The 72089-nt window shown below is 36.0% G+C and overlaps 3 protein-coding genes across 5 annotated transcripts; 2 read left to right on the top strand and 1 right to left on the bottom strand.

Annotated features, from left to right (window-relative positions):
- The first annotated feature begins 17663 nt into the window (after window positions 1-17663).
- LOC112751180 (DNA mismatch repair protein MSH7) lies at window positions 17664-25752 on the top strand. Of its 2 annotated transcripts, none has more exons than XM_025800238.3 (17): window positions 17664-18132; window positions 18599-19118; window positions 19236-19331; window positions 19428-19483; window positions 19703-19769; window positions 20140-20235; window positions 20352-20483; window positions 20604-20637; window positions 20716-20763; window positions 21326-21522; window positions 21641-21767; window positions 21876-22153; window positions 22368-22562; window positions 23698-24099; window positions 24400-24496; window positions 24631-24758; window positions 25039-25752. In XM_025800238.3, exons 1-17 carry the CDS (start codon window positions 17834-17836, stop codon window positions 25522-25524), a joined length of 3258 nt encoding a protein of 1085 aa, XP_025656023.1. In that variant the 5' UTR covers window positions 17664-17833; the 3' UTR covers window positions 25525-25752. The 2 variants fall into 2 exon arrangements, with proteins under 2 accessions (XP_025656023.1, XP_072073286.1); XM_072217185.1 differs by having other exon boundaries at window positions 17668-18132; window positions 18599-19115.
- A 1246-nt stretch (window positions 25753-26998) lies between these two features.
- LOC112749204 (ARF guanine-nucleotide exchange factor GNL2-like) lies at window positions 26999-31979 on the top strand. Its single transcript, XM_025797465.2, has 3 exons — window positions 26999-27688; window positions 28050-28498; window positions 28919-31979. The coding sequence occupies exons 1-3, from the start codon at window positions 26999-27001 to the stop codon at window positions 31977-31979; spliced, it is 4200 nt and encodes a 1399-aa protein (XP_025653250.1).
- Window positions 31980-38335: 6356 nt separating this feature from the next.
- On the bottom strand, window positions 38336-42893 carry LOC112751179 (trihelix transcription factor ENAP2). Of its 2 annotated transcripts, XM_072217184.1 has the most exons (3): window positions 42064-42893; window positions 39839-41971; window positions 38336-38889 (listed from the first exon to the last, which is right to left on the bottom strand). In XM_072217184.1, the coding sequence occupies exon 2, from the start codon at window positions 40929-40931 to the stop codon at window positions 39840-39842; it is 1092 nt and encodes a 363-aa protein (XP_072073285.1). In that variant the 5' UTR covers window positions 40932-41971; window positions 42064-42893; the 3' UTR covers window positions 38336-38889; window position 39839. The 2 variants fall into 2 exon arrangements, with proteins under 2 accessions (XP_072073285.1, XP_025656021.1); XM_025800236.3 differs by having other exon boundaries at window positions 39839-42874.
- Between the last annotated feature and the right edge of the window lie 29196 nt (window positions 42894-72089).

The following is a 72089-nucleotide window of genomic DNA, read 5'->3' as shown; positions in this document are numbered from 1 at the left end:
TTTATCTTTTTTTATATTAGTTTTAATTTTTTCCCGTAACAACTACATAACATAAATGTGTAGCATTATTCTATATAAAAAGAGAGATATTTCGATTGTATTGTTAAAAAAAGTTACTTAATTTTTTTAAAATATGAAATCTAAATAATAAAATTTTAAATTATATGTTATTATTAAAATTATAATTTTAGTATTTTAATTTGTAAATTAGATATTTTAAAAACTAATCATGTTATATGTACATAGAAAATAACCACATGCATATATATATATTGAAATAAAAAATACACATTAAAAATAAATTAAACAATATATATATATATATATATATATATATTTATATACAAATATATAATGATTAATGAATAATTTAATAACTGATTTTTATGTACACATAATATTTTTATTATATATATATATTTTCTCCACTATCAAAATTTTCTAGATCCGTCACTGATATGGAGGGGATCGAAAGCCTTCTTTGAATTAAGAATTTGTTGGTAACGCTCTTGGACAAAAGAGCGGGAACGGTTACCTTAATCTCCACACGCAAAGGGCACGAATTCTTTAATGATCAGTTATGGAAAGAGGGCTATAAATAACAGGAAGCAATATGGCACAGGGGTTGGAACTTTTCTCCAATAATATACTCAAGAACACTCACATGCCTAGCGAATTTCTGAGTTTGCATTCGAGTTCGATTTCTGTAGGGTTCCTTCCATTGTCTTTACTTTTCAATTTTACAATTTCTGCAAACTTTTTCTTTTCCCGTTTAATTTATTTTCAGAGTATATTTTAATTTTATTGTCAAATTTACATTTCAGTACCTTTACTTTTCATGTCAAAAATTCTTTGACCCAATCGGAGGCATTTTAATTGCTTTATTTAAAATTCAATGCAAACTATTTTGATTTTAGTCAGTTTTACTTTTCGAAATCTTTATTTTACACTCTTTCAGTATTTTGCACCTTTTGAACTCATTTTCCTTTTTATGCTCGTCTGATTCGAGAACCTTTAATGCACTTATAGAAAAATCGGTACCTACAAAAGAGGAGTAGGTTTCGCTCCCAAACCATTAGAATTGAACCGCCATCGATTTGTTAAAAATTGACAAAAAAAATTGGCGTGCCAGGTAGGGACAGTTTTAAAATGAAGTGTGTCAAAAGATTTTTGGTGTCATTTGGTGTATGCGATTGAGAAGTGGAATGATTATTCACATGGCTGATGAAGTATCAAATGTGAATGGTGGGTCGTCCACCAATGACAGCATACCAGTAACTGTGCAATCTTCGGACGTTTACTTTACGTTTGGAAGGTTTAATTATAAGTGAAAGTACGGTGGCTACTAGTGTACAAACTGGAAACAATGGGCGTAATATTCGTCCACATGGTCACTTACCACCTGTTCAGTCTCCAGTAACTATTGGTTGGCCTCTTTATGGTCTTCCTCCTGGTTATACTCCACCAGTGAGTGGTTTTGTTCCTCATGTTCGTTTTCGTAGTGTAAATGGAGTAAATAATTCTCAAAACCCACAATAGCATTTCGAATTCTCTCGTGATTATAATGTGGGCTCTACGTCGAATGACTCTAATTCTATAGCAGTATTTCAACAACATATAGAGAAAAGTCATCATGGTTTGGTCAACTTATTGACTCAACAAATGACTACAATTCTAAATCCTATAATTACTGATCACGAATCGAAATTCGAACATCTTGCAAGGCAAGTTGAATGGATTGCTCGAATCGTTGATTATGATGAAGGCGAAAGGCATGATGTCAGGGGAAATAATGAGGGTTTCAAAAATATATTTCAAAATGAAAACAATGTTTTAAACAGAGAAAATCCTCAGATAATTTCCCGTGGTCAAAATGAAGATGATGTTCTAGCCCGATTACATGCTAATCATGGTGGTGAACGTTATCAAGTCACAAGGATTATGGAAGATGTACTCAATCGAGTCGGTTTGAACATTGGGTTTATGAACTGACCCCATTTTGTATCTGCTTTCCCTCAAGTTGTTCAAATGGCCGAAGTGCCAAGAGGGGTGAAGAATCCAAAAATAATTACAAAATTTGCGGGGGAAGTTAGAGAATCGACTACTGAATATGTCGCTCGATATTTGGTCGAGATTGGGAATCTAGTCAATGATGAGAATTTGAAAATGAAGTTTTTTCCTTCTTCGTTAATGAAGAATGCGTTTATTTGGTTTTCGAATCTCAGACCAAATTCGATAACGACGTGGAATCAGTTGAAAACTTCTTTTCATGCTCAATTTTATCAAGGGGAGTTGAATGTAGCAGTTCCTGATCTAGTAGCTTTGAAACGAGAAGATGGTGAAACCATTGATGACTATATGATACGTTTCAAAAATGATAGAAGTAGGTGTTATGTGTCATTACCTGAGAGTTAAGTGGTGAAAATAGCAGTTATGGGGTTAGGATTCTATATGCGTTGAAAACTGCTTAATGTGTATATAGCTGATTTGGCCCATTTGGCTGAAAGGGTTCGTCAGGTTGAACTTATGAAGAAGGAAAAAGAGAAATATAAGAATGAACAAAGGTTAAAGAGTAAATATTTTACTCGAAAGGAGAAGGTTGCTTATGTGACCATGGAATCCTCGGAAGAGGAGTTCGATTTCGAGGCGGAGGTTGATTTGGCTGAACTTAAAAAGGGTCCTCCATATGTTTGTTCTTTACTTAAAAAGCTCCCTAGTAACGAAAAGTTGAACGATTCAAAACTAAAGAGTGGAAAGAAATATAGTTTTGATATCTCGAAATCTGATCAGATTTTCGATGTGTTGCTTAAAGATAAACAATTAATTCTGCCTGAGGGTAGAACATTACTTTCGGTGAAAGATTTAAAAGGGAAATCTTATTGTAAATTTCACCAAGCAACTAGTCATTCGACTAACAGCTGTATTCGTTTCAGGGACCTCATACAGGAGGCCATTATGGAAGGACGTTTGAAGTTTGATGATGGGAAGAAAGAGATGAAAGTCGATGCTGATCCTTTCGATGCTGAGGCCAGTTTTGCTAAACCATATTTTGGAGTAAATATGGTTGGAATGTCTTATGATTTTGACATGGCTCTAGGTGATTTCGAGTCATAAGTCCGATCTATATACCCTGGTGCAGGGGATGGATTATTGGAGTTCCTTATGCAGTAAAAACTTAAAGATCGGGACGTATCTCTGTGTCCTCGATGCAATGTTGTGTTTGATATTGAGGCTGCAGCAATCTTTGAGAAAGAGATGATGAAAAAGAAATTGGCTCATAGAGAGGAGTAGGCTCGTCAAAAGCAACCAATTAGACGAGTGGAAGAATAAAGTTCCAAGGCTCCTCAGCAAAATGCTGTCGCACCGATGAGCCGTTCTCAGGCTATAGGAGTTCAATGGATTCGAAATTATCGAGAATTCCAGAATCGAGATGCTCGAGGCCAATATCCTTACCGCTGTGGCCGAGCCAGAGGGTACTCAAGGGGTAGAGGAAGACGGGATCAACCGCAAAATAAGAAAATTCATTCTGGTAAAGGCAAGGGGACAACGCCCTCGGTGCACTCTCGAATAGTCTTTCCCTCTGATGGAGAAACATGCCCAAAGGGTATTCCTTCCCCTGCGAAGTTGGATAAAAGCAAGGTGGTAGCTAATACTCCAGGTGCTGACAACGACAAGGATGTTGATTTGGATGAAGAGTATTTCGAAGAGGGGGATGATGAAATGGTTGGAACTATTTCAATTATTCCAACTGAATACTTGGGTGAGTATGAAGGCGACCCTGAAGAAGATCATGATATGGAAGCTGAAGAAGCCTTTTCTTTCATCCGATATGAGGATGAACCAGGGTATTTTCTGAGGCCTTCTGAAAAAGAAAATTCTCATCTTTGCCCACTTCATATTACTACCACTATAAGAGGAAATAAAGTAAATAAAGTTTTAATTGATGGTGGAGCAACAATAAATCTCTTACCGGAGAGGATGCTGATGAAAGTTGGTAAGCATCCTGATGATTTGGTTCCCACCAATATTGTTGTAATAGACTTTAGTGGTGCTTCTACTCCTGCTAAAGGTCTGGTTACCTTGGGGGTGAAGGTGGGGTCTTCTGAGAAAAACACTGTTTTCGTGGTGGTGCCTTCGAGGGCAGGCTATAATGCTTTATTGGGTCGGGACTGGATTCACGGAGTTAGAGCTGTACCATCTACTGTACATCAGAGTGTCCACCTTTGGACAAAAGATGGAAAGCCTGAAATTGTTAAGGCTAATTCGAATCTATATGTCGAACATCTATATGTCGATTTTAGGGTATATAGTTCGAAATTGAAGCCTTTAAATGTTGACAGGGTGTTAAATTCTTACAACTGTGAGGGCTGCTATTTGTCTTCAGAAGGCTTGGCGGTGAAACTGCGCCATCCACACCTTGCTGTGCCCCCAACTGGTGGGGATTGTTCGTCTTAGAATGGATTTGAGACGTTGTTCGATGGAACATGCTCAAGATGTCTCGGATTACCTGGTAATTTTAAATAATTATATAAGTAACTTTCCTTCAGTAGAGTTAGCTCTTCTGATGAAGTTGAATCATTTAGGAACGTAATTTCTTCTTTTAGTAGTAAGAATTCGATGTCTTCAATCGAATTTATTCATGTTTTAAGTTTTTCTTCATTATGTAATTCAAATGATATTATTAGTCAAACTACTGATAAAATAGCAGAAGTTTATTGTATCGAAAATGAAGCTGTTGTTAATCCAGCAAATGATTAAGTTCATTCTATAATGAATCTGTTGATTTCTCTTTTGATTGCATCTATGATTTAGAATATTTGGGTTTTGAAAAATATTCAGTAAAAGATGAGGATCACTTAAAAGGGTTTGAATCCCAAGATCCCTTAGAAGAAATTAATTTGGGATCTGTTGATGATGTTCGAATTACTCATATCTGTAAAGATGTTGCAGATTCTTTTCGAACTGAACTTTTTCGTCTTTTACATGAATTTAAAGATTGTTTTGCTTGGGATGATCATGAGATGCCTGGTTTCGATCGTTTTCTTGTAGAGCATCGATTAGCGTTGAAACCAAATGCTCGACCTGTGAAGTAAACTCCTCAACGTTTTGCTCTAGAAATCAATCAAAAGATTAAGGAAGAAATAGAACGGTTGATTAAAGCTAAATTTATTCGAACCGCACGTTATGTTGAATGGGTTTCGAATATTGTTCTTGTAATGAAGAAAAATGGAAAATTAAGGGTGTGTATTGATTTTAGAGATCTAAATAATGCCACCCCGAAGGATGAGTATTTCATGCCAATAGCAGATATGTTGATCGATTTCGCAGCAGAAAATAAAATTTTATGTTTTATGGACGGTTATTCAGGATATAACCAAATCTTCATTGCAGAAGATGACGTGTCCAAAATTGCTTTCCGTTGTTCCGGGGCATTAGGCACTTATGAGTGGGTGGTTATGCCTTTCGGTTTGAAAAACGCTGGTGCAACTTACCAACGTGCAATGAATGCCATATTCCATGAGTATATCGGGAGATTTATGGAGGTATATATTGATGATGTCATGGTCAAGTCAAATTCAGTGAATCAACACATTAATCACTTAAGAAAGACGTTTGTTACTATGCGAAAAAAGGGATTAAAAATGAATCCTTTAAAATGTGCCTTTGGTGTGTCGGCAGGAAACTTCTTAGGTTTTGTTGTTCACAAAAAAGGAATTGCAATCGATAAGAGTAAGGCTGATGCAATATTAGCATTGTCCTCTCCTAAATCGAAAAAAGAAGTGCAATCGTTCATAGGAAAAGTAAATTATCTTCGAATGTTTATTTCGAACCTTTCTGGCCGAACTCGAGTATTTGCACCTTTAGTAAAACTAAAGAATGATTCACAATTCGAATGGACACATGAGCATCAACAGGCATTCGAGTCGATAAAGGCTTATTTATCTAAGGCTCCAATAATGGCAAATGTTCGCCCACATGAGCCCTTGAAACTGTACATTGCAGCATCTACAAACACAATTGGGTGTATGCTAGCCCAAGATAATGAGAATGGACATGAATGGACAATTTATTACCTTAGTCGAGTTTCGACTGATATCAGGTAAGGTATTCCCCAATAGAAAGATTGTGTTTATCCCTATACAATGCGTGCATAAAATTAAAGTGTTACATGGTAGCTAAACCTGTGAAAGTTGTTGCACAAACTGATCTTGTCAAACACATGTTGAGTTTTCCAATGTTACGAGGTCGTTTGGGGAAATTGATGCTAGCTTTGACAGAGTTTGATTTGTAGTATGTCTCAGCAAAAGCTGTGAAAGGCCAGGTTATTGTTGATTTTCTAGTTGATAACTCGAACAATCTGAATGACCAAGGGACAAATGTACTCGACGTTAAAGTTGATCATTGGAAGTTATATTTTGATGGATCGAAGCACAAAGATGGTGTAGGAATTCTCATTGTGTCACCAGAAGGAATCCCATCAGAATTTTTGTTCAAGCTAAAGTATCCTTGCTCGAATAATATGGCAGAATATGAAGCTTTGATTTTAGGCCTGGAAATTTTAATTGGGAAAGGTACTTTGAAAGTCCAAATCCTAGGGGATTCATAATTGGTCTTAAAACAATTATCAAAAGAGTTCAAGTGTAACAATGAGAGGTTGCAAAAATATTTGGCAACGGCTTGGGAATTGTTAACTTCTTTTCGAAAAGTTTCACTGGTCCATATCCCAAGGATCCAGAATGAAATTGCTAATGAGTTGGCCCAAATTGCTTCGAGGTATAAGATAGGCCCAGAAACACTAAGAAAGTTGGCAAATATCCGCCAAATATTGGTGCCTGTGGATGAAAGAGATGTTCTATGTGTGGATGATTGGGAAGATGATGATTGGAGGAAACTCATTGTTGAGTATTTAAAGAATCCTAGCACTCAAGTCGATAGAAAGATAAAATTGCGAGCAATGAATTCTGTCTTAATGGCTGATGAGTTGTACAAGAAAGGAGTCGATGGGAGCCTTTCGAGATGTCTAAGTCAAGATGATAAAGACATTATTTTAGGAGAAGTCCATAAAGGCATATGTGGTGCTCATCAGGCTGGGATGAAAATGAAATGGGTACTATGTCGAAATCATGTCTATTGGGCCTCCATGATCAAAGATTGTATCGAATACGCAAAGGCGTGTCAAGAATGTCAAAGGCATAGGTCGATACAACAGATCCCAGCATCTGAGTTGTATTCGATTATTAAGCCATGGCCGTTCAGAGGTTGGGCTCTGGATTTAATTGGATTGATTCATCCCCCTTCATCGAAACATCATAAATTTATTCTGGTAGCAATAGATTATTTTACAAAGTGGGTCGAAGCAGTTCCTTTAATAGAATCTGGGTAAAATGAAATAATATATTTTATTGAGGAACATATAATCCATCGATTTGGAATTTCTCAAACATTGTGTATTGACTAAGGGACTATGTTCACGGGTCAGTGAATCAAGAATTTTGCAGCTTCGAGAAATATTAATATGGTTACTTCAACCCCTTATTATGCACAAGCCTATGGCCAAGTTGAGGCAGTAAATAAAATTTTGATTAATTTGATAAAAAAAACAAATCGGGAGTAGACCTCGAACTTGGCATGAAACTTTAAGCCAAGTACTATGGGCTTATCGAAATTCACCAAGAGGGTCGATAGGTACTTCACCTTATAAATTAGTGTATGGCCATGATGCAGTGCTACCATTAGAAATCAATCTTAATACTTTAAGAATGTCAAAGCAAGACGATTTTCCAGTCGATGATTATTAGAATACAATGTTTGATGAGTTGAATGAGTTAGACTCGGAGCGTATGTTGGCGCTTGAGAACGTAATTCGACAAAAAGAAAATGTTGCCCGAAATTACAACCATCAAGTAAAAGAAAAATGCTTCAGTATAGGTGAGTTGGGTTTGAAAGTTATTTTTTCAATGGAAAAGAAATCGAGAATTCTTGGCAAATGGTCCCATACTTGGGAAGGTCGTTTCCAAGTGATTGGATTATATTTCGGAAACACATATCGAATCAAAGATATTGAATCTGGAACTGTAATCAAGTCAATAAACAGAAAGTATTTAAAGTAATATCATTGTTTGTTAACTCAAAATTGAAATGCATAAGTCTAAAGATATAAAAAATATCATTACAAGCACTGAATCCTAAGGAGGAGAAAGGTAAGGCGCCATAAGCTCTGCTAAGTCTGAATGTAACTTAACTCTTTCACTATCCAGAGCTGAAAGTGCTTCGATTTGCTCATATTCTTCGTATTGGGCCTGGCCAAGTTGCTTTCACATTCTTCTTGTTTGGCCTCAATAGAACGGATTTCTTGCACAAGCTTTTGGTTCTTGTGTTGGATAGTGGCTAGAGGTGTTGCTATATCGGCCTCCCTCTTTCAAATTTTGGCAAGTTTCTCATTGATTCGAGCCAATTCCATTTCAAGTTCTCTTTCTTCCTTATCATAATAAGCTTGAGCAGAAAAGGCTTGAGAGATTCTTAAGTCAAATTCTTCACGGGAAGCTTTTGTGGGCTGGAGAGCTGTAGTGTAGCTATATGATTCAGACCAAATTTTAGCTACTTTATCTTTGACCTCTTGTAGCTTATATTAGGCAGATACACACCTGTTAGCAACCTTTATGAATTGGTTGATTATAGAAGAGTGTTGGGATGGAACCTGAAGTTCAAGAGATGAACTTAGGACATCAAACAGAATTGAGTTCAAGGCTGCATTATTTGTCCATTCAGTGGGTGGATGATCCAGAAGCTTGAGAAGGGCCAAAAGTTGTTCTCGAGCATCAATACTTGGCTCAGGCGGGAAATTGGATGTAGAAGGACCTGTAAGTGCAGTGGTAGAAATGGGCACCTTATCCTCCTGAACAACTTGATTCAGGATGGTAACTAGTGTAATCAGGTCAGCATCTGTGGATTCAGAGACTATACCCAGATCTCCAGATCCTAAATCAGGAGGAGTTGGAAGTTCAGCATCCTTGGGTGGACTAGAAATTCTTTGTGGTGAAGGGATGGTTTCCAGAACTCAGGATGGAGAATTTGAATCATGAGCAATAGTTTCAGAGACTCGAGAAGGAGAGTCAGAATCAGGAGCCACCTGGAATCCGGTAGAGGTTTCAACTTGGTTTGGTGGAGAAGAATGTTCGATATTTAAAATTTGTGTTGGAGAATGGTGAGCATGTTATTCTGTTAAATCAACTATTTGGGTCTCAATTAAAATTAGAGGAGCTACCTGGAGAGGTTCAGCAGAGGCAATAGCTTGAATTGATGAATGAGATGCTTGCTGCCCTAAATCTTGTTGATGTTGTTGAAATGGTTGGTCAGGCGCAAGAGATGAAGTGATCGATTGAGCAGCAGTGACAGGCTGAAATACAACATACATCAGTCGAGGTTTACTCTGATTAAATTAATATATTCAAAGGCAATATAATGTTACCGGAACGGGTCTTTGTCTTCGAATCAACTGAGAGCCCGAATCCAAATCAATCGCATCATCCGACTTCGAGGATGCAGCAAGGATATTTTGGATGGATGGTTCACTATCATCAGAAGCGCTCTCGCTTGATGGTTGCAAATGTAACTAAAGAAAGATTGAAATTAAGAGGATTGCAAGCAAATGTGGTTTTCGAAGAATTTTGGTTAAAATGTATATATATATAAATAAAGTATAGTTACCCTTCTGGAAGTATTCGAAGGAGTCCGTCGACCTTTCTTTGGTGGTTGTCGTGAAGAAGCTGTGGCTTCTGCTTTCCTTTTCAGAGGCCTCTTGGGAGAGCCCTCAACAGTAGGAACCGCTCGGATAACAGAACTCTTAATTTCTTCTAAGGTACGACTGTACTTAGAATAATAAGTAGCCCACCAATCAAAGCAAGATTTTGTAATGAATGAGCTACGATCATAAACAAGATGATTATAGCCCTCTCTTTGTTGTTGATTCTTCAAGAGACAAACATCAAGCTCTTTCTTCGAAGTTAAAGTGACATGGCAAAAGGGCTTGCTGTTCTTGGGGAGTAGAGTTGGGATAGCTAGGGAGAAGCCGAGTTGTCTGGCTGTATAGTGAGGAGCATACAGAGTGGCTTTGAAACGTTCCTTTTTGTGTTGAGGTAGCCCTGTTGGGATCACTTGCACAGCTAGTAGGCTTGCCCAACTCCTGTTGGCAAGTTCGCTCTCTTCGGTGTCATTAGGGAAGAGGAGACGTTCGAGCCAGGAAGGACCACAATTTCGACGCAGAAAAAGGGTGAAATTGAGGTCCTTGTTATGGAAATTTTTACAAGAGTAGAAAAGGGAAAAAAACAGCCCAAAATCGATCTTCATCCGATTGAGCTTCTAGAAAATTTTGTTTGAAATTAGCCAGTCGAAAGCCTTCGATATGCTGTTTGTCTGAAACACCACCTCCAGGCTTTATCATATATTTTTTGAAAATGGCATTTAGCCAGAGTTGGAGAAGCCAAAGAGGACCTCCCGTACTAATCAAGTAATTGTTTCGAAGACAGTTGATAAACTGGCCAAACTCTTCGAAAATATGCCCTAGAAGTAACTTAGCCAAATTGAAGTTGTTCCCTTCATAAAGGAGGGCAGCAAGTGGGAGGAAAAGCTTCTGCATTTAAACACTTCGAGAGTAAAAGATTATTGCGTTTAACCAATAAAATAAAAAGGTCACATGTTCATCATCTGTAACATGGTCATTCTCTGCGCTCATATGGTGAGCAATGAAGTCACTGTAGGAAGTCATAGAAGCAATGATGTACTGTCGCTTAGGTTGCATATCAGAAGTAAGATCCGGAGGGCTAATTGGGAGCCCTGTGATGGCAGCTACATCGAGGAGTGACATACCAATTATCCCACAAGGAAGGTAAAAATTGTTGGTAGTCCTGTTCTAGAAATGAGTTATGGCCCCAATCATCTAAGGATGTGTTAAAGGAGTAAAGTGAGAAAGTCATAGAAGATCTTGAATCCCAAGAGCCCCCCAGGCAGCGTTCTTCACTGGTGCAAGACGCTCATGCCAGGCCAAAAAGTCAGTTCCACGAGGGGCGATTTTAGGGTTATTCATGAAGAATTTTTTATTGGTAAAAAAGGAGATGTCAAGGTCCTGATTAATCAACAAGTCTTCCCCTTGAGCATTGGGGAAGTAAGGGAGTCGCTTGTTCGCCCTTTCTAAACTTTCAATGGGACCAATAAAACAATGGGTGTCATCACCTACAATGAAAGGGATAAGAATTCTGGGATCATCGATTTGGAATTGTGGGTTATCAATGACTTCATCATTGACCTGGTTCAGTACGTGTAAGGCCGGAGGAGCTGGTAGTTGCATCATAGGACGTTTACCTTTGTCTTGAGTAGCGACGTGAGATGAAGAAGCAGCCATTGATGAGCAAAGAAAAACAAAGAATGGAAAATAGAGGCTACACAAGAAAGAGAAATGCAAGAGATGTGGAGAGAATAAGAATTCGAGAAAGTTAAGCAAAGATGAGAGGTTTGAATTTAAAGGGGGTTTTTCTTGCTTAACCGTTATTGCAGAAAGAATTCAAAGAGAAAGGAGGTGACTTTGCGAAGAAGGCGAAGTGGTGGAGAGAGAGACTGTGAATCGTGGGAGACGTGTCAAACGGGTCAGAATTGATGGAAAAGGTAAATGGCAATTATGACTGGTTCAAGTAATTGAAGACTGGATTAGGATTAAGTGTTTCATCTTCCAAGGAGTGGCTTCGAAAGCAAACACATTAATCCTAGGGGGCAATTTCTTAATCGAAATAATTATTTTCGAAAGATTAAGCCGATTCGAAAAAGTTGGTAAAGTGTCGAGATGGAAGCAGGGACTAAATGAGATACACGTGCAAGTATTAAGTGGAAATTATTTGGCACAGATTCGATTTCGATACTTTGGTAAATCGAGCAGTTACACGAATGGAGGGGATCGAAGGCCTTCTTTGAATTAAGGATTTTTTGGTAACGCTCTTGGGCAAAAGAGTGGGAACGGTTACCTTAATCTGCGCACGCAAAGGGGCACAAATTCTTTAATGATCAGTTATGGAAAGAGGGCTATAAATAACAGGAAGCAGTACGGCACATGAGTTGGAACTTTTCTCCAGAAATACACTCAAGCACACTCACATCCCCAGCGAATTTTTGAGTCTGCATTCGAGTTTGATTTCTATAGGGTTCCTTCCATTGTCTTTACTTTTCAATTTTACAATTTCTGTAAACTTTTTCTTTTCCCGTTTAATTTATTTTCAGAGCATATTTTAATTTCATTGTCAATTTTACATTTCAATACCTTTACTTTTCATGTCAAAAAATTCTTTGATCCAGTCGGAGGCATTTTAATTGCTTGATTTAAAATTCAATGCAAACTATTTTGATTTCAGTCAGTTTTACTTTTCAAAATCTTTATTTTACACTCTTTCGGTCTTTTGCACCTTTTGAACTCATTTCCCTTTTTATGCTCGTCTGATTCGAGAACCTTTGATACACTTATAGAAAAACTAGTACCTGCAAAAGAGGAGTAAGTTTCACTCCCAGACCATTAGAATCGAACCACCATTGATTTGTTAAAAATCGACAAAACACATTTTAATATAAATATGGTTAATATTTTCTATCTTTAAAATTATAACATTGAAATATATATACATATTAAGAAAGATATTATTTAATTAATAATATTTATACTTTACGCACATTAACAATATTAAATATTTACTATATCAATAGTGGGACCAAAAATTGTTATAAAATGTTATGGATAAAATTTGGCTCTTATTAACATTTTAAGAAAATTACAAAAAATATTTTACTAAATATTATTAAAAAGAAAATTTATATTTTAGTATATTGAAAATTAAGTTTTTTATTATATTTTTAAAATATATTTAAAAATTATTTTATATATGGAATAGAAAGTGGTGTTTTAGTTAAATATTGGTGTTTAGGGTATTTTACAGAGATGTGGAGGTATCAAAAATACTGCTCAACACATAGATTCTGTGTTAGCTTTTCGTAAAATGAAAACAGCTTTATCAGAGATTTTCAACAGAGATTTGCCACGTGTCGTGTTTCCAGGCAACACGCAGGTTCCGTGTTAACATAGCAGAGATTCTGCGCAAATTTTCAAAGCAACTTTATCAGAGATTTCCAACAGAGATTCGTCACGTAGCAGCTGCAGAGCAACATGCATTTACCTGTTGCAGAGATTCGTGAAAGCCATGTGTCTCCATCCAAACAACATGTAGGGTGCGTGGTAACCTCCTTTTGCCACGTGTCGGCCATGCGGCAACATGCAAGTAATGTGTTGACTACTGTCTCCATGCAAGAGGCAAGCCTTGCTCTGGGAACAGGTGTCATTTATAGTTTAGTTTGGTTTCGGTGTATAAAAACGGAGGAAGAGTGAGGCTTGGCTTCATATCATTTTCGTTCCCCCATTCGCTATCACCATACACTCTCATCTCATGAAGCCATAGTCATCAGCAGCAACGGTTTTTTTTTTTTTATTTTGTTTTATTTATTGTGTTAGGGGCAGGGGCAGAGCCACATAGTAGCAAAAGGGGGCAATGACCCCCTAATTTTAATTTTTTACATGTAAATTATATATAAATTTTAATTTAACCTCCATTAAAATTTTATTCTAGTCTTATTTTATTATGTAAATATTTTTGGCCCCCTCTAATATTTCATCTAACTCTGCCCCTAGTTAGGGGTGATTAGTTAGTTTTAGAGTTGAGAGTAAGATTAGAACATCTAAAATGGTACACAATTATACGTCTGCAGAAGATCATATCATCAACTATTTGGACATCCTAACTATGTAAGTTTATTATTTTTGGTTAATTTGTTAGTATTTATTTGGTTAGCATTGGTTTAGTAGTTTGTCATTATTTATTTGAATAATTTTTTCTAAATAATTTTATTAATAAAATTAATAAAAAATATGAATATGAATGATAAGAAATTTGAATTTTTGTAATTATTATTTATTTTATTTTCTGTTATTAATTTATTCTTTTTGCTATTTATTAAATTAATTTCTTTTGTGGTTAAAATTTACTAGGCTAATAGGAATCTTCTGCCCCGTAAGTTTGACCAACCAGAGACGTGGCATCCGGCGGTTGACCAAGCCTTACGAACCACCGGATTCTACCAGCTCTCGAGAGTTGGAGTGATCAGAGGCCATTCCGCGATGCTATCTGCTCTTGTGAAAAGGTGATGACCAGAGACATTGGAGGACATGTTACGCATATTCGGCGTACCTATTGATGGAGAGGTTGTGACCGGTTAGACCGATAGCAGTCACGACTTCTTGGTCACCCAGTGCCTCGCGATATTCGACAGTGAACCCGTTGTGAGCAGTTCATCCAAAAGCTATATAAAGCTTTTATGGGTTCGCCATATTAGAGACACATAGTCTTTAGATACATGGGAGTCTGTTAAGTGCTATGTTCGGCGTCACATCTTCTGTCTGCTGCGTACCACCCTCTTCGCGGATAAGTCGACAGCATATGCCCACGTGAAGAAGTATTGAACCATCGATATTTGAAAGCTCTTATGCATGAATTGAAGCTCCAGAATACCTGATGAAGTATCCTAACATCGTCCACCTCTTGACTCCCGTTATACAAAGGGTCATGTTTCTATTTGAACTTGTGAACCAGTCATCTTTTGAACTATTGCCAAGAACCACAACGACAAAGTTTGGTAAGATTCTTCTCACCCACCGAAAACCTTGGCTATCGAATTCTGCTTTGCCAACCAAGCTTTTCGGTAACTAATAGTGTAGTTGAATCTTGTCTGGACTTCCGCAATTATAGATTTGATCTTTATGGATGGGTCGGATTCAACCAATGGCATCATAGCCTCAGCAATCATGTCTGAGTCTAACTTGGAGTGATCCTGTGAGATCATTCCCATGGAACACGTGTGCCTCCCGTTGTATCTCCAAATCTCCCAACAGGCTTTCTTCTGTATCGAGTTGGCTCAGGATAAGCCAGTTGCACCCACGTCCATCAGTCTTGCACTTTGCATAGAACGTCTGTGGCTCGGATTCATAAACAACGTAATCGACTCCTCTGGAGATAGTGTAACTCCGAATTGCCACAATGACTGCTTTTCTTGAACCGTATTGCATTCCGATTCTAAACTCCCTATCCTCAGGATCAGCAACACCTATAAGAAAACAAATTTGTCGCTTATCGATCCGTTAAAACCAAATCAAGTAAACATACTATTCACTCCTCACGTATCTATGTTTGCATATTCGGGAAATTCCGGTGCATGCATGTCGTCAAGATCTAAGTTACGCATAAAAGGTGGAACATCTATTGGTTGACTAACTGCGGCTAGAACTACTAAAGTTTCCGCCATTGCCTCACCTCGCCCATTGCCATTGTCGTCCTCATTACCAGCTTCGTACGTAGCTTCAAACTCCTCATCGCTATCATTATTCATTTCCAAGTACGCTTCATCTTGTCATCTTGCACATCTGTGTCATGTTGAACCTCATCCGCAACTATATGCTCAAACTCAACATATAACTCAATCCTCAGGTGTTGCACCTATAAGTTTGCTGGTGAATATGAAATATCTGCTGAATACATGATTCATCGACGATTGGCATAATCTCAAACTATATCAGGCTGCCAAATACGACAACCGGACTCCTATAGAGAATGTTGGTCACCTTCTTTAAAATATCAGTCTCTATGCTTTGACAGAGCCCGTACTGTAGTTCTGCGAACGTTATAGTGCCCAGAACCACAGATGAAAATGTATTCTCATACGCAAAATTCATCCCTCATATGTATTTCGTATGACCTCACCGTTGTAGTAAACCACTATATTTGCAGTGCCTTCCATCACACCAATCCTGGAGGAAAAAACCTCTCTCACAATGAAGTAAAATAATTACGAGTTTCGATTTTTATAGGCAGAAGACTCACCTTGCAGGTTACGTATTGCAACGCCATCCAACCAGCATCTGCCACGTGTACAACACGCAGCATGCGTGTTGCTTGCCAAGCTGCCACATGTCAAACACAGATGGTGCATGTTGCGTTTGATTTAGACAAGTGTCCAACACGTTGGGTGCGTGCTGAATCAGCACGTTACTTGCGTGTTGTGCCTGCACCTCTGCAACATTTACCCACCTGTATATACACCAAAACCTCCATTTCCAGCAAAAATATACATCTTTATTCCATATTAAAATTCTTTAGCCAAATATATTTTTAGAATATAAAATAGCCTAAATCTTTTTTTTTGTTCGGAGTAATTTTTTCTTTTCCTTCCCCCTTCTTTAGAGAGTCAAGACAGAAAAAGGAGCCTCTTAGGCACCGTTTGGTTGATGTCTGTGAAACACAAACTAAGAGAGACACGGTGACACAGAGATACCCACAAAAAACATGTATTTTGTGTCTTTCCAATTAGCTGAGATACTCATTTTTAAGTTGAGACACGGAAAATTTTTACCATTTTATCCCTTCAACCTAATTTTTTTTTCTTCAACCATTCTTCGTTTCCTCTCTCAGCCTCCATTGTTGTTGCCCGATTTGGGTTTCAATGGCGTCGCTTCCATCCTCTCTTTGGCGGCGCTGTTTGTCTTCTGTCTTCTCTTTGCAGGTAGCGTCTCAGCAAATAAGAAAGTCTCTCTGCCTCACCCTTCGATCAGCATCAACAACGACTGTCGTAACAACGAAGCTGCTCTCCCCCATTCGCATTTTGTTCTTATTCTCTTTAACTGCAGATCTACAGCAGAAGCAACCACAAATCTCGTTACAGATATGATATTTTCTCGTCGGTCCTGTCCTTCTTCCATCTTTCCTCATTTTTATATTCTTTTCGTTCTTCTTCACTTCTTTATTTTTTTTGTCATGTTCTTCCATCTTTCCTCATTTTCATCTTCTTTTCATTCTTCTCCACTTCTTTCTTTTTTTTTTCATTTACTTTGTTGCCTTATTCTACTTTAGATTCAATTTGTATTTGTTTTAAAATTTTTTTAATAAAATATTTGAATGTTTGTATTATTCGATTAGAATGTTATTGAAGCATTTTTGTTTATTTTATAAATATTAAATTTCGGATTAAATTTTATTTGTGGTGTTTTTTGCCATGGATGAGGTGATAAATTATTCTGTATTTGAATTGATAGAGATTTGTGTTTGTTATGCTAATTTTTAGCAATTTTGGATAAATTTTTTATGCTTATAAGGTTGATTTTATTTTGGATGAAGAATTACCAAAAATTAAAAAAGATCTGTGTTGGTTTTGAAGATGATGATGCCATAGTAAATTGTGATGATTTTGAAGGAGTATGAAAAAGCAGAAATGGTGATGGTGATACTAGAATAAATAAGATAAAATTGACTTTTTAATAAAATTGTAAATGGTGTGTTCTATTCTATCCATGTCTTAATTATTAAACAGAATATAAAATTAATGACTTTTTATATCTATGTACTCTTATATATTTGTGTTTATATCTTTATAATTTTAAGACATAAACCAAACACAGCCTTATAGTCTCTAAACTGGGTAAAAGTTAAGCAAAACTGTTGTTGACGCAGGGACTTATTTTTCTTTTTAAAAAAAAAGAAAAAAAAAAAAAAGAAATGAAGACAGAAAGGGAGAAACCGAGAAAGCAATTTATAGTTTTGGTCTTTTGGAACACCCAATTTAACAGGTTGAGAATGAGCGCTAAACCTTCCCCTTGGCGCCAAAAATTTTTACTGCACAGTCTCAAATATACACAATTCTACCGTAAAGCTTAAACCCTTTCATACATTTTCTCTGTCACTCTCCCATTCTCACCTCAACGATGAATCGCCAGAAATCGATACTCTCATTCTTCCAGAAAGCCTCGCTGGAAAACAAATCTTCCGGTGAGCGCCGACCTACCGATTCGTCTGTCCGTCAACACGACCGTAATTTCACGGCCGCCGTCAATCCTCCAGCGCCGGCGGTAGAAGATGTCAGAGGAACCGACACGCCGCCGGAGAAGGTGCCGCGTCAGGTTCTACCGGCGACCTTCGCTTCGAGCGGGAATGGCTTTGCTCCTAACCTCTTTGAGAGCATCATGCACAAGTTTGTCAGCGACGGCGATAAGCTTAGTCATAGGTACAAGTCATTCATTCGGTCATTCCCCTTAGGGTTTTGTTTCACCAAAATGCGAGAGAAAAAAAATGAAATGTGCTTATTTCGACGTTCTATTTTCTTATGTTGTTTTCTTTTTCCATTAAGTTTATTAGAAAATAGAAAAAATGTAAGTTAACAGAAGTGTCAACTTGTTATCTGAACTAAATGCATGTGAAAGGTGAATGGAAAAAAATAGCATGTGAATTTTCACTTTGAGAATGATGATCAATCATCATATTTTGGATTATTCGGTAAACTTTTGCAACATAGTAAATTGAAGCAATTTGATTTCTCCAAGGAATTTTATTCTCTAGCAAGTTAAACAATACCGAACATACAATACTGCTGGAACTGAAATTTCTAAATGAAAATGCTGTTTAATTTAATTAATTTTTATTTTTGTTATTTTGCCACTACAATGATCTTATGTGTGCTAATGTTTTTGCAGGAGCCAGTCATCAGATGACAGTTTGTGTAAGTCTTCTTCACCATTATGTGCTAACGGTAAAGGACAGCATCAGGAGTATGAAGGAGCTTTTCAACCTATGGTGAAAAATACTGCTGTAAGTCTCAAGGCAAAGGCAAATCAGTTAAAGCCTATCGAAATTAATGATGATGTTGTTGGGCCTGAAACACCAGGGATGCAGCCTCTTGCTTCTCATGCTAAGCGAAGTCGAGATGATGAATCCAAGTTTCGTTCATTGATGGATTCTGGTAAACGAGTCAGATTTCTTGAGGATTCACCATCACTGAACTTGACTAAGAAGGAAGCAGAAGTGGCTAGCAGGTTTGAGTGGCTTGATCCTTCTCGAATCAAGGATGCAAGTGGAAGAAGGCCCAATGATCCTTTGTACGACAGGACAACACTTTATATACCTCCGGATGCTTTGAAAAAGATGTCAGCTTCACAGAAACAGTATTGGAGTGTCAAGTGTAAATACATGGATGTTCTGCTATTTTTTAAAGTGGTTAGTTCATGAAGTATTTTGACTATTGATGTCGTAATACCATTTAATTCTGAGGATTTACTGTGTATTCATTACCTTCAATTAATAGTAGTCTGCCATAATTAATGGCATTCACAGGGGAAGTTTTATGAGCTCTATGAAATGGATGCTGAAATTGGCCATAAGGAGCTTGATTGGAAAATAACATTAAGTGGTGTGGGAAAATGTCGACAGGTCAACTCTTTTGTCGTGTATAGTCGTTTGGTTATTACTTTCCTACTTGTTTACCTCTTAAAGATTAAAGAGAGTTGTTATTACTTGCTACTTCAGGTTGGTATATCTGAAAGTGGGATTGATGATGCTGTTCAAAACTTGGTTGCTCGGGGGTAAGTACTAAGGATAGAGTGAGATTTTGTTTGAAAGTTGATTTGATTAAATGTAATGTACATCTGAAGTGGAGATTTCGTGCAGCACATAGATGAGTATGGCTAACTCCAGATAGATTGCATGATATGATCTTACTAATCATGTTGCATATCAATTTCCTAGCTAATGAATTGAGGACTTAGTATGCCCTGTTTTGAGTTTTTTCTTTCGTTGTGAAGATACAAGGTTGGAAGGGTGGAGCAGTTGGAGACATCTGAAGAAGCAAAGGCTAGAGGAGCCAACTCTGTAAGTTTTTCCATGCTTACAGTTGTGTTGGCTTTGCTAAATTCTTGTAGATGACGTTGTTCTTTGGTTGTACATAGAAAGTTTTGCTTCATAGCTTTTTACCCTAGATGTGGATAAATTCATGTTCATTCAAACATTTTGAATTTCCTGTGTCTCAGTCTATTGTATGTGTTGGAAACTGTTTCCTACCTGATGTAGTGATATTGCAGCAGAAAACATGACATTGAACTGAATTAAGATAAATCTGTATATATCATTTTATTTATTCATTATCCTTAGTGCTTTTGAGTTCTAACAAATTATCTTATGCAACGTGCAAATTTAGATTGCCTTTTTTGCATGGTATTACTGACTGTCATCATATTTTCAGGTTATTCAAAGAAAATTAGTTCAGGTCATCACTCCATCAACCACTGTGGAGGGTAATATTGGGCCTGATGCCAACCATCTGCTTGCAATAAAAGAGGTTTGCACTGTTGCTGAGTTATTAATTTTTGCAAGCTATTATAAGTATACCTAATGCATAGATAGTTTTGTTGGTAACTCGAATTGTTAAATGGTGATAAATTGAAAAATTTACAGGGTAGTACCAGCTTGGATGATGGTTCAGTTGTGTATGGATTTGCTTTTGTTGATTGTGCTCGTCTTCGATTTTGGGTTGGCTCCATTGATGATGATGCATCATGTTCTGCTCTGGGAGCTTTATTGATGCAAGTATGTTTTGGGACATCTTAATTACCTATTTTTCACTTTTATAATTAGGGTATAGGTTTCATGAATTGTAACTCATTTGTAAAACTTTTAGCTAATTTAATTTTGGGCATTGGTGTTTAGGTGTCGCCTAAGGAAGTTATATATGAAAGTAGAGGTGAACAACAATCTATTCTCAAATACATATCAAATCTAAAGGTCCATTATTTCATGTTAAAATATAATGTTTTTTCAGGGCTGTCCAAAGGAGCTCAGAAAGCGCTTAGAAAATTCTCATTACATGGTGAGATGTGATCTTCTGTTGCTGGTGTGGGGATATATTAATGTGATGTACTCTGGGATTTTATATGGGTGTTTCTTTGGCTTGGGAGCTACACATCAATTACAGCACTACTTGAAATTGATTTTGCACGGTTTTGTATAGTAATAAACATCTTGTGGTTGGAAAATGTTATGATTTATTTGGTAATTTGTTTTTCTTATTTCAAAATGAACCAGGTTTTAATATGTACACAATATGATTAACCTTCTGAATCTGTAGACACTACCTGGACTATATCCATATGATATGAATATATATATGGAACAAAATGTTTTCATAGGAATTCAGGCTATATATGTTCATTATTCTTAACGCAATTGCTTGTGTACATTCTGATAACTTGAGACTAATTACATTAGGAACACTTTTCAGGTCGCAATTCTTTTCATTACTTTGTTCTTTTGTTTTTGGATATTTTGGCACTACAACGCAAACTCCCTATATACTAGGCACAAAATTCTCATTGTCCTCTAATTTATTTTAATGTTAGAAAGTATTTCTGAATCTCAATTCTCTTTTGCAGGTTCAACAACATTACAGTTGACTCCAGTGCAGTCTATTGCTGACTTGGTAAACACAGAAATCAATGATTTAGTTCGCTCAAAAGAATACTTTAAGAGGTCTTTTCATTCACTTGATTATGTGCTGAGCAAAGTTATTCATCATGAAACTGCAATGTGTGCTCTTGGTGGACTGATTGATAATCTAGTTAGATTGAAGGTATGTTTAGTGCTTACTATGATTCCTTTTAAGTGGGGTTAGTAGCAGTATTTTTAAGAATATTCAGTTATGTTGCAATGGTTAGTAGCAGTATTAAAATGTTCTACTTTATGCACAGCTAGATGATGTCCTTCAAGATGGGGATATATATCCTTACCAAGTTTATAGGGGATGCCTTAAAATGGATGGTCAGACGTTGATAAATCTGGAGATCTTTGGTAATAATGCAGATGGTGGGAAAACAGGTAAGTGATTATTTGATTTGTTCTATCTTAGAACTGTCTTAATTTTACAACATAATTTTATTATAAATTAAATATGCAGTTGTATAATCAGTTCTCCTCTCACTTCAGGTACTTTGTACAAATATCTTGATAACTGTGTGACTTCATCTGGAAAGCGGCTTCTTAGGAGCTGGATCTGTCGTCCTTTAAAAGATGCTGAAGGAATTAAAAATAGGCTTGATGCAGTTGATGATTTAATGACTCGCCCGGAGATTGTGTCACATATTGCTCAACATCTTCGCAAGCTTTCAGATTTGGAACTATTGCTTGGCCGAACCAAGTCCAGCCTTCAACTATCAGGCCCTCTTTTACTGCCTTTGTTGGCAAAAAAAATATTGAAGCAGAGGGTGAGTTACTTCTATTTTTGTTTTTTATGCCTCATTTGTTCAGGACATGGTAATTGTTTTTCACACTGACTTTGAAACCAAGTTTCACTCATATGTCAGATACCATCTTTTTTTAATGTCAAAATAAGCACATTGACTTGCTAGCAACTTTGCATTTTTTATGGCAATCATAGTCTCTGCTTGGTGCACATATGTAATGTTTAATTTATTACAGGTGAAAGTATTTGGGTCACTTGTGAAAGGGCTTCGCACTGCTTTGAGTTTGTTGCTTCTTCTACAGAATGAGCAGCCTTTAACATCATCCTTGACAAAAGTCTTTAAACTACCAATTCTGGCTGGTAGTGATGGGCTTGATCAATTTCTTAGTCAGTTTGAAGCAGCTGTAGATAGTGACTTCCCAAATTATCAGGTTTGTTTTCTTACTCATGCTTCTCATTTAAAAAATATGAAATAAAACCTTCATATCTTCTCAATCTAAGGGCTCCAGGCTCATGAGAGCTAAACCCAAGCACTAAAGATAAAAAAAATTGCTAGTTTGAAACTTATATTGTATGGGAACTGGCATGTACCCTCATCATAGGGTCCTGTTAGTGACAGTTTGCTGTGTTACTTGGAAATTATAATTGTTGATAACCATCAGTAATTTATCGAATATTTTAAATATTGAAATAGAAGAATATTCAGTGATAATAATATCAAGGGATGTATGTTAGTTCACAATATTGGATATAGTACTAAAATGAGGGTACCTGCTCAATGGCCATGAACATTGATCAGCCAAAGCTAAGGCTGTGAAGTATGATGAGGAAGAAGCACTAATCAACACCCTGATCTAGGGTCCAAGGTGATGAGGGCTAAATCCCAAAGACTATGTGAGTAGGTCATGCACCTGAGACCAGATTGGGGACTATGTGAATGATAGGCAAGGAGTGGGAGACTTGACAGATACAAGATCCAGGGATGACAAGCCTTCGGGTAATTGTAGGTGGGATTAGCTTGTTAGGAAATTTTAGATTTGGTTCTTCGGGAAGTGGGGAATGAGCCTGGTCCAAAATGTAGATGAGGGAGGAGGCTAAATGTTTAACCAGGCTAACTGAAAATCACTTTGGTTTTTATATAAGCTATGAATTTCGTTGCACTATTTGGGCTGGCTGTGTAAGCTTACTCTATTTTGACAGCCTTGTGTCCTTTTAACAAATTTGGTGCATTATGCTAAACATCTGTGTAATTAAAGTTTTAAACAATTCATTTATTGTGGTGACCAAATCCATTTCTAATTATCTTTGTTAAACACGTGCAAGCTGACTGCTTTGCCTTTTTCTACATAGAATTAACAGTTTGGAATTTTGATGTGTATTGTATCTCAAATGTTGATTCTCAAATTTTCAACAATATTACATGGTTATATGTTAGAACATGCAATTGCTTGTTATGTTATGTTGTTATGTTTGAATATTTTTTTCCTTTGTCAACATTAATGTGAGGAATAGAGGGAAAGTTTTTACTTGTATACATGACTAAGCATATATTATATCTGGTGGCAGAATCATAATGTTACAGATTCAGATGCCGAAACACTTACAATACTTGCTGAACTACTTTTGGAGAAAGCTACACAATGGTTTGAAGTTGTTCACGCCATCAATTGCATTGACGTGCTAAGATCCTTTGCTGTTACTTCTAGCTTCTCATCTGGAAGTATGTGTAGGCCTGTCATAGTGCCAGAAAGTTTTACGGGTACAGACAATGGAGGACCTGTGCTTAAAATGAAGGGGCTATGGCATCCATTTGCCCTTGGAGAAAATGGATGTGTGCCTGTCCCCAATGACATAATTCTTGGTGAGAATGAAGGTGGGCATCATCGCACATTGCTGCTGACTGGACCAAACATGGGTGGAAAATCAACACTTTTGCGTGCCACCTGTCTGGCTGTTATAATGGCCCAGGTTCTCTCTTTTGTTCAAGTGTATATTCTCTCGTGCTTTCCCCCTGTTAGACCTCTGCACTCTCTACTCTATCCGCCTGATTTAAGTATACACCATTGTTCAGTTTCCTTCCTTTCTTTCTTTCTTTGTAACAAATTTTCCTTATTGTAAGGGGAAAACATTACACATTTTGGAATAATACAAGGGGCTTATGTCTGAATTATGAAACCTCTAGGGGGATGCATCTTATATATTATGCACTTTGCCATGTCATCTTTTTCTGATACCTTTCTTTATAATATGCCTCTGATGCCTTTGCAGATAGGCTGCTATGTGCCATGTGAAAGTTGTGTTCTCTCAGCTGTGGATATCATCTTCACACGGCTTGGAGCAACAGATAGAATCATGACAGGCGAGAGTAAGTACTCACAAATGGAAGTATGCTTTATAATTTGTACCATACGGCATCCAGATGATCTTTCCTGCTTAAACAAATCAATGCTTCTAGTAAGATGAAATGTACAGGCCAACAAATTTTGCTTCTATTTTCAGGTACCTTCTACATTGAGTGCACAGAAACTGCATCAGTTCTCCAGAATGCTACTCAAGATTCTTTAGTTATACTTGATGAATTGGGTCGAGGAACCAGCACTTTTGATGGCTATGCCATTGCATATGCAGTGAGGCTCTGCTCTTTAACATTCTTGTGTGTGTGTGAGGTTTTCCAAGCGGCCGCTTTGGTTCTATTTTAAAGTGTGCCACTGCTTAGAATTTCAATACTCTTTAAGTTGGAGAATTACAGTGTGGCTATCTTCTTTTTTTTCATTTAAGGTTCTGTTAGGCTATACCTTGTGCTTGAGGCATAGTAAACATTTGAAATTGAGTGTGACCTAAAGTATCCATGTTTTGATAATGTCTGAAAATTGTCATCCTATTTAATAACTCTCTGGATTTCCACAGGTATTCCGCCATCTGATTGAAAAGGTCAATTGTCGGTTGCTATTCGCCACACATTACCATCCACTCACTAAAGAGTTCGCCTCTCATCCGCATGTTAAAATGCAGCACATGGCTTGTGCTTTCAAGTCAAAATCTGATGGCTATTCCAAATGTGGTGAGGAACTAGTATTCTTATACCGGCTTGCCTCCGGAGCATCTCCGGAGAGCTATGGGTTGCAGGTTGCCCTTAAGGCCGGGATTCCGGAGAATACCGTAAAGGTTGCTTCAAATGCTAGCCAACAGATGAAAAAATCAATTGGAAGAAGTTTCAGATCAAGTGAACAGAGATCAGAGTTCTCAACACTTCATGAAGATTGGTTGAAGACCCTAGTGTCTTTCTCACGGATACAAGATTCTAAATCTTTTAATGAAGATGATTTAGATTCATTAATATGTTTATGGTATGAACTAAAAGCTGCTTTTAGATCGGGAAAACAGATGTTTTAGTGGCAGGTAGGATGGGGTCAAGAATCTGACTTTCATAGTGCAATATGTAAATTTATACTGATTGAGTAGTTTTATTTTCCTTTCAGAAACATAATAGCTTCTATGTTTTGCTTTTATATGGAAGAAAGGGAAAAGATGCAAATATAGAATTAGAGAACTAGCCAATATATAATGTCTGTCCCTTGTCTTCTTGTGACACTCGAAATAAAAATAATCTTGGGCATTAAACTATGTTTAACACTATAAAAGATGTTACCGATTTTTTATTTTATTACTACTTTTTTTTTGGTCGAGTCGGGGGGGGGGGGGGTGGGGTTTGAATTATGTGGGCTTAAAAACCCCAAACCAAGGAAAACCCAAAACAAATTAGACTAAGCCCTGCTTTCGGCGCCACGCACAGGGTCCAATCGGAGATCTATTCACCGGCAAGCACAGCGGGAGGAGCCTGCCAAGAAGCAAATCAAATCCGCCATTGAAGCCAATATTTCCCTAAGGCTGTTGGCTACTGAATTATCATCTCATCCCTCAATGTATGTTTAAATTTCAACTATTCACTATTTTAAAGTCCTTACAACTTTAAGTATGTAATTAGAGATAATGTGAAACTTCTACCGTAATATGCATTATAAAGTTATGTACATATCTAACTATATTTTATTCTGTCAATAAAAGGTATTTGATTCAATTATTTATTTTAAAAATTTACGAACGAAAAGTATGAGATTGATTAGTAATGCAAAATTCTTACACTAAATGACAGGGGAATTAGCATTAGTGGATTGTTAGGCGAAGGGTATATTGGGATTTATCAATGAATATTATTTATATTTAGATATATTTAATAATACTCTTCTTAATAATCATAATTACCTAAACCTTAAATAAAGCATGGGTCATTCCTAATGAGGAGATTGCTCTGGTCTTGCAAGAAGACCATGTTAGATAGAAATTAGGATGGCAGTTTTGCCTAGTCTTTTCTTTTAGCTTGTTTTCTTTTTTTCTTTGTCTCTGAACAACAAAATAAATAAATAAAAATAATGGAGGTTGACAATAATAATTTTCGCAAGGAAGACTAACGAGATAATCTAATGTTTGATGTGCATACTGCATAAGCATAACTTAAGTGTAACGAACATTTTTGCAAGGCAAAACCCCTTCAAATAAATAAAATATAAAAATAAGACAATAAAACAGAAGAAATTAAATGTACGAGTGATTTGCCAAATGTTCCGGCAATCATTTTCCCCATGATTATTTGTGTCCTCAAACATGCGAAACTCCATGCAAAATCCCCTCTCCTTTGTACTCGATCTTCTCCACTCTCATCACTCTAATCTAATGTAACCTTTCATCTAACCAACTAAGCTTTTCTTTCTTCTCTCAACAAAAATCATGCACATGCACAAGCAATGATGTCACCACCTTAATTAACTATTGCATAGTTGAGTAAAAGAAATAATAAATTAAAAAAAAAATGGCGAAATCAATAAAACGGTTATCAGCAATGGATTTCTTAAACGGAGAAGAAGATTATAACCACCAGCACAACCAAAGAAGCAAGTCGATTTCAAGATCAAAACGGAAACAACTTGCACTCTCATGCATGCTAAACACCGAGGTTGGTGCAGTTCTTGCAGTGATTCGTCGAAGCCCCGAATTCAACCCTCTCTATTCCTCCCCGGAAGACACCTACGACTCCTCCATTGTCACCTCCTTAAGGTCCCTTCGTTCTCTCATCTTCAACCCTACACAAGAATGGCGCAGCATTGACCCCTCTATCTACCTCTCCCCGTTCCTTGACGTCATTCTCAACGACGACATGCCTGCCGCCGCCACAGCCGTCGCCCTCTCTTCCATCCTCAAGATCCTCAAGTTCGAGGTGTTCGATGAAAGGACGCCCGGTGCCAGAGAAGGCATGGAAGCCATTGTTACCGCCATCACCGGTTGCCGACTCGAGAAAACTGATCCGGTGTCTGAGGACGCCGTTATGATGAAGATTCTTCAGGTTCTTGCTGGGACAATGCACCACAGGGCTTCCATCTTGCTCAGTGATCCCGCTGTGTGCACGCTTGTCAATGCTTGTTTTCAAGTTGTGCAGCAATCTGTTAATCGCGGTGATTTGCTTCAGAGGAATGCCAGGTACACCATGCATGAGCTTATACAGGTAAGCTGATACAAACCCAGAAAATTTTACTAGTAACAGCAAATAAATCATATATAATCATGTTATGTGTATAGCACTATTTATTTAGTATCTCAAAATTTTTTTGTTATATTACCTATAAATAAGTTTGATTATTCTAATATTGTAGATTTGATTATTTTATTATAATAAATTTAATCACTCTGATGATTGATTATTTAGTTAAAAAAAAATGAATCAGTATGTATAATATACATAAATATGTAATAATTAATATAATGATTTAGAGAGTTAATTAGTATTGGTTCAAATCCAAGATAAAAACAAAGAAAAAGTGTATTTCTATATATATACATCTAATTTGGGTCTGTCCCTTGTTCAGGTTGTGTTTTCTAGGCTTCCAGAGCTTGAGAAGAAGGGTGGCCGCCGCCACCTCCGCAGTGGGGAATACTCTGGATCAGAAACGGATGACGATGATGATGATGATGAGGATGATGATGGTGATGGTGGGGAAGTGACTGGCTATGGGATTAAGTGTGCCATTGACATATTCCATTTCTTGTGTTCATTGTTGAATGTTGTGTCTGTGATTGAGAATCCTGATGGGACTTTACCTCACACTGCTGATGAGAATGTTCAGATCTTTGCGTTGCTTATGATCAATTCTGCTCTTGAACTTAGTGGGGATGTTATTGGGAGGCACCCTAGGCTCTTGAGGATGATCCAAGATGATTTGTTTCACCATTTGATTTACTATGGTTCATGGTCTAGTTCCTTTGTCTTGTCCATGATTTGCAGCACTGTCTTGAATGCCTACCACTTTCTAAGAAGGTTAGATTTCATTATTCTTCATTAGTCAAAGAAATAAACGAAATTTTAAATATAAATTTTTACGTATTTAGTCAAAAGAGAAATATTTTGTGTATTCAATTTATGAAATTTATCTTATGTATATTTCACGTCTATAATAAGTAAATAATTTAAATATATAATAATATGTTATCCATATATTCTTTCTTACTTTGAAACAAATTAACAAAATTACATGTCAAAGTCATGATAAAAAAAAAAGTTGAGAAATAAACATAGTATAAGTTAGCATCAAGTCTCGTACAATGCATTCACACTAGATATTCTTATATCCTTTATAAGTAATTTTTCATGCTTCACATGAACAGAACAGACAACATTAAAAGATTTGTTGTATAGTGTTGCTACTTATGTTATTTATGTATGATTTTAATGTTGTAGGTTTTTACGTTTCCAGCTAGAAGCTTTCTTTTTAAACGTGTTAACAAGACTTGCAAGTTTCGGAAGCTCAATTTCGATTCAAGAAGTAGCAGGTGAGGGAATAATAAACTTTTGCAGACAACCAACATTCATCATAGAAGCTTATGTGAACTTTGACTGCGATCCGTGTTGCCGGAACGTATTCGAGGACTTCGGCAGGCTTCTATGCAAGCATTCATTTGCAGGGAGTGGTTCCTCCACAAGCATGCAAATCCAAGCCTTTGAAGGACTATTGATTCTGATTCACCACATTGCAGACAACATTGACAAAGATGATTCAGGTCCTTTAGGTGCTTATGCAGTTCAATTGAATGAGTATATACCGTTTTGGGAAGACATGGAGAGAGATGAAGATGATTTGGACACTTGGGTGGAACATGTAAGGATGAGGAAATATCAGAAGAAGAAATTGCTGATTGCTGCAAACCATTTCAACAGAGATAATAAGAAGGGTCTAGAGTACTTGAAGCATGCTAAATTGATATCTGATCCTCCGGATCCAAAAGGGTATGCTTACTTTTTTCGATACACACCCGGCCTAGACAAGAAGATCATAGGAGAATACCTTGGAGACCCTGATGAATTCTACCTCAAAGTTCTCAAGGAGTTCACAGAGACATTCCATTTCAATGGGATGGTTCTTGACACTGCTCTTCGGTTCTATCTAGAGAGTTTCTTGTTGCCAGGGGAGTCACAAAAGATTCAGCGCATACTCGAAGCCTTTTCGGATAGATTCTATGATCAGCAATCATCAGACTTGTTTGCAAGCAAGGACACTGTTCTTATCCTCTGCTATTCCCTCATCATGCTCAATACTGATCAGCACAATCCTCAAGTTAAGAAGAAGATGACAGAAGAAGAATTCATTAGGAACAATCGCGCCATCAACGCAGGACAGGATCTGCCTAGAGATTATCTTTCAGAGCTTTTTCAGTCCATTTCAAGTTATGCAATTGCCCTTGACACAAGTACTGTGTCACTAGACATGACACCAAGCAGGTGGATTCAGCTCATAAACCGATCCAAAGTGTCACAGAATTACATACAATGTGACTATGATCGCAGATTATGCAGGGATATGTTTGCTTGCATTGCTGGTCCATCGGTTGCGGCTCTTTCATCATTCTTTGAGCATAATGATGAAGAGGAGCTGCTCCATGAATGCATTGAAGGCTTGTTCTCGGTTGCGAGGATTGCTCAGTATGGACTAGAAGATACCCTTGATGAGCTCATAACATCTTTCTGCAAATTCACCACATTGCAGAATCCATATGCTTCTCCAGAAGAGACTCTCTACACATTTGGCCATGATTTGAAGCCTAGATTGGCAACAGTTGCTGTTTTCACCATAGCAAACATGTTTCGCAACGGGATTAGAGGGGGTTGGAAGAACATTGTAGACTGCTTGATAAAACTCAAGAGGCTTAAGCTGATTCCCCAATCTGTTCTTGATCTTGAGCAATCTGCAGATGCAGCAACCACACCTGAATCAGCTACATCTCCTACTGAAGATCATAGATTTAGCAGCCACCAAATGGGTACCATAATGCAACGCTTTACTCTCCTTTCGCCGGACAACACGGATGATGGAATAAACCTTAGTAACGAATCGGATAGGAATATCAAGATGATCAAACTGTGCCAAATTGGTAGCATCTTCAGTACTTGTTCAAACATTCCCATAGAATCCTTGCACAGCCTTGGAAGATCTTTAATATCTGCGGCTGCCGGAAAAGGCCAAAAGTATAGCACACAGCACGATGAGGAAGAAACCATTGAGTTCTGTTGGGAACTACTCAGTGCAGTAGCCACAGTTAATGCTCACAGGTTCCACATGTTTTGGCCAAATTTCCATGAATATCTTCTAGCAGTTGTTCAGTTCCAAATGTTCTCCCCAGTCCCATTTGCTGAGAAAGCTCTTTTAGGCCTTCTCAAGATCTGTCTAAAGCTCTTTTCCCAACCAGTTGATGACAAGATAAGTGAGGAGGCCATATTCAAGTCCATAACTTTAATGTGGAAGCTTGATAAAGAGATCCTTGACACATGCCATGATATCATTTCTCAAACAGCCAGCCGAATAGTCACCGACTATGCTGCAAATTTGCAGACTCCTTTCGGATGGAAATCGCTCTTAAACTTGCTTTCAGTCGCCTGGAGGTATCCGGAAACCTACGACTTGGGAGTGGATGCGTTGGTCACTTTGTTTTCTGATGGAACTCATGTGTCACGAACGAATTATGCGTTTTGCATTGATTGTGCTTTTGGTTGTTTTCTAGCTAAGAACAGTCCTGCAGATAAAAAGAAAAAGATGCTAGATATATTAGCCGATTCGGTTAACTTGTTGATCCATTGGCACAGGACTCTATACTCAGATCCTGGGAGTAATTTCAGTATATCAAGCAGCACAAGCTCTTCCTCTAATGAGGAAACTAGCAGAAGCCTTGCAAACTACAACATGAACCTGTTTGTGAAACTTGGAGAAGCATTCAGAAGAACAACATTGTCAAGACAAGAAGAGATAAGAAACCATGCAGTTCATTCTCTTCACAAGAGTTTCTTGCTTGCTGAGGAACTCCTTTTTATATCATCCAATTGCATCAACTACTTCAACCTTGTGATCTTCGCCATGGTCGACGAGCTTCACGAGAAGATGCTGGAGTACTCGAGGAGGGAAGGCGCAGAAAAGGAAATGAGGAGCATGGAAGGGACACTTAAGCTTGCAATGGAGCTGTTTACTGATATGTTCTTGCAGTCATTGAGGCAAATAGCTGAGAGCCCTGGATTTAGGACATTCTGGTTAGGCATATTGAGGAGGATGGACACGTGTATGAAAGCTGACTTGGGGCATTATGGTCCATCAAGTTTGAGTGAAATAATACCTCATTTGTTGAAGAAGATAATAACACAGATGAAGGAGCAAGAGATTTTGGTGCCCAAAGAAGATGATGATATGTGGGAGATCACATACATTCAGATACAGTGGATATGTCCTGCTATCAAGGATGACTTATTCCCAATGTAGAACATCAATCTCATACTCATGTAATGTATTAGTATTTTTTCTATCATCATCATGTAATGTATTATGTATTCTTTCTTTTAAGTTTGATGCAGCCATTTTTGTAGTACTTAGTGCATTCCCATTTTTATTTTCATAGTACTTTGATGATATCATAATTTCATTACACAAGGAATCTCAATCTACTACACTTGATCATAGATTTATTTTATTTTGACAAATGTTATATGCACCAATTTTTTTTAGTATAATTCATAATTGATTGATAAAAATGAGAGAAGATAAAACATTTCTTGTATGCACTAGGGGTGAGCACGGGTCGGTTTGGTTTGGGTTCAAGATGAAATTAGAACCGAATCGATTAAATTGTAATCGGTTCGGTTTGATTCGAATTTGTATTTTTTTGTGTATGTACTCGAACCAAACCAAACCGATTAAGAACGGATTGGTTCGGTTCGAGTAATTGGGTACCCGATGACTTTGAAATTCATAAAAAAACCAAATTTTTATCTTAAAAATTCAACAATAACATCAATAGAAATAATCCAAACATGTTAAACACCAAATACATTAAAAAATAAAATGATTAAAATCTAAACATATTAATAGTGAATAATTTTTGTCTAATGGAAATACAAATTTTTTAATTAAACACCAATTTTTTATTTAATTAATATATGATCGGGTTCATGGGTTGGTTCGGGTTCCGTACCCCCAGAACCAGTGGCGGAACTTGAAAAAAAATTTTTGGGGGCCGATAAAAAATAATTATCAAAATATTTTTTATATGGACCCCATTTAAGATAAGCTCGTCTAATCTCATCTCTCTGGTTTGGATGATATTGTCAAATTTAAAGCCGTTTTTCAAGATCTCGTTCCAAAAAGTTAAGGTTTAAGTCATCAGATGTAACTTTTTGAACTTTTGAAGGTTATATCTCACTTTCTTCGTGATTCATTAAAGTAGAAGAACTATTTATAGGTGTTGATATTGTAAAAGTTATATGTTCTCCTTCTTAAATATTAGCCTTCCACTTAAAAAATGTATCAATTTTTTATTTTTTATTATTTTATATAAAAATTTGAATATATATCCTGTAAAATATGTAAAAAAGAAGTTAGAAAGATAAATATTAAAATTTAGAATATTTATTGAATTTTTTTTATCAAATTATACAAATACAATAATATTAATACTTATCGAATATTCTATTATTTTTTATTATATAAAAAATTAAATTAAATAAATAATAAAATATAAAATAATATTAAATTAAATAAATAAAAAATATCTAATTTTTTATATTTGAACTTAAAGATAGAGAGAGTGTTGTTTATTGAACTTATTAGATACTTTAAGTCATAGTAAAGTATTTAAGTCAATTGAACTATTACGGGGAGACGAAAAATTGAGAATGGTGAAGGACTTACAGAAAAAATATAGATTAAATCTGTTAGGATTGGTTGAGACTAAACTTCAGGTTGTTACGAGATTTGATGTTGCGAGAATATGGGGGCAAGATGGTTCAGGTTGGGAGTATGTAGGATCTGATGGTGCGTCAGGTGGACTTCTGCTAATATGGGATAAATCTCTGTTTAAAATGAATAATTGCTATAAGGGGGAGAGATGGTTGTGTGTTGAAGGAGTAATGTTAAAGTCTAGTTTTAATTGCGCTTTTATCTTGGTCTATGGTGCACATAACAGAGATGAAAAGAATCAGGTTTGGGAAGAACTGAGTTATATAGCTGGGTTATGTCAGGTGCCGTGTTGTTTTCTAGGAGACTTTAATGAGATTGTACATGTGGAGGAAAGGAAAGGTGCAACTAGCTTACCTCGGACTGCGGAAGAATTCAAGAATTGGATACAAGATATGCAGTTAGTGGATCTGGCGCTCACTGATCGTAAGTACACATGGTTTCGAGGACAGTCATGCAGTCGTTTAGATAGAGCACTGGTAACTGTGGAATGGTTAGAAGAGTTTCCAGAGACTCGGTTACGAGGAGGGCCAAGAGGTCTGTCAGATCATTGCCCCATAATAATCGAAGATAAAAAGTTGGGGGGAGGTCCAAGGCCGTTTCGAAGTCTTGATTCATGGTTCACACATGAGGGTTTCCTTAGCATGGTCAAGGAGGAGTGGAGAGGTTTGGGGGAGATTCAGTTCACAGATAAATTGAAGGCGCTGACAATCCCGTTGGAAAGATGGCATAAGGACAATTTTAGTGAGATGGATAAAAAAATTACACGGTTTGAGGAAGAAATCAAGAAGATTGATGATATGGTAAGCAATGGAGTGTATGATGGAACGATGGAGGCTAGAAGGAAGGCGTTGGTCACTTGTTGTGAGAGATGGTATGTAAGGAAAGAAGTTCATTGGAAACAGATGTCGCGGTCTCGGCATGCGAAGGAGATGGACAAAAATACAAGATACTTTCATAATATAGCCTCTGCAAGAAGGCGGAATAATAGGATTGATACACTGGTGATAAACGGCAGACAGGTCAGGAATCAAGCGAGAATTAAGGTAGCTATTAGAGAATTCTACAAGGATTTATATCATCAAGAAGATTCTCCTATGATGGGATTCAGAGATGGATTGGTGGGTAAGATAGATGAAACAGATGCTAGGACTTTAGAGGAGCTGCCATCGGCTGAAGAGATCAGAGCGGCTGTGTGGGACTGTGATTCATCTAAAGCCCCAGGTTGTGATGGGTACAACATGAATTTTATAAAGAGATGCTGGGACGAGATTGGGCCTGAATTCACGGCAGCAGTGATGGGGTTCTTCCAGACATCCAGACTGCCGGCAGACACCAATATCACTTGGGTAGCACTTGCACCAAAGTTCGTGGGAGCGAAGGAGATCAAAGATTTACGGCCTATAAGTATGGTGGGGTGCGTTTACAAGGTTATCTCGAAAGTTCTAGTTAGGAGGATGAGGGCAGTCATGTCGGGATTAGTAGGGGAGACTCAGAGTGCATTTGTCACAGGGAGGAAAATACATGATGGGGGCACTTATTGCGTGTGAAACAGTAAACTGGCTGAAACTGAGGAAAAAGGAGGCAACAATAATCAAGCTAGATTTCCAGAAAGCATATGATAGAGTCAAATGGAGTTTTGTGGACATTGTATTACAAAAGATGGGATTTGGGCATAGATGGAGAGCGTGGGTTATGGAGTGTGTGACAACTGCATCTATGTCAGTTCTGATAAATGGTTCTCCAGCTAAGCCATTCAAAATGGAAAGAGATTTCAGACAAGGTGACCCGCTTTCTCCTTTCTTGTTTGTACTGATTGTGGATGTGCTGCATCGAATGGTTGGAGAGGCTATCAGAAATGGTCGCATATCTCCGTTGTTGGTAGGGAGAGATAGTATTGAATTGTCACACCTGCAGTTTTCTGATGATACTATTCTGTTTTGTCCGCCTGAAGAGGAGACTATTAAGAACTACAAGCGACTTCTGCGATGTTTTGAGTTGATGTCAGGTCTCAGGATTAATTTTGATAAGTCCAGCTTTATTCCAATTAATTGTGGTGAGCAGGGGGTCCAACGGATGTGCAACATATTGGGCTGTAAGGAAGACACCCTCCCAGTTAAATACCTTGGAATATCTTTAGGAGCAAACCCGAGGTTAGTGAAGACCTGGAAGCCTATAATAGACAAAGTGGAGGAGAAACTTGGGCTATGGAAAGCGAAGGTGTTAAATAAAGCGGGAAAGCTGGTGCTTATCAAATCAGTATTAAATAGTCTGCCAGTGTATTATTTGAGTTTGTTCAAGATGCCGAAAGCAGTTGCTGAGAAACTGATCTCATTGCAGAGAAGATTCCTGTGGAGCAAGGAAGATGGTAGAAATGGCATGGCGTTAGTAAGATGGGAAGTGGTGCAAGCTCCTAAGAAGCTAGGCGGGTTGGGAGTTGGAGATGCTATGATTCGCAACACGGCACTCTTGTTTAAGTGGTGGTGGCGGTTTGAAAAGGAAGAATGTCCACTATGGAAAAAGGTTGTATGTTCGTGTAATAATCTGAATCCTAACCAGCTACTGTTAACTCAAACGTTACCTACTAGAGGAGGCCCTTGGAAGGATATTTGCAAGTTACAACTCACGGATCAACGTATAAGGGATAAGATGGTTACAGGATTGTCTATGGAGGTTGGTGACGGGCGAAGGACTCGGTTCTGGGAGGATATATGGTTACTGTGTGGCTCTCTGAAGGATCGGTTCCCGAGGCTTTTCTCTGTTTCAAACCAGTGTGGATCTTTTATTGGGGACTGTGGGTTTTGGGATGGGTTAAAGTGGATCTGGAACTTCCAATGGAGGCGTGAGCTGTTCCAATGGGAGTTGGAACTCCTGAGTCAACTCCATGAGGCTTTGAGACCTGTGAAATTAGTAAATAACCGAGAGGATAGAGTGGTGTGGAAATATGATAGGTTAGGTGTTTTTTCAACTAACTCATTTGTGCAGGTACTGCAGCAGGAAATGCTGCCGGAGGAGGTAACCAGCTACATTTTCACTAGGACCGTTTGGAAAGGTTTGGTTCCACCAAGAGTGGAGCTATTTGCTTGGTTTGTTTTGATAGGCAGGGTGAATACAAAGGAGAGGCTAAGCCGCTTTGGGATTGTCAGTCCAGAGGATACTGTCTGTGTTTTGTGCAATAACGAATTGGAATATATACATCACTTGTTTCTAGGTTGCGCATTTGTTTGGCAGGTGTGGAGTGCCTAGATATCAGGATTTGGCCGTCAATGGTCTTATCCGGGTTCGATGAAAGAGCATTTTCTTAGTTGGACAGAGGAACCGAGGAATAAGGAGGAGCGAAAGCAGCGGCTGAGAAGCTTTTGTGCGATTATTTGGAACATTTGGTTAGAAAGGAACATGAGGATTTTTAAGAATAAAAGCAAAGGTGTTGAAGAGATCATCGACATGACCGTGACTAGTGTGGATGAGTGGACAGGTGTTGCTCCCTTTGGTTGTTGATGGCTATGCCGAAGATGACTTGGGGACTTTTACTATTTTGTTGTGATCATGTAAATAAATAAGTTTGTGGTATTTGTCTGTCATGCTCCACTTTATTGTGTTGAGCTTTTACTTTCAAAAAAAAAAAAGTCAATTGAACTATTTTTTATCTCTTGAAAAAGTACTACTAAGTTTTTTATAAAAAGTTTGGGGGGCCATGGCCCCCTCTTGTCTGAATTAAGCTCCGCCATTGCCCAGAACTGATACCCGAACCAATCACTAACAAAGACTATCGATTTGGTTCGGGTTGAACCCGATTACCCGTTGGTTCCAGAACCAATTTAATTAGTTCGGTTCGGGTTCGGACAGGTAATCGGGTACCCGCCGCTTATTATTTTTTATGTGTGAGAGAGAGAAGTGTATAACAAGAAACTGTGAGTAGAGGTGTGTTTCACATTGGTATGAGATGTACAAATCGGAGGCACCGATTTGTTTGTTTTATTTTATTTTTTAACAAACAATCACAAATCGGACGGTTCGATTTGTGATTTCGAAAATAAAAAAATTTTTAATGTTGAAATCGGACCGTCCGATTTTTATTTTAAAAAATAAAAAAAATAAAAAATACAAAACGGACCCTCCGATTTGTAGTTTATTTTTTTTCCCAAACAAATCGGACCCTCCGATTTGTAGTTTATTTTTCTCTTCAAACAAATCGGACCGTCCGATTTGAATAAAACACCATATAAAAAAAAAATACCTAATCTTCCAATAATAATGTATTACACATATATTTAATCAATATTAAAAAAAATTAGCCGGTACCTGCTACCCGTGCTCACTCCTAGTATGCACACAAAACCTTGGTCTAGTGGTCATCTTTTATACCTTACAATAAGTGCACCCGGATTCGAAACTTGACTGATGCCAAGTAGGGGTAATAAACTAATAACCCTAAATAAAAAAAATAATAATAAAACAATTTCTTGTATACTATAAAAAGACGTCCACATATAAATATAACTTCACATTATCCAGTCTAACGAACTAAACTTATTGAGTTAAAATGATGTGAATACACCTTTTCCTTGAAGGCTTGGCCATGCTGTCTCAGGTGATTAAAATGGATTATCTGGTCGTTTGATTAATGCTGGTAAAGATCTGCAGTCTTATGTTTTACAAAATTTTCAAATAAGGCAAAATATTTCGTTTTACAGAATGATTATTGATTAGTACCACAATATAATTTACTGTATCACATTTCGAAATCAAAATGTTTCTTTTTTTGTTGCAGATCTTCTTTTTGTGAAAACATTCTAATTATTTAGTCATGGTAAAATAAGATAGTAAATTCTTTACCATGTTTAGGAAGACTGAAATCCAACAGAAACTTAAGGACAAACAAATGCTATAAATAATCAGTTATAATGTTATATATTCAAAATCAGTAGATAACTACATATGCACTGGCACACAATAATCATGACAATATTAAGGCTTGATTGATTTGTGTTTCATTTTCAATATTTTCTAGTTTCAAGATTTTGTGGCGGAAAAAAAAAGGAGTAAAAATATAAAATGAAAACAGAGTTTTACTTTCCCTGTTTTCACTTTTTCTTTACAAAATTCTGAAATTAGAAAACAATGAAAATAAAAATAGAGAACGTTTTGTGAAACCAAATAAATACTAAACTTACATCACTTAAATTAGGATGAAAGCACCTATGTTGACAGAAATGGTTACATAAATGTGCAGCAATTTATTAAAATTGCTCCACAAGTTATTGCAGGTTACTCTTGCAAGAGTTACATTTCCAGCAACAATTTCCTCATTGCCAGAGTATACAAACAGTTTAAACACCTCACTGGTAGCAGCTCATTTCAGCTTGTAGGTAATCTTTTCCTCAAAGCTGTTGCACTGTGCTCTATTAAGATATCACTGCCTTTTCCAAGATTCCAATTCCTGTGATAAACATTTTCAATTTATTGTTGAAGAATCAGATATGAATTCACGCCAACAAAAATTCATGAACCGGACTCCAGGAACAAGAGATACAAAGACTCATCTAATGCAAATTCATAAGGTGCCGTTAATCTGTAAAATGCAAACTCTCTAGGTGAATAAAAATAAGCACATCGTAACATCGTTTCTTAGTCTCATCTTAGTACTTTAGTAGATTATTTCACAAATCCAAATCAATGAACTTGTCTTAAGAGGAAAGTCGCACAGTCCTAGTCTATACCTGGCAAATAGACCATGCCATTGACCACCAATAAGTTGGTTGACAACCCAAGTTTTGAATATCGATCGATCTCATCATGCTAACCTCCCATTCAACCATTCGGGTATTCCATTATCCTTTTAGTCTGAAGGACTCGGCAAACATATGATTAATCTCTTCAATTGAATCTAAGTTGTACCCTAATTTTAGTTCTCATGCGAAGTATCAGGATCTACCCTTGCATATTCCTGTAAATACTTGCTATTTAAAAGACTATTTCCTACCTTCTCCGCCCCAAAAAGAAATTGATCTTAACTTTAAAGGGACACCAACAGTCTCATATCTAACTTGCATGACAGCACCTTAGGTGTTTGATAGCATGTATTTTGTTTCCTTTACTTGGTTCACATGCCGCTTTCTTCATATAGAATGTAACTGTGGTGTCAATTTCATTTGGCAGTGTGATCTAATAATTCTTTTAACATAGAAAGTACATATATAATAATCACTTCAGAAGATAATGTTTTTATATGATAATAAATCCTAACAAATGTCTACAAACAGTGCTTATAACAGAAACAAAAATTCTTTAAACATCTTAGGGAATTATTCCAATCCTAGTTAAGTCCCTATAATGATACAAGATACCATGTTCCAGTGCAAGCAATTACAGTCAAATAGTTAACCAACCTCATTCACTGAGATTCTCGGTAGAAGTGTCGGTTTCATCCTCATCGACATCCTGTATCTTTGCAATCTCGGCCTGAGCCCTCTCCAATATCTGCTTCTTCTGCAACTCCAGCTCTCTATTGAAATCCAACCTCATCTTCTCCAACTCCATCATCTGCTGCCTCTTACTATTCTCAATCTTCTCGTATATCTTCCCAAACTTCTGAATCGAATCTGCCAGCACACGAAACGAACTCTCCTCCTCCTCATCCTCACCACCACCAACACCACTCCTCCTCCTTGCCGCAGAAGCAACCCCAACCCCAACACCATGACCATCTAAACCATCCTCATCCTCATCACTCTCACTCTCACCGGGACTATCCCTCATCTCATCAAACCCATTGGACCTACTAAGGTACACCCTTGTGTTCATGAACACATACTCCCCACCATCGACGCCACAAGCGAGACCATACTCTTGCCGTGTCGACGAAGCCATCAACATGTCCATCTTCTTGAAGAATGCCCACTTGCAAGAACCCAAACCCAACTCTTCAACCTTTCCTTTCTCCTTCTTGTACCTTCTCTTGAGCTTATCCAAAATGCTCTTGCATTGTGCAACGCTCTTATCAGCTTTCAATTCATCAGACACCTTTTCTGAAACTTCAAGCCAATCGTCAGACCTCAAACTTGTCCTCCCAAGTTGCAGGAACTTGTCACCCCAAACCTCAAGCAGCACGAACGTGGCATGCTCTGACCAATCATCGCCGTATGAGTACTTGACACGTGGCGCGAACTCGTATCCTGTCGGAACAGGGGAACCTCCTACCCCGACCTTCCTCTTCTTGAAATACCCGTTTTGGCCCCCGTTACCGCAGTCGTCGTCATCGTCTTCGTTGTTGGTGTTATCAACGACATCGTTTCCGTAGTTTTCGAATTCGGCGTGTTCTTCTTCGTCGTCGTAATCGTCATCGTCTTGGTCCTCGTAGCGAGGGTTGTGGTGGTGGAATGGGGGTGGTCTAATTGGGTGTTTGTGGCGGTGGGAAGGGTTCTGTCGGTTCAAAGGGAAGGATTTTGGAGGGTACCTTGCGTCGTCTTCCATGTCGTCCATGAAATGGGAACGAAACGAACCCCAATCGAATTTTTTGGAGAATTATGTGAAAAGGTGTGGAATTTGGGGGGATTTATTAGAGAATTGAAATTGAGAAAGTAGAGGTAGAAGGAAAAGTGGCAGTAAGAGAGAGATTGGAACGGTTGGGATGAATTGGTTATGGTTAGGGTTTCTGTGTAAAGTGGAATTGGGGATTTTTTTTTTCAGGCTGTGTTTTCTTCTCACTCATTCTGTGCCTCCCTCTCCAGGTTGGTGGTAAAGAAATGGGCCTGATTTGGGCTAACGGAAAGCATGTTTGAAAATGGACCTATGAGAAATTGGGTAAATAACTGATGGACATGAAATCTCAGACCAAAGATAACAATAGAGATTGAAGCTTGAAGCTTTCTTTGCATCATATTCGGCCCAAACAAACATGGGTTTGGATACACATTGTAACACAAAAAAACACTTGTTTCCATGGCTTCACCTGCCTCTACTTCTAGTATCCAATTCCTTCAACCTTCCCGGATAAGAATGTTTAATGTGTAGTATAAGTGAGTCTTGTGATGTTTTTTTTTTTTTTTTTTTTTTTTGTCAAGCGGATTGGACAGCCCATAATCCTATGGGTTTTTTAAACAACAACCAACCTCAGTTGGGATTTGAACCCGGTGCACCTCCTAGCAAGGCAAACATAATTGCCACTCAACCAAGTATTGCGGTGCATAGTCTTGTGATGTTATAATACTTTAAGATTGAGAACTATTTTATCCATTGTGACAGGAGGGAAAAAAAAAAACTCACTCAAGTAATATAAAAACAAATCAGAATTCACAGCAGCCAACAAAATAGAAAAAACAACTCAAGCCACAACAACAGTTCAGTCAAGAAGAAAGAACAGAAAAGCTACATGGAGACTGCCTCAAGGAGAGTGAATAAAAGCAAATGTTGATGCAGTATACCAAAAGCAAACAGGGGAGGGTGCCTTAGCGGTAGTAGTCAGAGATCGGACAGGAAGAATCATCACCGAAACAACAGAGAAGATCAAGGTCTCATCTAGTCTAGTAGCAGAGGCACATGCAGTTAGAAGAGCACTAATTTTAGCAAAAAATCTTCAAATAGAGCAAATAATAATAAAATCCGATAGTCTCACCTTAGTCCAAGCTGTGAAGTCGAAGGCCAGGATTGGGGAGATAGAACCAATTCTTAAAGATATTCAATGGCTCACTGCAAAGATCCCCAAAAGTGGTTTCACATGGATTCCAAGGGAAGGGAACTTTTTGGCGCATCAAGTGGCGAAAAAGTGCTTGGCGGATGAATTATCGGCAGATTGGACATGGAATTTGAAGGGAGATCTAAAACAAATTGCATTTTTAGAGACTCGGGGCTTGAGTAGTTGTATCCGCTGGGGTCGAACCGAGGGCCAAGAAATACAACAAGAGACAGAAAATCTACCCGTTGAAGATGGAAGAAGAAGACAGTGGACCTGATCGGATTTAGCAGGGCAGGTGAATTTCGAAAACGGAAGAAGCCCACAAGTGATGCAATGTCTGGCGGCACAGGAAGAGAGAGAGCAAACCACTTCTTTCAGGCCGGGAGATAAGCGAGAAGCCTCATTGAAACTCGACGGCGAAACGTCTTCAACAGAGACGACAATGGAAGAAAATGCAATGGGTATCGCAGCAATCATTTCAGAAGAACTGGTGGCGACAGATACCAACCGGCGAAGACTTTTTCAATGTCGGCATGTTCGGGCTTCAAGCGACCACGGTGATGCGGGCTACGACGGCGTGGCGGGCGGAAACGGAAGCGGAAGCGACAGAGGCAAGGATGGCAAGTATCATGACACATGCACAGGCGAGGTTGCGGTCAACGAGAATAATATAGGCGACGGCAATGTGGCAAGCAATGGCAATGAAATAGACGACTGCGACGTGATGGGTGGAGACCTGGTAGTAGCGCATCACAAAGAAGATAAAGATTACAATTTGAATTGCATCCGTGTGTTTTAAAATCCGGATCGGATTGGAGTTGGAGCTTCGTTCGTATTTGGATCTGGGCCGAATTGGCGGTTCGGGTCATGACAAAAAAAAAAGTATGCACTATTAAATATGGCGACAAATTTTTTCTACTATAACATTCAACATCTTCCTCTTTTCTTTTTTTTTAACCACAAAAAACGTTCCTGAATTATTCAACGACAAAAATACATTTAAATTTTATTATCGATAAAAATACATTCAAATAATTTAAAAATATGACAAAAATATCCAATAGTAAATATGTATTTTCAAAAAATATCTTAGAAATTGAATTTTGATGTAATTTTTTTCAAACATAATTAAAAAAATGAGATATTATTATTCTTAAAATTTGGTGACTTTTTTCTAAGTATATATTTTTTTGTGATTTTTTAAAAGTATTATTGGTTGTTAACAAAAAAATATAAAAATAATATATACTTAATAAAAAATTACCAAATTTTAAGAATAATAATATCTTATTTTTCTAATCATACTTGTAAAAAATTGCATCAAAATTCAATCTCTAATGTATTTTTTAAGAAATACATATTTAATGTTAGATAATTTTACAAAAAATCTAACATTAAATATGTATTTCTCAAAAAATACATTAGAGATTGAATTTTGATGCGATTTTTTGCAGGCATGATTGAAAAAAATTAGATATTATTATTCTTAAAATTTGATGATTTTTTTTGCTAAGTATATATTTTTTGTAATTTTTTAAAAATTTTCTCAAAAAATACATTAGAGATTGAATTTTGATGCGATTTTTTGCAGGCATGTTTAAAAAAATTAGATATTATTATTCTTAAAATTTTGTGATTTTTTTGCTAAGTATATATTTTTTGTAATTTTTTAAAAATATTATTGGTTGTTAACAAAAAAATTACAAAAATCATATATACTTAACAAAAGTCACCAAATTTTAAGGATAATAATATCTCATTTTCATAATCATGCTTGCAAAAAATCATATCAAAGTTCAATCTCTAAGGTATTTTTTGAAAATATATATTTACTATTGGACATTTTTGTCGTATTTTTAAATTATTTGAAGTCATTTTTTTCGGTAATAAGATTTAGGTGCATTTTTGTGAGCGTTTGAAAAATTCGAAAACGTTTTTGGTAGTTAACCCTTTTTTTTTCGAACACTACAACATTATTTCTCGTTTTTGACACTTTGTCATTATGGCCAACCACTGTCATCGGCCAACTACTACTCTCAGTCATCTTAAATTTTAAATTATAAATTTTAAATCTTAAATTATAAACACTTCTTAAAAAAATAACTTAAACAATAAATGCTTATTGTAGAGTCTGCAGTGAAATTTGGACTTCTAATAGATACAAAGTAATATGAAATTGAACACTACCCACAATAATACACTAACTATAACAAACACAATATGAGAAAATATGATGTGAATTAATTTTCTTTCTTATTTTTTATGATATTTCAATTACAATGCTACAGAAATATATATAGTATCATCTATGCTATAATTTCAATGATCAAGAATAAAATCCTCCTATGAAAACTCCCTACAAGTTCTGTCCTATTAAAAACTCCTTGCAAACCTTATTTTACTCCCTAAGTTTGCTCTTAGCCTTCCTATATTCTCACAATTCTCCACTTCGGTCACAATTTGAAAAACTGACTCAAATTTTGAACGAACAAAATTGTAGTACTCGTATCTGGTTGCATCATCTTGACAACGACTGCCTATGTACCATTTACCAAGATCAAACGAAACGTAGTTCCTTTATTCGCCATGTAATACTTAACATGGAATAATGTTGAGCAAATCCAAGCAATGCTGGAATTTGTTTTTCGACACTACTTTAGTCAACATGTCTGCGGAATTTTCATATGTGTACTTTTATAAGAGAAATATTGCCTTTCTCTATAACATCACGCACGAAGTGATATCTTACATCAATATGCTTGGTACGAGCATGATGAATTTGATTTTTTGCCAAATGAATTGCACTTTGACTATCACAACTCAAATTCACACAATCTTGCTGAAATCCCAAATCATCTAGAAGACCCCTTAGCCACAATGCTTCTTTCACCCCTTCTGCTACTGCCATGTACTCAGCCTCTGTAGTAGATAGTGCCACTGTAGCTTGTAACATCGATCGCCAACTAACTGGAGCACCTTGTATTTTATATACATAACCGGTCATAGAACGTCTTCTGTCTAGATCACCAGCATAATCAAAATCAACAAAACCGCTGATTTGACATGATTTTCCACTAAAGCATAAACCTTTGTCAATGGTACCTTTCAAGTACTTTAATATCCACTTGACTGCTTCCCAGTGTGCCTTACCTGGATTTGCCATGAACCTGCTAACAATACTGACTGTCTATGAAATATCTGGATGTGTACACATCATAGCATACATCAGGCTACCAACTACACTAGCATAAGGTACATTTTCCATGTAAGCTTTATCTTTTGTTGTTGTGGGAGATTTTTTACCAGAGAACTTGAAATGTGGAGCCAATGGTGTTACTACTGGTTTAGCATTTTTCATTTCGAACCTTTCAATAACGCGCTTAATGTACCCTTTCTGGCTCAAGAACAATTTTCGGCTTGATCTCTCTCTTTTAATTTCCATGCCTAATATTTTTCGTGCAACATCCAAATCTTTTGTTTCAAATTCTTTACCAAGTTGAACCTTTAACCTATCTATCTCCGCCTTGCTCTTAGAAGCAATAAACATGTCATCCACATACAATAGAAGATAGATATAATCACTTCCAGAAAGCTTATTAATGTACACATAACAATCATAATTACTTCTGGAACAACCTTGTTTTAACATAAAGGAGTCAAATCGCTTATACCACTGTCGAGGAGATTGTTTCAATCCATATAGCGATTTCTTTAAGCGACATACCTGATTTTCTTTACCCTCAACCTTGAAACCCTCAGGTTGATACATGTAAATTTCTTCCTCTAAGTCACCATGCAAGAAATCTGTCTTTACATCTAGCTGTTCTAACTCAAGATCACCTTGAGCAACAAGACTCAAAAGCACCCTTATGGAAGTGTGTTTCACCACAGGAGAAAATATCTCGTTGTAATCAACACCTTCTTTTTGTGCAAATTCCTTTGCTACTAATCTAGCTTTGAATCTTATACCATCTGACTTAGTAGGATCTTCTTTTCTTTTATACACCAATTTACAACCAATTGCAGTCTTTTCCACAGGCAACGGGACCACCTCCCATGTCTTGTTCTTATGGAGAGATTGCATCTCTTCTTCCATGGCGACCAACCAACTTTCTCTATCTTTATCTTTGATAGCAAGTTTGAAGGTGATCGGCTTATCATCCTCCACCGAGAGTGCATAATCTACTAAGTTTACCTGCCCATAATGTCTCAAAGGCTTGTTTGACCCAAACTTCTGAACGAATTTATAATTTTTCTTTGGCCTAGTGGATGCCAAAGAATCATGCTGCTGCTGTTGTAATGCATGTGCATTTTCTTGTTAAATCTCCTCATGATCAAGTCCATCTTCTGCATCATCTCGAGTAGCATTAGGATGCTCCACCTGAACATTATTAGAATCTGTTTGTTGGTATTTAGACTCTATCTCCACCACTTGAGTATTTGAAATTTTTCCAACATCACCATCATCTGGCATCGTATCTTTAGACAGAGCTACCATAGATCATTCATCAAAGGTAACATCCCTGCTAATTACAAACTTAGAATCATTTACGCTCCAAAGATGATACCCTTGAACTCCTCTTAGATACCCCAAAAAGATTGCCTTTTTAGCTCTATCATCAAGCTTATTATCTTTGACATGATAATATGCTGTGCATCCAAAAACCCTGAGTTTCTCGTAATCTGCATGTTTCCATGACCACACCTTATAAGGCGTGTCTTCATCTAGAGAAGAATGTGGGGATCGGTTCACTATGTAGCAAGCTGTAGCAACCGACTCCGCCCACCACTCTCTGCCTAACCCAGAATTAGAGTGCATACACCGTGCCTTCTCAAGTAGCGTACGATTCAGTCGTTCAGCGACTCCATTCTGTTGTGGTATTTCTTTAACTGTCCAGTGTCTCATAATGCCTTCTCGATCACAGAACTCCTTGAAAGCCCCATCCGTGTACTCTGTGCCATTATCTAATCGTAGAGTTTTCAGCTTCTTACCTATTCGGTTTTCAACCATTGCTCTCCATCGCTTAAAAGTGTCGAATACCTCATTCTTATGCTTGAGGAAGTAAACCCAAACATACCTGGAGTAATCATCAACAAAAGTAATAAAATACTTGGAACCACCATTAGAAGTAACTTTAGACGGGCCCCAAACATTAGTATGCACGTAGTCTAACAACCCTCTGCTTTTGTGCTTGCTTGTAGAAAATTTTACCTTGTGTGCCTTTCCATACACGCAATGCTCACAAAATTTTATTTGTGGTTTCTTCATATTCTTCAGCAAACCTTGTCCACAAAGTAATGATAGACCTTTCTCTGACATATGTCCAAGCCGCATGTGCCATATTCTTGTGCAATTTGTTTGATCTCTACTTCCACCGATTCCAACTGCTAACTCACCTATGACTGTTGTCCCCAAAAGAGAATAAAGATTACCGTGACGAACTCCCTTCATCACTACCAAAGAATCACGAACAACTTTTAGTACCCCATTTTCTGCAACTATTTTGCAACTATTTTTCTCCAACAAACCTATGGAAATAAGATTTTTTCGCAAGTCTGGAATATGTCTCACATCCTTTAAGGTTCTTACTATTCCATCATGCATCTTGATTCTTATAGTACCCAATCCCACAGTTTTACAAGCATGATCATTGCCCATTAAAACTGTGACACCATTTATGCTTTGATAGGTAGTAAACCACTTTCTATTTGGACACATATGGTGAGATGCTCCTGAATGAAGAATCCACTTATTGAAGATTTCATAAGATTGTTCTGTCACAGAGTAACAGTCCTCCTCATCATTTGAGACGTAGCTTGCTTCTTGCTTTTCTTTTGGGGGTTGTCATTGTTTTGTTTCTTGAAAGTTATCTTCTTATTTGGATAATTTACTTTAAAATGTCCAGGCTCCCCACATTTAAAGCATGTAGTCTAGATTTTGGCCTAGACTTTCCACGCTTATTACATTTTCCTCTTTCATTAGTCCTTCCTCTAGCTGCGAACAATCCTTGTGCTTGATCATTATACTCTCTTCCATTTGGAGATGACATTACACTTGTAGCAACCTTACGTAGATCATCCGCTAAAAGTGATGCTCTCGTCTCATCCATGGTCAGAGTGTCACCCACCAGCATCAATGTCTGCACCAAATTTTCATAGGACTTCAGTAATGAAAGTAACAATATGAGTGCCTGATCCTCATCATCAATCTTTACATCTATATCCTTTAAGTTTGATATAATCCTATCAAACTTATTGATATATTCTTGAATTGAGGTACCTTCTTCCATCTTGCGTGTATACAATTTGGATTTTAAGTAGATCCTATTAGTTAGAGTCTTCGTCATAAAGTTACTCTCTAACTTTGCCCAAACGCCTGCTACAGTTGCTTCTTCATTTACCAAAAAAGCAACATCCCTCTCAAGGCATAAGATTATTGCAGCCCGCGCCTCAAGATCTAATTCTTCCCAATTCTCATCTTTCATTTTCTCCGGCTTTTTCTCTTTTCCTGCCAGTACCTTGTGTAATTTTTGTGATATAAGCAGATTTTTCATCTGCATCCTCTAATAGGAAAAATCATTTTCCCATTAAATTTCTCGATTTCATATTTGCCTACTTTGACATTACCACTAGTAGAAGCCATTATATTCAAAATTGAATTTTACCACGCAAATAATGAATAATATAACGTTGGCTCTTGATACCAATTGTAGAATCTGCAGCAGAATTTAGACTTTCTAATAGATACAAAGTAATATGAAATTGAACACTACCCACAATAATGCACTAACTATAACAAAGACAATATGAGAAAATATGATGTGAATTAATTTTCTTTCTTATTTTTGATGATATTTCAATTACAATGCTACAGAAATATATATAGTATCATCTATGCTATAATTTCAATAATCAAGAATAAAATCCTCTTATGAAAACTCCCTACAAGTTCTCTCCTATTAAAAACTCCTTGTAAACCTTATTTTACTCGTTAAGTTTGCTCTTAGCCTTCCTATATTCTCACACTTATATTAAAAGTAACTTATAAATAAGTTATTTTGTATTTGGTTTTTTAGTTCTAAAAGTGTTTATTTTAAAAAAAATATAATAAAAATTTTTTTATCATGAGAGAAGTCATTTTTTTAACTTCTTCATAAGCACTTAAATAGCTTTTTAAAAAATTACAATTTAATTTAAAAATTATACCAAATATCAATACTACTATCTTTCATAAGTCAAAAGTTAAAAAACAAAAACTTTTGAAGCTTTTTATACGGCCTAAATCTTAACTCTAAATCTTATGCTTTTCAAAAAATAAGACATATATATATGGCGATTGCTCCCATACTCTAATATTTGAAAATGTATGCATACTCATATTATATGGATCATTAATAATACACCAAGTGGCAAATTAACATTAATTTATATGCCTAGTTGTCTAGACATTTTTTTTGCAATTGCACCCCCATTAAAAGCTAATTTAAAAATAAGCCTAAAGAAGTTAAAATTAAAACCAAACCTAATGTTATCATTTGTCGAACGGAAAAAGTCTCGTTTTTCTTTGTCCTTTTTTTTTTGTTGTTCAGACAACATACCAGAAATTAAAAAAAAAAAGATCCCCGATTTCAAAACTTAAATTTCATCTCCAATGGTGGCAGAATATGACAATGTTATCACTTGGTAAAGGAACTCATAAAGGAGCGAAATTAGACTTTTGTAGAAATAGACGCCATTAACACTTAAAAATTTGGGAGTTTTGCAGCGATGGGGAAGGAATGGGTGATGACTGATGAGGTTCTTTGTTAATCAAAGAAGCAAGAAGAATAGTGAACATATAAATTAATATTAATTTGCTACTTGGTGTATTATTAGTGATCCATGTAATATGAGTACGAATACTTTCTCAAATATTAGGGTACATACAAGAGCAATCACTATAAAATAATGTTTAATTCGAGTGCAAGGTATGCACAAGGCAAGTGCCCTGGCAAGCTTGATTGTGTAACAAATTAATTAAATCACGCGACAGCGCCTCAATGCATAAATGTCTTCATGGAATTGATCACTTCTCACATTTATTACGGGTTGCTTTAAATTAGATGCAAACTCAACTACACATATATACCTCAGCTATAAATCATCGCCATATATAGCTAAGCACTATGATAATGCTATAACAATATAATTCACGGTTCCTCTCAATAACTATAAATTCCAAATCAATCATTTCATATATAAATTATAAAACAATTTTCGATACTAATACTAATGGGTATTGCTTAGCTTTCAATCACATCATGCGAGGGTCACCTTCTTCAGTTTTGCAACTCCAACTACTCATTTCTTAGAATATATATATATGCACTCAAAATTAAGAATGTCATTGAAGTAGTGCATGCCCATATCATACTTTGTTTGACTTGCCAAAAGTTTAAACTTGATCCACAATAGTCATTTATTGCCCCATCACTGTCTGCCACCTGTAAATGGTTCCACCACACGGCAAAATTATCACAGTAAAAATATATGTTTCTGCTATGGATAATACTTAAACATAGTAATAAATGTATTGTATGCTGATTTATTATTTCTCAATTATTAGGATTTACATCCCGCTCAACATTAGATAAGTGGTGTATGAATGAATCGGTTAGAGATATAATTATGGGCGTCCTCTTATTAATTTAAATTAAAAAAAATTTATCATATAGTATCAAAACTTTTATAATTGAAAAAGTTAGAGTTTGATCCTCGATAAATTTAAAAAAAAATTAACATAAAATAAATAAAAAAAAATTTATATAAAAATGTAAGTAAATTTAAGAAGAGATTCTTAGTTAAAGATATGAGTTAAAAATATAATTATTTATATGTTTCTTTCTATTAATTTAAATTTAAAAAAAATAATTTCATAATAAAAATATAATTATTTATCAATTATATTAAGTGTATATAAAAAATTAACTACAAAATCAGTTATTAATATAAAATATAAAATACAAAATAAAATATAAAATATATATTAAAAATAAATTAAATAATATATTTATATATAAATATACAATAATTTATTAAGTGACTGATTTTAGTATCTACGTAATAATTTTTTATATAATAAGTATTTATATTTTAATTATGATCTTGCATGCTTGCATTTTCATGACGACCTCTTATATATGCAAGGCTTGTGAAGAGAGAATGTTAGGTTAGTTGGGCCATGTGTGAAGAGAAGTTAATATACCTTAATTAGTAGTAATTGTTACCGCATGTATTCCACTTGCATGCGTATAATAATAAAGTTGTCATGATGCATGGTCATCAGCATGGACCACTAAGGCTTCAGCATTTGGCAGAGCTAGTAATGATTATTCTTTAGTAGTATGCATGGTATGTGGTTGAATAAGGAAGGAGCTAAGAAAATAGTGGCCAATAATCATGAATGCCAATGTAATAACTAAACCTTATTACTAGCCATGTGGCTAGACGAATATTACAATTACTCTCTCAAGAGAATGAAGAAGGTAACTTGTGAGGTTGCAATTAAACCACACTCTCCTAACCCTCCTACTACACATTAAATACTATTCATATTTTTTTATATCTTTCTAATAATATATTATTCCTACGTCTTAATTTCCCATGCATTCTACAACTATATAAATGCATGTATGTATAGCTACTTATCATATAGTCATATTATTATTATGATGGAGATGATGAAGTTGATTTCGGTGCTTGTTCTTTGTTTGTCCGTGATGGGAATGATGTTACAAAATGTGGATGGAAGGAGCATGATGAAGAAATCAAATAATGAGGATGTGAAGAAGCCTCAATGGTTCTTTGATAGTGTACCTTCTAGTGCTGGAGTAGGCTCAATTGGTGGCGTAGGAGGAGGAGTAGGAGGCCTTGGTGGAGGATTCGGTGGCGAAGACGGTGGTAGTGGTCTAGGGGGTGGTTTTGGAGGAGGTAGCGGTGGCGGTGGTGGTTTAGGGGGTGGATATGGAGGCGGAGGCGGAATAGGAAAAGGGATAGTTGGTGGAGTTGGTGCATACGGAGGGATTTACAAAGGAATTGGTGGTGGCATTGGAGGGATTGGTGGTGGTGCCGGTGCCATTGGTGGTGTTGGTGGTTTTATTGGAGCCACCAAGAAACAAGTTGAAACAAATAATAAGCCATGATTATCAAAACTATTTAGCTAATAGGAACTTCCAATTTTCATAGATTTTGTCATATGATAGGAATAATAATAATTATTATTATTGTTAGTATTTTAATTAATTTCATGTATGTGTTGTTGGTTTTACTTCATAAAAGTGCTTGCTTAATTAATCTATATTTTCTTTTCAATGATGTTGTTAATGTACCCAATAATAATTCATGTAGCTATATGTATGAGTAATGAGTAATATATATTTTGTGAGATCGATCTTGTGATCATGGAGTACATGTATAATTTATATTACATTAATGGAAGTGAGAATTGTGTGTGGGGATTTAACTTTGTAGCATGCATATCTAGCTAGGTTTTGATATTTTAGCTTTTGAAACACATCATCGCAAGTGCGTGACTTTAAAAGATAACTAACTGAATTTAAATTACCTTGCTCTACTCAACAATTTAACATAATACATATGGTGAAAAATAACGTTAGTATCAACGACATCTAATCAAATCTTGTTGGATTCGTCATATAGTTAATTAGCTCACTCATTTGTATAAATTCAAATTGACTTTAGAGACACAGGATCCTCATATATACAAGCTGAGCTACTTCTCACTAAGTATATACACAAGCATAACTAAATCTCTCAATAAATATCTAACTCTAACTAACTCTCTTTGACTCTTTTTGTTGGTGCTTGTTAGTGTTGTCACCAACTCAAATTGTGTTGTTCATTTGTAATTGTGACAGTGTAATTAGTGTGCAGTCATATTATTTTTCACATAACAAGTTAATTTTACAATACATGTTAATTAGCCTTAGGTATATATATTTACTAGAGTTAACCAACTAAATTAGTCATCATTTTTTAACTCATTCTTTTATTTGTATACAAACTTTTTTGATATATTGATTGTGGTGAGATTTATTACTGTACAGCTCATGTCCTCCTTCTTTCATTGTCTTTCTTTTATTTTTTTTTCTTTTCTAATCACATTATCTTCACCGGTAATAAATCCAGAAAATTTTGACATTGAAAGTAAAATATGTATAACATAATAATAATAATTTTTATAATAAAAATATTATACATATATAAAAATTAAATCAGCTATTAAATTATTCATTAATCACTATATATATATATATATATATATATATATATATATATATATATATATATATATTTTGTTTAACTTATTTTTAAGGTATATTTTATATTTTAAGGTAATTATTTTCTATATATATATATAACTTGATTATTGCTATAATGATATTTGTTATTGTTAAATATAATTAATCTTTAAAATATTTAATTTACAAATTAAAATATTAAAATAATAATTTAAATAATAACAAATATTTTAGAATTTTATTTTTTAGATTTTATATTTAAAAAAATTGAGTAATCTTTTTCTTATAAATACAATCAAAATGCTTCTCTTTCTATATATATATATATATATTACTAATATTCATAATTAGAAAAATTCTTTTAATTAATGAAGTTGCTATAAAAAAACTAAAACTAATTTTAAAAGAAAATAATAATACTCTTTCGAGTCAATTTCTAAAAAAAAATTAATTTTATTTAAATTGAGAATTGATCGTTTTAATAAATATTTGATATAAAATTTTTAAATTGATTATTAATTACTAAAAGTTGAATAAAAATTATTATAAGATCAAACTTAATAATTTAATAAAAATAAATAAATATTATTATCATAATCAAAAGAATTTTAAATTATAGTAGAGTCATCTACTCCCACAACAATATACATAAATTTATTCTGATCTTCATACATTCTCATCCAGCTCTAGCATTCATGATTGACCTTTTTCACAAGTCGTCATGTCGGTGTATATATTATTTGAATGAAAAAGAGAGACAAATACAAGAGAAAATGTAATAAGGAGCGTGTAATAATAAATAATCCAATTTTAGTGTCTTGACGACAAAAGGTCAGAGATATAACATTTGGCTTAGATTTATTTAGAGATGCTTCTCAAGTGGCCTTACTGTTTTGGCGTCTGAAGAAATTAACAAATCAAAAGCAGCATAATTGGGACTAAATTACTTGCCTAAAAGGTTCCAACTTTCACGCGTTACAACATGATAATATCTTCAAATACCCTACAAAAAAATTAATAAGTCAAGAAGTATGTAATAATTTTAAGTGGCAAGATTGTTTGTTGCATTATTTTTTCCCTACATAACACATCTCCCACTGATTATAATACGTGTGATTTGAATAACTTTGTTGAAAAATCACTGCTAATTGACGTGTCATTCCCAGCCAAATAACTAGAACAAAATAAACTTGAAGACGCCTCTTTGAAGTTCTTGCCTAAACGGGGATTGAAAATCCATTATTTTCCATTTTTATTCCTTGTGAATGCAGATTATGATACTGTCTTTTTGAGTAGTGGTTAATGTTTTGGCAAGTAAAGTCAAAGGTATATAGCGTTTTGGACTTTTAATTTCTATCCTAAGTAAACTAGTCGTGTTAGTTTTATCTTGTTACCAGTTTATCAATCAATAAGATTCTTAAAGACGTCAGTTAGGAGATTTCATCAATAATCAAGGTTGTGAAAACCGCATCAGTTAATAACCAGCTAAATAATTGATTTAAAAATTTAATAGTTTAACTGTAGTTGAATTTAACTAAATAATATAAAAAAATATTATATATATGTAAATTATACAATTATAATAAAATATATCTTTTTTTCTTATTTATCATGATGTTAGAATAATTAAAGTTGTGAAAACCATATTGGTTAATAAACTAATTAAATAACTGATTTAAAAATTTAATGGTTTAACTGTAATTGAATTGTGATTCAATCGAATTAACTAAAAATATTTGTTTTAATATATATATATATATATATATATATATTAAAAAATTATTATCAAATATATATATTTCGTTTATTTATCATGATGTTAGAATATCATTATTAAATTTTCATTTTATACAACGAGTTTAGAGTCAAATATCTTATATGTTGTTAATTATATAGAGAAAAAAAATTAAAATTCTACATTTCGTTTATTTTTTTTCTCATTATATATTTATAAGTGAATTACAAAAATAAATACAAATAAAATTTTTCAAGTTTTTAACTAAAATAGAGTAGAAAAAAAGAAGAATAAGGGTGTACACAATTGAACTGGATCGGATTGAATATCGACAAAACTTCAATTTGATCTGCATATAACTCATTTGATCATATTAGATATTTGCGAATCGCATTAGATATCAAATATTACCAATAAAAAAATAGAAAAATAATATTTAATATTTCTAACAAAATATTGCGCTCTCGTAACATCAAAATAAAACTATAAAATCTTGACGAATACTGAAGTAGAATATCAAAATATTGCGCCCTCATAACTAGTTATGCACCCTCTTATAAAAATATAAATCAATCCTCATCCACTTTTGTATTTGTTTAATTTAGTTCCTGCAACCAATTGACAGCAGGTCACATGCTAACGTGTCAGGTAACGTGTCTACGTGTCTTTGTCTCCTTCGTAATACGGACAAATTGCCTCCTAAGTCCCTTAATTTTTCAACTTCCAACGTGATTCCTCCACCGCTTCTTTCACTCCCTCTTTGCCGCTGCTTCCTCCCTCTCCCTCTAAAACTCTCTCTCCCTCCATCTATATCCCCGCCGTCGTAAAAACTTCTGTCTCCAATCCAAAATGAAGCACAAAAACTGGTTGGATCAGAAAGAACAAACTCTCATATCAAAGTACTTTTTGAAAGGTCATTATGGAAGTTAACTGTTATCTGTGGTTACACAAGACGCAAACAATCATATGTTTATGATTACCTACGATGTGACTAGAGCCGAGAACATAAATAATTGGAGGTGATTTCTGAATTACCTAGCTGATGATCTACAAGTATCTATGTTATTTAGTTGACAAATAAAATCTGATCAGCAAAAAGTAATGCATACACTTCAAATTACATTTGTCTTATTGTTCACCTATTGCATTTGTCTTATTGTTCATTAGTTGCATCTATCTTTTTTATAACTAATGAGTTTTTGTTAACTAATTGCATTTGATTTTTTTGTTAACTAATTGCATTTAAACCATTGTATTATAAATGCACTTGAGTATTTGTTAAATAATTGCAATTGTTTTTTTTTGTTAACTAATTGCATTTGAACCATGGTGTAAAATTTAAAATTTTTGAAAAATCTTATTATGAGTCAATTTTAATTTATTTATTTATTAAAAATTTTAATATAAAAAAATATTTTATTAAAACTAATTAAATCAAGTTTTGATAATTAAATTAAAATTTTTATCTAATTTTATAGTTATTGGATAATTTTTATATTTAAATTATAAAGTTTAGTAATCGTAAATAATAAGAATTTTATATGTTTTGATTTAAATAATTGAGATTTGGAGTTTAATACTTTTATTTTTATGAATAAATAAAATTAATTATATTATCTCTAATTCTTGGATTAGAGTATTTATTTAAAAATAATCTGTAAATTGATGAACAGATAGTAATTTTATATTTAATTATTATTGGATTAAAATTAGTTTTCAATTACTCTATTATTCCTAATTTTCTTAAAACTACCCTTATACTTAATTTTTACCAAAATTCTAATTTTCACTACACTCAAAACACACACTTTTCCCCTTTACCCAAACCCTAGTCGTCACCCCCAACCCCCTTTTCCTCACTCTCAGCGGAAACACACAATAAACAAACACACTCACACGCGCACGGAGAGGAAATCTGAGGAAGAGATAGCGCCGACGGAAGGGAGGAAGAGCATCGCCGGCCTGGTACCACCGTCGCTGTCGCGTCCTGCCACCACTTCCACCATGAAGCCGCCGAACTGATCTGAGGGAGAGAGAGACCGAAACGGGCTTTGAGGAAGAGTGTTGTGCGAGAATGGAGAGGGAGAGCGCCGTCGCGGGCTGGCCATCGGGGGAGCTGCTGCTGCAAGCTCACGTCACCTGCACCGTCACACCGTCATTGCCCACGCTACCATCGCATTGCCGTTGCCGAGGAGAGGAAGGAAGGAGCTGTTGCAGTGGTTGTTGTCGCGTTCTTGGTCGCCACCGAACTCGCCGTTGCAGAGGAGGCAGTGGCATGAGGGGAGAAGGTCATGGAGGAGGAGGAACCATCGTTGCCAGAGGCCGCTATCACCGCTATTCGGGGTTGCGGTGGTCACATGCCGTTGCTGATGGAGTTTGTCGGAGCTCTGTCACCGTTTTGCTCTCCGGGAGTTGTCACCAGAGCTGGCGCAGCTCTATTCTTGGTTCTTCTTTGGTATAGTAAATGTCTCTGCTCCGAAAATCCTTATCATTGTCGTTCTGTTATAAGTTATTAAGGATTTTGCAACGTTGATGTCATAGGGTTGAGTTTCGGATCTTGCATGACGCGTTTGATGACTGTCGCTGACTGCAGAGATGGCCGGATTTGATGCCGTTGCTGCGAAATCAGAGTTTTAAGTGTTTTGTTGCATAGTTAAGTTGTAAACAAGGTAGGAGCTTTCATTAAACTCATTTTATTCCCAAAAATTATTATAAATCGGTATTGATACAAAAAATATATTTTTGGTGATTATGTGAGTCTTATGGATTGAACTGAGTTGCCTTGAATGAATGTGATTGCTTGCTTGATTGGTTTATTGATAGATTAAAGATGTTTAGTTGGATTTTGGGATTGATTTAAGGTTGTTATGATGATGATTGGATTGTGACTATTTCTGATTATTAAGTTGGCGTTGTAGTAGTGAATGAAAGATTGATTTGGAAATGATTCGTATGTTTTATTAAAGAATGATTTGAGGTTTGGAAAATGATTTGGTTTCGGAAATGAATTGAGATATGGAAATGAATTGATGTTAGAATTAGTTTAATTTTAGAAATGATTTGGTATTAGAATTGGTTTTGGAAAAATGATTTAAGATTTGGGAATGGTTGGGTTTTGAACCCATTGGAAAAAGGTTGAGAAATGGTTTGGTTGGGATCTTTGAAGGGTGACAATAGTCCAAGTTTTAGAGGAGATGCTGCCAAAATTTCTATAAAAATTGAAAATTTGGTTTGGAATGTTATTTAGAAAAGTTTGGATTTAAGAATTATATTATTTGATTTTGATTTATTAAGAAAAGCAATAAATTATGTTTTGAGTTTTATTTAGTTAAGAAAAGAATTACACTATTTTGAATTTGATTTACCAAAGAAAGGTTTATATTTGGAGTTTGAATTATCTAAAAAAGAAATTATATTTTGAGTCCGATTCAATATGAAAAGGTTTTGTTTTGAAAAGTATTTAGTGAATTTAAAATAAATGATTTTCTTGAGTATTTTGAAAGAGATTTAAACTGGAAAATGGTTTATGAGCTTGAAAGAACTTGACATATGAAGATGACTATGATGAGTTGATAGTGTGCCGGGTGATGCGTGAGCATCATTTCTATATTTTCTTATTATTTTAGATATGAATTTATTGAGATGCTACTTTGAGGCACATTGTGGTTTTATTAATTTCAGGAAAGATTCGGGCGAGTTTGACAGAGTTTGTGCAGAAGAAAAAGGAAGAAAGTGGACGCTGTCAACCCTGACCTTCTCGCACTCTAACGAGCATAACTTGAGCTAAAGAGGTCCAATTGATGCAGTTTTAGTGGCATTAGAAAGTCAACTTTCAAAGCTTTCCAACGATATATAATAGTCTATACTTTTCTTTTGGCATCACGGCACTAAATGCCATGATTCGGCGTTTAGCGCTAGGTGCCTCGTAACCAGCGCCAAGCAATTGCCTCGTGGGATGCTAAACACCGAGCCTGGCGTTTAGTGCCAGGAAGACAGCAACAACTAGAAGCTTACTGCCTCTAGGGGTGCAAGCACCAGTAGCGCGGATCCAACTTTAAGGAAAGGGCTTCAATAGTTAGATTTGGGTCATATTTATCTTATTTTATTTCGTTTTAGTTATTTTTATTCCCAAACACAATCTTTTGGGCTTTACTAGTAATTATTCTATTTTATTTTCAAATCAAGTTAGGTTAGATATAAAAGGAAAAAGATTTAGCTCTTCGGGCTCTCTTCTCTTCGACCTCATTTTAGTTTTTCACACACTTTTGAACTCTAGCTTTTCTCTGAATTATGAGCAGCTAAACCTCCCTGGTTAAGGTTAAGAGCTCTGTTTATTATATGGATTAAAACTATTGTCAATCTATTTTTATTAATGTATTGATTTAAATTCATGGATTACTTTCGTTCTTCATTTTATAAATTTGAGTGTATTGCAAAATAACACTTGTTCTACATGAATTCTTGTTGATTCTTGAAAAAGATACCTCACTTGAATACTAGCTTAAAGTAATTTCCTCCTAAACTGCTAATTGCCTGGACTTAACAGGATACGTGACATATAATCCTCTTATATTTGGATAATTAGGGTTTTTGTGGCTAATAAACTAAAATTGAACCTAACCCTCTGATCTATATTAAGTGACCAAGGAATTGGCGGTTGATTAGGTTAGAGGAGACTAAATCACTAAGGAATTAGGGTCTAGTCAATTACAATTTGCCATGAATTGAATCTTGCATGATTAAAATAGTTGGTAAGAAATTTTAATCTGAAAAATAAACATCTTTGAAACCTTAACTGTTCTCTCACACATTTTTTCACACCAAGTTCACTATTTACTTTCTTAATCACTAAATTACAGTTTAATGTTTTTGAACTCCAAAACACCAATTTCTGCTTGTCTGACTAAGTGAATCATTCAATTGTTGTTTCTTAGTCCATCAATCCTCATGGGATTGATCCTTACTCTCTTGAAGTATTACTTGGAATGACCCAGTGTACTTGCCGGTTAGTTTGTGGTTTTGAAATCTGCACCAAATTTTTGGCGCCGCTGCAGGGGATTGACTGTGATTGACAACTACCTGTTATTTGATTGCTTAGATTAGACATTTTTACTTTAAAATCTTATTTAATTTTGTTCTTGATTTTCGAAATTTAAGCTTTCACTTATTAAAAAAAATTCCCTTAATTTTTCAAATTAAGCTTGGTGTCCCTTAGTCGTTTCTATTTTATTTTTCCTAGCTATTTTTCCTCCATTATTTTCGAGTTTTTTCTTGCTTATTTCTCTTTACTATTTTCGAATTTGTTGGATTGATTTCTTTAGTGATTTTCAAATTTCTAGTACCAATTATTACTTTTATCTTATTTTATTTCTTTTACTCAAGTTATCTCACTGAAAATTCTCTTCACTCTGACGTAGAGATTCCCACTTCTTTTTGTTTTCTGTTTGTTTATGAGCAGAAACAGGAATCAAAAACCTCTTCTAGACTTTGATTTTGAAATTGAAAGAACCTTGAGAAGACATTTACAGCAGGCTAGAGCTTACAAAGCCGGTGAGAATCTCAGGAACAATTTTGAAATAGAAGTTGAAGAGTTCACTATGAAACCCAACAACAATAATGTTGTTAATCCTCATGTTCTTAATGGTCCTAATATTCCTGAGCAACCTAGAAGGACTCTTGGGTCATACACTGCTCCTAGTCCCAATTTCTATGGGAATAGTATTGTTGTACCTCCTGTGGCTCCTAACAAGTTTGAGCTGAAGTCTTAGCTCATTACTTTGATGCAAAAGAATTGCCAGTTTCATGGACTCTCACAGAAAGACCCAAACTCGTTTATCTCTAATTTTCTGCAGATTTGTGCCAATGTAAAGACAAATGGAGTTCATCCAGATGTCTATAGGTTGCTTCTCTTTTCGATTGTTGTACAGGACAAAGTCAAGCAATGGCTTGATACACATCCCAAGGAGTGCTTTAATACTTGGGATAAATTGGTTAATAGATTCTTAACCAAGTTCTTTCCACCTCAGAAGCTAACTAAGTTGAGGACAGACGTTCAGACTTTCAAGAAGAGAGAAGGTGAGTCTCTTTATGAAGCTTGGGAGAGGTACAAGATGATGCTCAGGAAGTATCCTCCTGACATATTTTCAAACTGGATTCAGTTACAAATTTTCTATGATGGAGTTACTGAGGCCACCAAAATGTCTCTGGATAATTCTACAGGCAGATCTCTTCACATGAAAAAGACTCCTGGGGAAGCTCTTGATTTGATTGAGATGGTTGCTAATAACTAATATCTATATTCTTCTGAGAGGACCTCTCTGAGAAAATGAGTCATGTAATTAGATGCTTTGGATGTAATTCTTGCTCAGAACAAGGCCATGTCTCAACAAATTAATGCTATTACTCAACACTTGAGTGGAATGCAAGTCTCAGCCGTCAATACTCAAGATACATCCTATGACATGAGTGGTGGCATCCCTCAAGGTTAGAGTAATGATTTTGGTCAATTTTTTTCTGAACAGGTTAATTACATGGGCAACTCCTCTAGACCCCCAACAATGATCCATTCTCAAAAACTTATAATCTGGGATGGAGGAATCATCCTAATTTTGGTTGGAAAAATCAATCACAGAGGCAACAAAATTTTGGCAACAATAATAATCAGGGCCATCAGAATAATTTCAATCAAAGTAATTTTAACAACAACAATCCACCATTCAGTTATTAGAAGTCCCCTGACTTGGAATCTATAGTTGCAGAGCTCTCCAAGAGTATTCTTAATTTCATGCAGAAAACCAGAGTTTCACTTAGGAACTTGGAGGTTCAGATGGGTCAACTAGCCATAAGAGTTTCTGAAATTGATCAGAGGTCCACCAATACCCTTCCTAGTAACCCAATTTCAAATTCAAGAGAGGAGTGCAAGGTTATCACCTTGGTAAGTGGACCAGTTCTCAAAGTTTGTGGAAGTCTTCAGAAAGTTACAAATCAATATTCCTTTTGCTAAGATTTTGGAGCAAATGCCTCTCTATGTCAAGTTCATAAAAGAGTTGCTATCCAAGAAAGGGCCTTTAAAGGGAGATGAGACGGTAGTCCTGATTAAGAAATGTTGTGCCATAATTCAGAGTAATTTACCAAGGAAGATACCTCATTCAGGGAGCTTTCAAATTTTATGCACTATTGGGAGCATACCTTTAAGAAAGCTTTGTGTGATCTAGGAGCATGTATCAATTTATTGCCCTTGTCTTTGATGAAAAAGTTGCAAATCAAAGAGGAACAACCAACAAGGATAGCATTACAAATGGCAAATAAATCCTTGAAGCATGCACATGGAATGGTAGAGAATATCTTGGTCAAAGTGGGTAAGTTCTTCCTTCCAATAGACTTTGTAATTCTTGACATTGGGAGAGGATGAAAACACTTCTATCATCCTAGGAAGACCATTCCTAGCCATTGGGAGAGCTTTGATTGATGTGGAAGAAGGTAAATTGATGCTAAGGATGCATGATGAGCATTTGATCTTCAATGTTTTTAAACCCATACATCACTTAGATGTAAAAGGAAATTGCATGAAGACTGAGTTCACTGATACAAATCTCCAAGAATCCCCTGATGAAGCAAAACAAAGTTTGCAGCTTATGTCTTATTTAGTGGGAATCAATACAATTTTTTCTGACATCAAACCTAAGTTTGGTGTTGGGTATGCGTCATTCACCAAGAAGAAAGTTCCCAAAAAGAAAGTGCCAAGGGAATGAAGAAACAAAAAGATCCCCACTGAAGGTTTTTCCCCAGGGTTGAAGGTGGTGTTGACTTGTAATCCAGTGTTTCCCTATACAGTAAATAAGATCCTCTCTCTTGAGCATATTGAGCTAATCCATGAGGACACAAGGAGACAATTCACAGTGAGAGGTGAGGAGTTGAAGCATTATGATCAACTGCCATCTTAACAAGAAATCAACTGTCAAGCTAGTGACGTTAAAGAAGTACTTGTTGGGAGGCAACCTAATCTTTAGTATCCTTTGATTTTATATTCATTTTGGTTGTATTTAGGTTATTAGGGTTCTTTATAGTTTTTCTTTGTTTTACATGTGTTTTGGTCATGCAAAGTGTTTATAACAGGAACATATGCAATCAGAAGAGTATTCAGAATACTCTAGAGGGAATTTAGTTCGGATGCCTCGGCGCTAAACACCGCGAGTTGGCGTTTGGCACCAGGAGGCATGCATTTCAAGGATAGCCCACTGTAGAGGGGCGCTAAATGCCGAGCCTGGCGTTTAGTGCCAAGGTGCATGTATTTCAAGAATTTGCCACTATGATGGTGGTGCTAAACGCAGCTATACGGTGTTTAGCGCCAAGGACTTTATTACCCAGTATGCGTATGCACGGACCTGTGTGTGTACGCACAAAAAAATATATTTTTACTTTTTCTTGCTCTTATATCACTCCCTTTTTTATCTTTTCATCTGTTTATATTATCATCAATGACACCAAAGGGAGGTGAATCATCTTCACGGAGGAGCACAGCCCGAGGAGTGAGATGGCCACCAGAATAACTGAGGTGGTTGAGTTTCTTTTCGTTCTTACCCCCCTTTCTTGTTCGTATTTTATTATTTTTTATTTTCTGTTGCTTACTTTCTGTCCTTTGCATGATTTTCAATATTTTTAGTTTTTTAGCTTTAGTCAGTTTGTTTAATTATTTTTATTTCTATTTTTATAAAAAAAAGTATCTTTTGTACCGCTCATTGAGCTTGAATTTAAAAAGAAAAAGAAGAGAAAAGTGGTGTAATACATGAGTGGTTGAGTTATATATAGATTTGTCTTATTTAAATTGATGTGGTGGTATTTGTCTGTGATTCTGAATGCATGAAAAGAATAGTGCATAATTGATCTTGGAGTTAAGGTTGTTAATTCTTGAGGTACAGGAATTTAGAGAAGTATTATGAATTCTCTAAATTAAATAAGAAATTGATCCTTAAAACAAAAGAAACAGCAAAAAAAATAAGAAAATAAAATAAACAAGGTCCAAGACTCTGAGCATCAATGATTAGGAAGGTTAAGTGTGATGAAAAGCTCAAAAGAGTTATTTTCCTAGCCATATGCTTGTGGTGTGAATGTGTCAAGTAAAGATTGAGACTGAGCACTTAGAGTCAAAGTCAAGTGCAAGTAAAGAGTATGCCAAAGGCTTTGAGCACCACTGGCTGAAAAAAATTTTAAAAGAAAAAAAAATCAGAGCTCAAAGAGTTCCCCAGTTAAGTGCTTGTGGTGTTTTTGTTTCAAGTAAACCTTGAGACAAAATATTTAGAGTCACGGCTAGGCTCAAGGTGCAAAGCACTAAGAAAAGAAAAGGAAAATGATGTGTTCAAGGATTAGTCTGAGGTCAAAAAGAAAAGAATTCATAATATTATTTGGGTTCTAGTTTTGAAGGACATTAATATTTCTGAGTTTCAAAGGATAGTGAGATGACGAAACTATTCAGGGTTACAGTGTCATTAACCCCACTCAGAGAAAAGACAGGAGTTTAATTGAAAAACTCAATTCTTAGGCTAATCCACTTCTCAGTTTTATATTGTTTCTAATTGCTTGAGGACAAGCAACAGTTCAAATTCGGTGTTGTGATGTGTGAGCATCTTTTCTATATTTTTTATTATTTTAGATATGAATTTATTGAGTTTTATTTATATTTTAATGTTCGAAGCCTATTTGGATGCTACTTTGAGGCGCATTGTGGTTTTATTAATTTCAGAAAAGATTCGGGCAAGTTTGATAGAGTTCGTGCAGAAGAAAAAGAAGAAAGTGGATGTTGTCAGCCCTGACCTCCTCGCACTCTGATAAGTGAGAATTATCGTTGGTCTAGAAATTCATCAATAGAAATAGAATTTCTTCGTTGTAAGCATAGTTCCAAACCAACTAATAACTCTCACATCAAATTTTAATATTGGTTGTCACATGTACAAACCCCAATGAAAATTAACCGAAGTATTCAAATCTCGGGTCGTCTCACAAGGAATTGCAATGAAGTGATCAATTATTGGTTATAAAGGGGCAAAGGGGGTTTGATTTGGTAATTGACAAGAAAAGTAAATAACAAGAAAGTAAATGACAAGAACTAATAAAGAAAGAGAAAGAACTCTTGGCTAGGCATAGGAATTGAGATCACCCATCCTTGTCTACAAACTATGTATTGACAATTATGAGGGACCAACCCATCAAGTCTACTTCTATGCTTGAAGTACGTAAGTCAAATAGGCTTGATCAACATCAATCCATAAGTCCTAACCTAGCTACTAATTGACTTAGTAGTAGGCTAGTGTCAATGGTTATCAAATTGACCACATAGGGTTCTCAAATCACCAATTCAATGAGACCCAATGACTCAAGGTCACTCAATTCCCTTAGCCTAGGCCAAGAGTAAAGAAAAATACTAAAAAACTAGTGAAAATATTTTATCAAACACCTAGAGTGTATTAAAAGTAAACATCACAAAATGCAAGAATTAATAAAAGTTATAACTAAGACGAGCAAGAAATCAACAATAGCAATTAAGAAAAACATAAAAAGATATGGAAATATAAAATTGCATTAAAAGAAAATTAAAATCTAACAAGAGTTCATAAACATGAAAGAGAGCAAATAAGAAATTAACAAGAAAAACTAAGAAGATTAAGACATTAGAACAATAAAATATAAAGAGAATTGAAATAAAAACAAGAATTAAAAGTTTGATCTAAGGAAATTTAACCTAAACTGCCCTAAATTCTAGAGAGAATGGAGAGCTTCTCTCTCTAGAATTCTAACATACAACACGATGAAAACTCTACTATGACTCCCCCTTCATTCCTTTACAATCCTTGGGTTCAAAAGCATCAGAAATGAGTTGGATTTGCGCCTCCTTGAGCTCAGAAATCGCCCCCAGCGTTTTGCCTTTAGTGAAGTCACGTGCTGCTTGTCACGCGTACGGATCGCATTGCAACATTCCTCTTCACGCGTGCGTGTGGGTGACGCGTGCGCGTCGCTGGCGAATCTTCTTCTCACGCGTACGCGTGGGTGACACGTGCGCATGGCCTTGAGTTCAGCAAATCCCCATTTCTTCATGAATTCTCCATTTTTGCATGCTTTTTTCATTCCTTCAACCCACCATTTGCCTTCTATTCCTGAAATCACTTACAAACAGATCAAGACATCGAATGGAATTAAAGTGAATTAAATTTATCAATTTAAAGGCCTAAAAAGTATGTTTTTACTCTTAAGTATAAATTAGGAGAAATTCACAAAACCATGCTATTTCATGGAATAAATATGAGAAATGTTGATAAAATCTCCTAAATTCAACACAAGATAAACCACAAAATTGGGGTTTATCAAACCTCCCCGGCAACGGCGCCAAAAACTTGAAAGAATATTATCGTCGGCTAGGAATTTCACACAAAATAATTCCGTTGCTAGTATAGTTCCCAACCAACAAATAATACTCAATCAAAGTTTAGAGTTTTGGTTATCATAAGTCTAATCCAATAAAGGTAACCGAGAGTATTAGTCCTGGGTCGTCTTCTCAAGGAATTGTAGTGAGGTATGCATATTATTGGTTATGGTATCCAAGGGGTTGGGTTGGTAAAAAGGCAAGAAAGTAAATGGCAAAAAAATAAAGCAAACAAACAAATAATAAAAAGAGGCATTCATGGCAAGGATTGAGAATATAGGCTTTCTATCCTAATCATTAATCATAACACAATAATTATCAAGAATTTATCCTATTTAGTCAACCCCAACAATGGAAGAAGGTATAATGTTATCTTCTCACGAGAGAAAGTCAAATAAGACTAGTTAATCTCAATCAAAAAGTCCTAATCAACTTGCTAATCGAATTAGCAAGAGATTAGAGTCAATAGAAATAATATTAACTAACAACTCTAGATCACCAATACAAGTTGGGTATTAATGACTCAAGATTGTCTAATTTCTCTTTCCAAGCCAAGAATGCTAAAAAATCAACTCTAACATCCAACCAAGCATTTTGTCAAACACTTGGAGGGCATACAAGGAAAGCATGGTAAAATTGCAAGAATAATAAAATCTACAACTACCCAATGCAAGGAATCAACAATAAACAAAGCAATTGACCATAAGAACATAAAAGAAACATAAAAAATCAAATTGCATTAAAGGAAAATCAAAATAACAAGAGTTCATCAACATAAAAGAAACAAAATAAAGGAAATGACAAGTAAAACTAGAAAATCTAGGATGAAAGAACAATAAATTGTAAGAAAAAGTAGATGAAAGTAAGAATTAAATCCTAGATCTAAAATGCAATTAACCTAAAACCCTAATTCTAGAGAGAAGAGGGAGCTTCTTGATGCGGGCGGAAATTGGCGAGTTAAGAATGATTATAAAATATACGTTGCAAGTATAGTTCTCAACCAACCAGAAATCCGCTCATCAATTTAGAAAGGTGTCACAGAAATTAAAATTAAAATACTGGGAGTATGAATCCCAGGTCGTCTCCCAACGAGTTGCAGAAAAGTGTGCTATTTTATTAATCAGATGTTTTCAAAAAGGTTTGAGTTGAATGACAGAAAATTAAATTAGAGAATTTATATAAATTTAAATAAAGGCCTTGACTGGGAGTTGATTAGCTGGAAGCCCTATTCTTGTTGGAGTACTCTCAAGATTAATTGACAATTGGGGGTTATTATGTTTAGTTGTCCCTTACTAAGTAAGGGAAAGTTAAACAAGTTGGAATGCTGTTTCTATCCACAAGTTCCAATCCGCTCTTGGGAGGATTGGTGTTGGTGACTAGAGAGCAATCCAACAATAAACCCAATTACAATCTTTCTCTTGAGCATCTCAACTCAAGGGTTCCTTTCAGTCAACTCCCCATCAAGTTAGGGAACTACTCACTCATTGTAAATGTAAAATTCATAACATAAGAAAGGGAATTAAAGAAAGACATGATAAATAATGATCAAAAGATTAATTAAAAATAAAAGTGATTCTTGTATTAATAAATGCTAAAATAATCCAATAGTAAAAGTAAGTAATTAAGGAACATGGAAGAGTAAGAGACAAGTAAAAAGAACGAACTAGAATGTCGAAGTCTTGATGAGGCAATAACTCTTCTCAATATCCCAATGCAAAAACAATGAAAAATAATAAATCCTAAAAACTATGAATGTGTAGAGAGAAAACCAAGAGGAGAGGAAAACTAGATCTCAAAAACTAAAACTACGCAGAATGAATGTTGTTGTTGGTTTCTGCATGTTCTCTGGCTCTAGTTTGCTTTTCTGGGCCAAAAACTGGGTCAAAATAAGGCCTGAAATCGCCCCCAGCGATTCTGCAGATTATGCAGATCGCGCATGTCACGCGGACGTGTCATTCAGGCGGACGCGTCATTCGGCGTTTCGCTTTGCCACGCGGTCGCGTCATCCATGCGGCCGCGTTACTGCGATTTCTTCTCTTTCGCGCGGTCGCGTGAGCCATGCGGCTGCGTCACTTCTCGCTGGTCATCTCCTCAATTCCTTGTGTTTCTTCCATTTTTGCAAGCTTCTTCTCCAATCTCCAACTCCTTCGTGCCCTATAAAGCCTGAAACACTTAACACACAGATCACGGCATCAAATGGAATAAAAGAGAAATAAAATACATAATTAAAAGTCTCTAGGAAGCAAGTTTTCAATCATGCAATAACTTTAGGAAGGAATTATAAATGCATGCTTATTTAATGAATAAGTGGGTAAAGATCATGATAAAACCACACAATTAAGCACAATATAAACCATAAAATAGTGGTTTATCAACCTCCCCACACTTAAACATTAGCATGTCCTCATGCTTAGTTGAAGGAGATAAAATAAATGAGTAAGAACATGTAAAACCCATGCAATGCAATGCAGTGCAACCTATATATGTAAATGCAACTATATGATTCTTGTCCACTTGATCTAAAGTAAATAAGCTCTTCAAAACAATTACAAATCAAATTCCACTAATCCAATTCTTATAAAGCAAGAGCAGATAAACATGCAAGAAGATAGCTCATGAAAGCAGGGAACATAATATTTCAAGCATTGAACCCTCACTGACGTGTATGTACACTCTAGTCTCTCTAGTGTATAGGGTTATCACTCTATTCTTCTCTAATCATGCTCTCTAGTTTTTGTTCTTCTCCTAACCAATCAACAACATTTAATACACCAATGCAAACATCATGAGGTCTTTTCAAGGTTGTAATGGGGCCAAAGTAAGGGTAAGGATATATATGGCTAAGTAAGCTTATAAATTGAATCTTTAATTAACCCAAACTTTAACATAACCTATATATATTCTATATAATTTTAGAATGCATACCTAGCTACCCAGAAATTCCTTTCACATTCCATACTCATGTTTCAACCTTTTATTTTAATTCTATCATACATGCATTGATCTTTGAATGCTTGACTTAGCATTGGGGAATTTCGTCCCCTTATTATTTTTTTTAGCATAATTTCATAAAAATAACATAGCTTATCAATGCACATAGATTTTTAATTCTTACAGTTTCACATGAGTAGGTATCCAAATTCCCATTATATTATCATGATTCATTCCCTTATTATCCTTTATTCCCACAATTTTCCATACTTAAATAACACACATAATTCTATCTTAAACTAATCAAAGATTCAATTTGGGATATATAATTATTTTTTCGCTTAAGGCTAGTAATGTGGTAAAATATAGAACAAATTGGATTTAAAGGCTCAAAGTGGCTAACAAAGGTAATTGAAAGGGTAGGCTTAATTTGGATAAGTAAGCTAAGCAAATAATGGCCTCAATCATATGCAAACATATAAATATAATAAACATTGGACATATAGGATGAAACAAAATATAGATTACAATCATAGAGAAGTAAACACACAAGAATAAAATAATTATGGTTAAATAATGTAACCATTCATAAAGGCTCAAATTTCACAGGTTGTGTGTTCTTTAGCTCAAAAATCATGTTCCAAATACAACTTCAAGCAAATTTAACATAAAAGTTTTAATTAAAATTAGTGAAATTTTGTTCCAAAGATAGGGTCTTAGAAGAAACTTATTGTCTTTTCAATCAAGCAGAACATGCATGCAACTAATCTATTACTATGCAATTTATCTTATTCTACAAAAGAAAAAATCTAACTAAATATCCTAATTTATTGGTGATTAGGGAAGAGAAATTACTTTCGGAAGTCAGGTACTGACCGACCTCCCCACACTTAAACCTATGCACCGTCCTCGGTGCCATCTGTCAGGAACAAAGGTGGGTTGGTAGCAGTATCTCCACAGTTGGGACAATCATGGCTCCCTGTGCTGGTAAAGGAAGTGGAGTCCGGGGTGTCTGAGTCCTTGAATTTTCCCATGATCAGCTCCTTGAGGTATGTGAATCGGTGCTTGTTACGGCGCTCTCGCATCTTAGTTTTCTATTTATGCCGATCCAACTTTTCAAGTATCTGATGGAGCAGTTGGGCTGTCGTGGGTGCTTGTGTTGTTGAAGAAGGAATATATTCAACTGGTTCAGTAGGCTGCCTGATAGTGGCTGCTGGAAGTCTAAGGTACTTCCCGTTAGGGACATACTGATCATCCCGGGGAAGCATGGCTTTAGTGTCCCCAGCTCTGTAGGAGACTCTGGCTGCTGAGACAAGATATGAGATCAGGGCGGGAAAAGGTAAGTTACCCGCAATTTGTACGTGTCCCATGGCATTCTGGATATGTCTTGGTAGATTCAGAGGTTGGTCTGTAAGGATGCACCATAGTAGAACGGCCATGTTTGCAATGAAGGAGGATTCGTGAGTGCTCGGAAAGACGTAATGGGACATGATCTGTGCCCATACGCGAGCCTCCAAGGTAAGTGCTGAAGCCGAAATTCCCTTAGGGCGGGTACGATGGTATCCGTAGATCTATTGGCTGCCAGGTAGTGTGCTGACTCTGAGAACGGCGTCCCAGTTAAATTGGTACAGCTGGCGCTTGAGGGTGGCTTCTTGAAAGGCATCCAATCCTTCTGGAATAGGGGGAAGACTGAGAACTTTTTGAATGGCCTCTTCTGTAATGGAGACTTGCTTCTGACGGACAAAGACAGACTGCAGGGTTGGCAGGTGGAAGTTGGAGTAGAACTCGACTACCCAAGAAAGATTGACCTGCCTTGGCTGTCTCTGTAGGAAACCCCATTGTCTTCAGGCAATTTGCGGCTCAACAAAGGTAGCAATATTGGGCGGGAGGAGAAGAAGGTATTCGTTGTTGTAACTTCTTTCAGCCAGGATGGGGAACATCTGCTCACAGTAGCGATTGGGAAATCGCGCAGTGTCCTTTGCTGGGAAGGCTTTTTCTTTATCATCAACCTTTATGATCCTCTTAATCTTCTTTGTTGAGGGCTTTACCACAGTTGAAGAGGGTTCTGCCACTAATGCTATCTTTGTACCTCTTCTTGCTGGTTGTTTGGGAGTAGCTTTCTCCTTTCCTTTCTTGGTGGCCATCCTGAAAAAGGAAGAGAAAGTAAATTAAATTTAAAGGGGTAAAGCAAGGAAGAGGGTGATGTGAGTGATAATCAATGCACAATAAAGAAGAATGACGTTAACACATGGTCCGGATTACATGTGAAAAGTTCAGCAATGGAAATATAGCAAGTGCATGTAGGGCAATGAAATGCAAGAGGTTTATTGGCATGCAGGCAAAGGCATGAGTAGCATATATCAAGCATTCAATGTCCAATTTAAATATGTTATCACTCGTAACTAACTATCACGTTTGTATTGATAATTAAATTTAATGAATAAAATAGTAAAGAGAATTTGTGAAAAGCACGCATTGAATATTAGAGTAGAAAAATGTAGAGAAGTTCATAATGCCATATGGGCTTTTTCACAAACACATAGCATGCATGTAGAAGAAGCTTTTGAAAATAAGAATTTGAACATGC

The sequence above is a fragment of the Arachis hypogaea genome, chromosome 15, assembly GCF_003086295.3.
Source record: "Arachis hypogaea cultivar Tifrunner chromosome 15, arahy.Tifrunner.gnm2.J5K5, whole genome shotgun sequence".
Lineage (NCBI taxonomy): Eukaryota > Viridiplantae > Streptophyta > Magnoliopsida > Fabales > Fabaceae > Arachis > Arachis hypogaea.
This window is presented reverse-complemented; position numbering and strand designations above follow the sequence as displayed.

Bases quoted from the DNA above. Each gene is read 5' to 3' on its own strand.
- LOC112751180 (XM_025800238.3), top strand. From the start codon at position 17,834: ATGAATCGCCAGAAATCGATACTCTCATTCTTCCAGAAAGCCTCGCTG. The intron at 19,484-19,702 runs GTAAGTACTAAG...TTCGTTGTGAAG, and splicing joins CAAAACTTGGTTGCTCGGGG to ATACAAGGTTGGAAGGGTGG. The intron at 24,100-24,399 runs GTTCTCTCTTTT...ATGCCTTTGCAG, and splicing joins TGGCTGTTATAATGGCCCAG to ATAGGCTGCTATGTGCCATG.
- LOC112749204 (XM_025797465.2), top strand. From the start codon at position 26,999: ATGGCGAAATCAATAAAACGGTTATCAGCAATGGATTTCTTAAACGGA. The intron at 27,689-28,049 runs GTAAGCTGATAC...TCCCTTGTTCAG, and splicing joins CCATGCATGAGCTTATACAG to GTTGTGTTTTCTAGGCTTCC. The intron at 28,499-28,918 runs GTTAGATTTCAT...TTAATGTTGTAG, and splicing joins GCCTACCACTTTCTAAGAAG to GTTTTTACGTTTCCAGCTAG.
- LOC112751179 (XM_072217184.1), bottom strand. From the start codon at position 40,931: ATGGACGACATGGAAGACGACGCAAGGTACCCTCCAAAATCCTTCCCT.